The following is a 55,954-nucleotide window of genomic DNA, read 5'->3' on the forward strand; positions in this document are numbered from 1 at the left end:
TTTCACCAAGCTACATTGTGTAGTTTAGGAAAAAATATTTCGACAGGAAAGTGATCAGATGGGAAGAAAAACATAAACAGCTGCACCAAAGCCCACAATTCATCCATTTCCAAAACAGTATCAATACCAATTTCGTCCTTTCATGTATCATAACTTTGAAATGAAAAAATACAACAGGTAATGATTGAAAAACAAAAGGAAAGAATCACTTCAGTCCAGCAATGCAAGAGGTTGGCTGGCAATCTGTTTTCTGACTTGTTGCCATCCTTGGGTTATGGAGGAATGGAATTCCAATCACTTATGTTGTAGGAAAATAAGCATCCTTCCAGCTAGAAATACATTCTATCAAAATATATACATAAATCTCGAAACAGCATTCTCATTTTGTGGGTCTTCGGTGGACAAGCAGAGACCGACCAACAGAATGAATTAAAAAGGGAGGTATGAACCACAAAGAAAAGAAACAAACGTTGAAAGAGACATTTTTAATAAAAATGTGATAGAATACTGGTAAATGTGAAAGGAAAATAAATACTCATAATAAAAATAATAAAATACAAAAACTAACAATAAAATATAACAAATTAGGCTATTATTTATATACTGCACATCCGTAAGTTAGTGTATAGTTAGAATGATGCACAGTGCATAATAAAGAATGACTAAAACACATGACAAAATAGGTTTTCTTTTTCTGAAGCACAAATCAGTTTAATACCAGAGAAGATAGTGGGAATTTCAATTTCTATTCTTTAAAGGATAATTTCTGGTTTAAAATCTATAAACAATTTCACATATCATGTTAAACAGTATTATATATATATATATTTTTTTTTTAAATTGGCAATTCTTTCGAAACATAGAAATATTTATAAAAACGTTTCCAGCATAATTTGGAAATAAAATGTTTTTTGGGAACAAATCAAATACCCAGCCCTGTTGGTAGAAAAATGGTATGTGCCATACCCAGCTGTGTTTGTAGAAAAATGGCATGTGCAATACCCACATCCAATAAAACAGTACAGAATAACAGCACATGACAAAAATGTACTTTTTTTCATAACATTGTACAATCTGCTCAACATATTTATATTTCTTTGATTAAAATTTATTTAGAGAAAATTAGCAGCTTTTTATTTCGCCACTACCTATGTCACTCTCTCTAATCTCTTCATCAGACAAAGAAATGGTACAACAAATCAAGAAACAAAAATCGTAAAGGAAATTTCTATTTCATTTCAAATAGCTATTCTTGAATATAGAATGACTATTTTTTCAGGGATTAATGACACCATTGTCTTATAAGTGATCCTCATGAAAAACACTGGTACATGTATCTCCACAAATCATATATCATATTCTTTTAATGTACTTACAGTACATTTTATATAATAAAGCATTCATGATTTCTACTGATAAATCACAACCCAAAGTGTATCTATAATTTCAAAGCTCTCCTTTCTACATGTATATACTGTTTCACCATAAGTTAAATGCATAAATTACCTGCAGCATTGAAAAATTGGACTGGTTCAAATCCTAATCAAATCAATAGTGACTGATCTTTTGAAGAAGTGTTTTTTGGGATTTGAACCTCCTCCCCTTTGAAAATTTTGTTAATGTAGTGCAAAAATTGCGTAAAAAAGGCATGATAGCCTGGATCCTCCTTTTACATAAATTTCTGGATAAGAATCCCCTTTTTTATAATGGTCAGGATCAGCCCCTGCGTTGCATACTCATGATCATCATCTCTATCATTTTTAAACAATTACCAGAAATACAAATAAAATTTGATTTTAGTAAAACATTAAACATAGAAAATTCACAAGAACAACATGAGTCAAAGCAGTGGTCTTTCATGAAAAAGCAAACTGGATTACATTATACTGTCTATAAATAACAGTGTACCAGAATTAACACAATTTTTTTTAACATGAAATCCTTAATCTATAGACAGGTTGTATTTTGTATAAGAATCCTAGCACCCACTAATTTCTATCAGAGGTATTATACTAACACTGTGAAGCACCCAGTCAACTTTTCTGTATATTGCCCCTTTTAATTTGCCTTTTAATCACTGGAACATTAGTTCTGATAATTGAAAAGGTCTTAGTAGGAGTCAGGCAAGACTAAGAAACTAAGAAACCCAACATAATACTTTCATTCAATAAATACTTCTATATTTGAAATAACAACTAATGGATGTCTGCATCCCTGGATATGTCATTGAATTTTTCATTGAATTGTCAAAAAATTTGGTTTTATCTGTAGCTGAAATATTCATATCTAGTGCATTGCAATAAAGCTGTACTTAATTTTACCAAAATGATAAAAAAAAACACTTGTCTATATTCCTTGATACTGGTGGCACTATACTTTCAAAGTGGTGGATTATTTCTTACCATATTGCATCCACTGCCTAATTCCCACAGATAACTGTACTTAACACAATAACATCAGCTATATATTTAAAATACTGTTCAAAAGATTTAAAATACATACAAGAATTACCAGTGAGGATTGGAATAATTCTTGGATCTTGATAATTAGTTGCAAAGTGAATATACTCATTATTTATTGTTATTCTGTTTATATAAGGTTTTTTAAATTTGCTTTAAGTTTTTCTTTAATCATATACCACTTATAAATATTCAAGTATATCAGAAGAGATTTTGAGCAAGCAATCTTAGTAGATCTCATTTGGTCTATTGAGACTAGATAAATTTTGCTTGATAGACCAAAACTGCTATAGAATGAATGAAGGATTTTTAATCTAAAATGAGTACAAAATGAAAGTACAGCAGAACCTACTTAAACCAAACCTTGTAAGTGAGAATCTAAGGGACCAACTGGCATAACAAATCTCTCCATATGAGGCATCTAATACTTCAGAATATACATGTATGTATGACATTACGGAAGATAATTTCATTTCATAATCATATAAATTTTAGAAATTTTTTGACTATGGAAAAACTTATAATTGTCATAGTAATATAGTTGTATTTTTTTTCTCTGTTGTCATACTATAACTGTGTACCTGAAACACCAAACAAACATTTGCATGTTGTTGTAACTTATAACAAGAATAAAGATGGTGAATATGTCAGAGACAACAACCCCATGGGGATGAGAAATGCCAGCTCTTTAAGCTTTGCCTCCAAAGGTTTAGGTAACACAGGTTTCACTGTACATACAGTTAGAACTAGCAACCATGATCTCTTAAAAAAACTATTAAAAAAAATGTTTTCACAACCCCAAGCACCTGATTATATATAACCAAAAATAAAACAGCATATAATAATATAACAAGTTAAGCAACATTAAACCTGAAAAAAGTCAAAAATCACAAAACAAAATTTAAAATTGCTGATTTATGAGTTCATTAAAATCTTAAATGACAAATCAAACTTATGAGGTGTGAAAATTGAGAAGGTTTTGTATTACAGCTCTTTCCTGAATGGTTTCAGTTACAACCTAAATTGTGCCTTAATTTCATTTCATGTCTGCCTGTATTGAATGATGCACACATTTGGAACTACTCAGCAATTTCTGCTACATAAGTAATCATGATTATCCAGTAGCCCCAGGCTGGTAAAAATAATAGAGTAAATAAGTAATCATGATTATCCAGTAGCCCCAGGCTGGTAAAAATAATAGAGTAAATAAGTAATCATGATTATCCAGTAGCCCCAGGCTGGTAAAAATAATAGAGTAAATAAGTAATCATGATTACCTAGTAGCCCCAGGCTGGTAAAAATAATAGAGTAAATAAGTAATCATGATTACCTAGTAGCCCCAGGCTCGTAAAAATAATTGAGTAAGCAGCTATAATAAAATCAAAATTCTTCATTTTCTAATTCAAATTATTTAACTTGGTCAAACTATACTGTTGGTATTGTGATTTTCTGAAGGAAATATGACAAAAATCAAATTCTGAATCATCTTTCATCTCTATATTTTAGTTTCAGGGCAGAGCTGATACTCTCATTTATATTCCTTGATTTCGTCATGATTTGAATTATACCTGTATGTACTTTGTACTTGGTGTTAGTTCTTACATAAAACAATCAAATTAATGAAAATACTCAAGTAAGTGACAGGAATTCAAAGGTTAGAAAACAAAAAAAAAATATTGAAATCAAGAAAATCATTTCAATTATTTCAACTCAGGAAGTGAATTATTTGTGGAAATTTGTTTTTGAAGTATGAAATTTGTGTTAATGAATTTCCCATAATTTACAATTGTTAGTCAGAATTTTGCAAAGTTATACAAGTTCTACTCAGTCAGGAAATCCTCTTATGTTAAGTTACCCACACAATACATAATAAACATTTAACATTTAGGAAAATGTACACAATTTTTTTTCTCACAAAACCTTATCTGTGAAAACTACAAATAGCTATACATTTAATAGTAACACAGAAATTAAAGTAAAATTGTTCTACATATACAACTTAGACACAGACCATTGCATTCTCTCATTTTATATTTGAAAACCTACATGTAAATTGTTAAGTAATGGGGGAATATTCATAGTTTTTTATCTGTCCATGGCTGAGTAAAACCATTTTATAATTGAAAACCTACATGTATATTGTTAAGTAATGGGGGAATATTTATTCATATGTTTTTTACTGTCCATGGCTTAGTAAAACCATACCCCCCTCAAATTTGGAATAACTTTATTTTTTTCCCAACCAAACCTCAGTGTAAAAACGGTCGATGCCTTCGGATTATTTGACTTTCCAGTACATGTTTATAAAATATCTTAAGCATTTTATAAATCCCTAAAATAATCCCTTCCAAGTGCCTTTTTATGGAAATTGTATATCATGAGATAATTTTAGGGTAAATGTACATGTATATGAAAATGAATGAGTATGTAACATACAACTTTCCCTCATTTTTTTGTAGTTAAAATCTAATGAACCCAGCATTCAACTCGCACTTCCTTTGATGAAATAATGACTTTTATTCCTTCCATAGAATTTACTGGTCAACAGATACGAATGAAGCCCTTATTTGGTTCATTTGCATGATTTTTAAGTGGAACTATACTCTGTAAAAATCAGGCAGGAAGTGAATTATGATAAAAGTTTTTCCATAAAATTGTATTTAAAATGTTATCTAAATGCAAAATGGCACTCATTCCTTTATTATATAAAATGCATTGCAATTTTTTTTATCAAAGGGAGATAACTACCTTTTCCCCTACAAAATGTATTTTAACTCACTTTTCTGAATCCTCTGGCACTTATAAGACGAACAAACTGCCAATTTGTGTGTATTTCTGAGCATGATTCATTATTTTTTCAACTTTGCTTGATTCTTGGAGATTCCAGCACTTAATCTGAAGGATAAGATATAGTAAAAGTATACTGTATGGATAGAAGAAAAAAAGGCATAAAAAGGAAATGCTTTAAGTAATGCGGGACATCATGAAGAATATTTAATGAATTAATGAATAAAAATATTTGAAGCAAAAAACAAGCTACATATACAAGAGATGACCAACTGATTTTGTAAAGGGATGTAAAACACTTAAAAAAAAGAAAATTTAAGACATAAGTTAATTGTGTAATTTATATTTCATTAGTACTTGTCACAGATGCCATAATTCCAAATTTAAGCAAAGTCAATTTTATTTACTCAGCCATGGACAGAAAAACAAAATGTTTCAATATTTCTACCATTAGTAGGTTTTTTTAGTAAAAATTTGAAATCTGGCTACATGCTGCTGAAAAAATCCTCCCAGTTTGCATGAATTTTTTTTTATTTGATCACTCAACAAAAAATCCTAGGGTCCCTTGAAAAGAAAATGGTCTGCACCTAAATAGGGACTTTGGCACAATAAAAAGGACAGGGTGATAGAAAAGAAAACCATCAATTTTCACATCAAAAAGTAAACAGTGGCAATAGGTCGTAAAATAGGCTCTTTGTATTTATAATGCTGTCAAAAAATGTCTTCAGTATTTTATATTGGTTTAAACATAAAGATATAATCCAAATGACTTATGGAATTGCTTAGCAAAATCACTCAATCATATCTTATTATCTGTATAATATCAAAAATTGGATAGATATAAATGTTTTCATCATAAAATTACACAATACTATCTGAATAAGTTGTATCTGTATCAAGGCTTCCAAACTGTCGTAGATTTCCCACTTGACATACTTTCAACAGTTAAAGGTCGGCTTCTGTTACTTCCTGGTCTACGCCCCTGGCGTGATGGAGGTCTACCATCAACGCTGTATGGTTCCTGTTTGTTATTATCCCTCATTGAGCCTTGTGTCATCTGACGGTTATAATTTTCATTGGTTGGTGCCCAATGAAGAGGCGTTGATCGGACTTTCTCTGCCCATGGGGATTCAAATGATGGTTCTGGTAGCCTTTCTCCAAACAGGGTTTCATCTACAAATGTTGGTGTGTGTTTTGTAAGTCTATGTTTTGATTTTGAGGATTGACTTGTGGTTGAATGCCGTAGAGAGATCACTCCTTGAGACTTCTTTTCATATCTCTGCATATCAACTGGAGAGGGGGACCACAGTAGAGGGGGACCCTTCTTTTTCTCCTCTTTTGGTGTAGGCACCCATGGGTACTTAAATCCGGGATCCTGAACATGTGTGGTATAGTTATGAGATTTGAACAACGTCTCATCAATATTAGATGATTCCCCTACTTTATGATATCCACTACGTGATCTTCCTGACAATGGACGAACTCTACCAGGTCCACCGGCAGATGGAGGTCTTGTTCCAGTAATAACAAATGCATCTGCCATTGTTCAAATCTGAAAAAAACATTAAAAAAATCATTATACTGGTACACATAAAGTACCTTTTACCTAAAAAATGCAGGCAAAAACAGTCAAACCTCTAAAACCTTCTTTATTCCTAACAGTGTTCTCTGATAACTTCATTACCAATTTGTCAGAAATATGACAGAATGTTCTTTTATCACATTCAATAGCACTCTTTTATCTAACATTGATATTGTTCATTTAACAAGGTTAACATGCCATCAATGCCAACATGTGAACTGCATAAAGGCTATTTTTTAGAATTAAAAGTTTAACGAAATATTTTGATATTGTGCCTATACAGTACAGTTGGAAGCATACCATGAATGATCACTGACATACATGTAGTGGTACACCACTCTTAGAGTGGTCACCAATAACTTTATTTTTTATTAAGATTTCTTATCTTTTGGGAAGTTGTTGACCATAACCTACTATTCAAAATTTCAAACAAAATTGGGAACTAATTTGATTTGTATAAAAACAAGTGGCTCCCAGAAGCCTGAAGTGCTCACCTTGTTAAATGTTTGCTTTTCAAGGTTAAATAACTCTAACAAGAGGTTGTCAGACAGTTTTGACTAAAAGAAGACTTTGGGAGGACTAATATCATAAGGATCATTTCATCAATTGAAAGTTTCTATTTATCATACATGTAGTTCTCAAGATATTTTTCTGATCAAACTTAATGGTTTAGGAGATACACTACCCAACCAAAATTTTAATTACCCCACTCTTCACAGTGGAGTCACTAATGTCCTCCACTGTGACTCTACCGAAGTAAAAACTGGGATAAAATTGCTCTATTTCAATAGTTTTTAATTTTTTTTTTCTGTCCTTTACTGAAATGTTAGTAAACTGCTAGAACCATTAGGCCATTATTAAAAGAATCCTCCGGGTCATGTTTCAGACGGACCAGGCAGGCTGGTGTTTTTTGGGGGTTTATTTTTGTGATATTTTTTGCTGTTTTGAAAATGTGATTTTCTGACAGTACAAATAGAGACATATCATTTCATCAACCTCCATATTTATCGCTGGAACACAAGGAAAAAATCACCTGAGATGAAGCATTTTAGTGTCTGCCCGAGAGGACTTCCGATTAAGGTAGTACAATACAGTTAGGTCATTTCTGAAAATTTTGTCTCATTTTGTTGAAATAAAGCTGTTTTGAGGCAGAACACACAGAAACTTCTAGTGTTTTGTCATAAAAAAGTGCATATTTTTTAAATCCTTGGTGTGTGAAGGTTCAAGTCATTTATAAGTAATTTAGTAATTATTGTTATAAAATCCAGTAGCCATGGTATCATATTGAAAAAAAATATTACTGAGTTTTAGTACAGGGGTGCCTTTCCGAAACTAACACTAACAGTCAATTACTATGTTTTATAAAATATCAGGCACTTAGACACTACCAAAGGATGAAAGCATGCATGGAGAAGGTGGAAAAAGGGTAAAATTGATAAGACCCTTTTCGATTCATTCTCTCACAATTTCAGTTCCAAAAGTTCATGCGAAATAAGGTATTTTGAAAATCAGCCATCTGATGCTGAGGAAAGAACTTAATACGACAGGGAACTGAACAGTTCCGGATACCATTCTTCATTTAAATTACACCTGTTTACCATAACATATATTACATCTGTCTATGTATAAATGCTTATCTACATTTAAACAATATATCCACCAAATTTCAACTTTTAATTTTAAGTTTTACAAAATTTGACCGGGGTAACTTGGTGTGCAAAACAGTGCGCCTTAATGTAACTTATAGTGCACACTAATTCCTGTATAGGGACCAATGACGGACACATTTTCCGGAATTTACAAAAGCAAAAAAAAATATTAAAAAAAAGATGGATTTTCCCAAAAATAATTTTTTGACCTGGCAGCTTTTTTCAGACCCAGTCGGCAGAGGGGAAACAAACTTAATTTAAATTTTGCTTTAAGTATACCTTGGTATTATAAAGAATAGAGAAATTAATTACAAACGTTTTTTGAAATGGTGATTTCACTGTGGAGAGTGGAGACATTGTAACTCTACTCAAAATATCTCCACTGTGGAGAGTGGAGAAATTTAAATTTGTGTTGACAGTAGTCATTAGTGTATATGGGAAAAACTTCTGCCTTACCCCTTTGTACTATTTTTAGTAACAACAGCCATGTTTTTTTTCAAAGATAAAAAATTCCCAAGATAATTCTATGTAGAATACCCTAAGGAACATTAATGCCAAGTACATGTATGGTTTTGAATGGTCTAGTACATTTTTGTTTTTTCAGAGTAGAAGAGCTATCTATAGCGTGATTTATCATACTTTATAAACATATGAATCTACACAATTGCATTATTTTTTGTGTCAAATACAGTATTGCTATTGAATCATGAATGTTTGCATTGTTATTGTGTCCTTACCTGTCCATTAATTTGAATCTAATAAGCTTTGAACTTTTAGTACATACAAAATGTACGTAAATTCCTAATTCAACAAACCAAATCAGTAATCTGAGTTCAAGTGTGAACTAATGACAATTTACTGGGATGTGTATAGAATGAAGGTACATTGTAGTTCTTCAAACAATTTTGTGAAGTTGGTAAAATGTACATGTACATTTTTGTACCATTTTACAAGAACTTAAAAAAATCTATCCTTGGTCATCGATGTACATGTACATGTACATGTACAAAAGATGTATTATTCAACAATACACATTGTACCATGAGAAAAATTTCAAACTTTCTGGTGATCATTGCATGTCTGAATCATTACCTTCTATCTGGTTGTTGGATATCTGAATGTCATTTTTGCAAGCTAATACAGAATGTCAGATCAAAATACATCTACATGTACATGCGAACCTTGTCTTATGCATGGCAGGGGATAAACTGGACTTACCAACTGAAAGTTATGATAAAGTAATACATGTAAACTAGTGGTACACATAATTATGCAGTCTTGGGGGCTAATTTCTATTTTGCTTGGTGGCCTCCCTGTGAGGGATAAACATCAGTCTAAAAAATGTCTCAGCAAACATCAAGATTATATTGTTAAAAGTTGTCTGGTAACAGCTGTGGGAATGGAATTCCAGACCTCTTTTTTATAGTCAGTACTCTAACCAGTTGATCTAAAGAGTCCAATCCCTAACGCAGCTGATTAAGACTGTCTATATACATGTACCTTGTAACCAATTTCACTTCAGATAGTAACCTACTCAAATGTAACACTAACAGACACAATTTCGTGCACAGTGATCCAACCCGAAACCCTGAATGAATTATTACCTTTGTTGAGACTAGTTATAGTTGCAAATAGATAGCTGGTCCATCAGTCAACTATCTTAGTGCACAAAACTTCCGTTATCTGGTCATCAAAAACCAAAATTGCTTGACACCGAATAAACAATCAAAGTTGTCAATGCGTTTGGATTGATTCTAATACATTGTTGTCTGACTGGCATGGGTCCGGAAAATATAAAATTGATTGTAAAAATATGAAGACTAGACAGTTAATAAACCTTTTCTTTGACTTTCCTGTAATATCAATTCGCATTGTCGTTTTAAAATCCAAAATGGAAAGTAAATGGTTTGTTTTTTTGTTTCGTCGGACCAATACTATCTCGTCTCTATAGCTCAATAACGCTATAAAACCACGCATTGTATGTTAATACATGTATCACAGGTACTTGGGGTCGGGAGTATTCTGGTATATGGCCTTATGGGGTCGATTGGTATATAGGTCCTATATATCAGTCGACCCCATATACAAGAGAACTTCATATGGATAGTATAAGTGCAATTTTAGCTGTCATAATATACATGATGCCGTTTTCTTTTTCTATATATATATGCCCCGTGCAGGTCCGGGTGTTAAAAGAATAGGCCTGCAGCAGCGCTAAGCTTGTCGTAAAAGGCGACTAAACAGTGCTCACAACCCTAGCCGGGGGCTAGGGCGCTCTGCCCACAGAGCAACTGGGATGTGTGCCCCAGGTGGTGGAATGGGGTACCCCTGGCGTGTTACATGCTGGGGTTGTCAGGCTATAATACGGAAAACCTGACCGCAAACCATAGTGGTGCACCGTGTTGGGAAAGATGCCACGTTCCTCGCACGTTAAAGAACCCTACTGTGGTATTCTCCCGGAGTAGGAACCATAGGGCTCCGCCACAAGAGGCTAAATTGCCCGACCCTACCCACCTTTCCCTATTTCCAGTGACAATCAAAAATTGTTGACCCCATTGTCCTTGTGTCCCATCCCTTTTTCATTTCATCATCATTTCATGTTCATTTAATCATCAATTTCAAGTTCATCGTCTGAATATAGCTGAAATATTGCTGCCCGGACGTTAAATCTCAACAAACAAAACAAACAATCCTATATATATATTGCAAAAAAAAAAAAAAAAAAAAAAATCGCGACACTAAGTATCTGTGACATGTAGATAGTCTTTCATGCTTTCCTCATCAGATATTTTTTGTTCGTAGTAAAAATGCGACAGTCCGTCGTAAGCATGTAGCACCTGTAACTTGAAAATCTTGTATGACAAGCCGATGTGGAATTTATTCCCCATTTATTGATATCAATAAATCATTTCTTGATATTAATAAATGAATTATTGATATTTAGGATATTTAGTCTCACCAAATACATTCATATGAAACATGATAACAATAAGAGATAAAACATACAAATTAAAATGCATGAGCCATTCTAAAAAGAATTATGAGAGACCATTGAGAACATAGTAATATATACATCTTAAATACAGTTAAAAATAGGTACGATTTATAAAAAGTATCAAAGATTAATGATACAAAATACTATTTCTTCATCAGTACTTGAATTATTAATGAAAATATTAAACATTACAGTTGACAAAACACAACCCTGTTTCAAACCAGTCTTTACATTAAACCAATCAGTAGTATTGTCATTCAAACGAACACAACACTCTAATTAATTTACATTTCTTTCTAGTTTCAATAATTGGTACCAGTATCGTATTGCATATCCCTGAGTTTTTTTAAAACTATGATATTGGTATAATTTTTTCTGGATTTATTATAATTGAAATGACCATATCTATAGTTTAAAACAGTTGGTTGTACCGGTCATTATACTTTACTTTAAACAAGAGGCTCCCTTGAGTTAAAGACAAAAAAGGAGGTTCGGATATTAATATTTCCATATATGGAACTCACAAGTGGGGATTAAATAATGATTTGGAACTCATAGTACAGCTTATGTATCTACCATGTCAGAATAAACCACAAAGTTGCTTAGTTTGATTAATGCAGCAGCTTTTTATCAAAAGTAATATTTTCTGGCTAACATTGAGATATTAGTCTTATGCCTGGAATAGGGTACCTATATAAGAATTTTAATAGAAAACTCATGTTTGTAGCAGGGCAATGATATTCTGAATTTTCAGTATGGAAATGAATACTCTAGCAGAAAAACAACAACTTTTAGGATTATATTGAAATGTTTATTAGTAATAGGTACCAGTATCGTATTGCATATCCCTGAGCAGGTGTACGTCAAAACATGGATGCTATAAAAATATAGTGCATTTTCTTTTTGCCTCTCTACAAACTAATGTTTTGTCAAAAGACATGAACAATGACTTAAAAAATAGAGCAAACATCACACTGTAAGATGAAGAACTTTTTTTAAAAGAAAATCTAACATAATATCATAAAAATGTTCCACTGAAAAGGTTGGTTTGGTGAGTGCAAAACGAAACTGAAAATAGGGAAAATGGCTATTTATAGTTCAAGACTACTTTTCTGTCCAATCTTCGTGGACTCACCCTATTTTCTTTGCGGGAAATTATTTTTTCACATGTCCTTAGAAATGCTACATAAGTGAAAGTTTTATTGAATCAATTTACATATTTTTTAAAAAATCCTAAAAATATGCACTTCACTATAAAAGTCTATGGGAAAATTAATACGATACTGAGACCAATTGATGTTAAAGTGGACATATGATCAATTGTACTCCTTCCTTTAACAAAACCATTTTGTTTATCATTGATTATCGCCCTTTCTTCTAACCATTTTACCAATCCATTATTCAATACACTACAATAAAGTTTGTATATGCACATGGTGCGTAAGTAATACCTCTATATGACAATGGATCTGAACTAGAACATTTAAGATAAGGAGTAATAATACCTTTATTCAAATTTTTGAAATTTTACCAGTTTTAAAACACAAATCAAACAATTTTGTTAAGATGTTAATAACTATAATTTTTACATAATTCAGCTTGAATTAAATCTATACCAGCATTTTAACCATTTTTTGGCACTCATGACAACATTAAAAACTTCTTTAAAAATAATTGTTTTCTCTAGTAAATCACATATTACTTTCAAAATTTAAATTTACATTTGTAGCTAATTCATTATTAGAATTTTGATTAAGTAAATTACAAAAAAACAATTTTTCCATATATTTAATACAGAGTCCATATTGTTTGTAATAGTACCATCCGGCAATACAACTTCATTGAGAATTCATTCATTGATGTCTTTATTTCCTCTAATAGAGATGACAACATGTGTAAGTATATACAAGAATATCCAGCAATATGTACATGAACACAAAAGATGTGCAGTTATAACATACAGTATATCAAAATATCAAAAAGGAGGGAAATAAGTGTAAAAACAAAATGTGCAATATTATCAGTAATATTACGCATTAAATACATTTCAGCACCATATATTGCTGACAGATACTCTGGTAGCAGTCGAGCTCAAGATCGACTTAATATAGAGTTTAACATACGGTAATAGTCTGCAGCAGATCGAACCACAATGTGCGGAAATCGTTCAGTTCAGATTTAACAAGTTCAGTAAACGGTTGTTTCCCAAGCACAACACAGTATAAGACACCTGGGTTATAATAACTCAACTCAACGTATAGATCTAGGGGAAAGTTTTCGATTATCAGATCAAGGAAATATTACGTTGATCTGCAGTATGACTACACTCGTACGATGAATGCATCACTACGTCCAGAAATGAACAGTGACACAGGTTACAGTCTTTAACTTCAGTATCAGGTACTGTGACGATTAATTTTGCAATAAAAAATGCCGTTCTTATGTCAAAGGAAGACGGCGGCCAACGCCATATGTCAGCAACAGATATATTCGTATGCACTTGATGGAACCTTGTGAATCCACAATCAGAAACCACACGGTCATGCCATAAATCATATTGGACTGAGTTAATGGTGGCAGTCACTGTTTCTCCATTGAGATTTACATGAAAAATTACTAAAGTTCAGTTATGTATCTAGGAATTTACAAAGCTTGTATTTTTGAATAAACTGTAAAACGTCCGGAACGAAACCATTTCGGGAGTTGATATTTGGTAAACAGGTAAAAAGTCTAATAAGAAAAGTTTGTTTCGGTATGCTCTTTGGTTCCATTCTACATTGTTTCCCTAAAAAGTACAGTTTTCGTTTTTCCACTTCGCATATTAATGGGTTTAGTCCTAACATACATTCACACATATCCGTCCTTGTTCGGGGCTTGAACCTCTGAATATCCTTTACAAAGAAGTGTTGGAGACGATTAAGCTGAATAATGTCTTGATTTCTCAAACCATACCAGAATTCATAGCCATATAAGCATGTAGGCACGACGACAGATTTATAAAGTTTAAGTAGTGCTATTGCATTGATGTTTTCTGTTCGGATGTTTGTAATTACAAAGTACGAATTACGACCATTCCTGCAGGCGGAATTGATTCTAGCTGTAGATTTTAAGTTATCACACACCTCAATACCCAGGTAAGTATATTTATCCTCAATACCCAGGTAAGTATATCCGTTATAGGAATGCATTTTTTGTTAAGTGTCCATTGAAAGTTCGATTTAAATCTATTTTTGCTGAAACACATAATGCATGATTTTGTGGCACTAAACTGGAATCTCCACTTATTAGCATAATTAGAATATATATCAAGCATCTGTTGGAGTTTATCCGGCGAATTTGCTAAGCAAACAATATCGTCAGCAAGACATGGTGCACAAGAAGTTATATAGTCAACCCCCATTTTTGGATTACATGTTTCAAGTTCATTTAATAAATCACTAATGAAGACTAAATATAACATACCAGATAATACACCTCCTTGACGTACCCCTTCATCAACAGTACAATATCTAGATTTGCATTGATTCATTACAACTGCACTTTCAGTTTTTGAGTACATATCATCAATGGTACACCAAGCTTTGCCCTTTACTTTCATATTATATAATTTATACATTAGGGCTTTACGCCAGGCTGTATCGAAAGCTTTACGGCTATCAAGGAAGGCAGAATAAACATTACTGTGTAATTCCTCTGTTGTCCAAGTTTATCACAGTTCTTTCTTTTATTCAAAAACAGAGTTCCTAACACAGTTGTATTACCACCGACAGTACAACTCAAATACTGGCTTTCTGCAAGGCACGTTTCGTTCCATTTTAAAGTTAATTCATCTGATCACCATGGCTTCTTAAATTATCGTCGTTTATTGTTACAACTGTCTAAAAGTTTTGTTTTCTGTTCTAGCTTGCAGTTCATCTCAGTTTGCATGATATTTATAAATTTGCTATATACATTATCTATATCAATTTGATTACCATTACTACTTTCAATATTTACAATACATGAATTTATTTGACTAATAACATTTTCATCTTGTAACCAATTATTTGGTACATTTTTCACATTTTAAATCACTCGCTTTTGATCATTTTTATTTTTATGCACATTTTCTATATAATTTTTTTTCACATAAAGCAATTTCCTTTTCCCATTTTAACACCGAATGATCAGGGACGAATCTTGACTCGATTGACCCTGCAATAATACTTTTGTTGGCCAATTCACTATCTCTAATTACTTCAAAATTTTTATAACTATTTAAATTTTCATATGGTAATACACATTAATCGACAACTGATAAACGGCGTGTCGATGCATATGTGAAATCATTTTTCCAACTATTTCTCCCATTTAACACACAACAATTTACATTTGACAAAAATTCACAGAATATTTCTCCATAACTATTTGATTTGGAATCAATAACTTCTCGTTCTGGTAATTCATCGACACCAGGAATAAAATCTACCATTTCTCCAATTCGACTATTGAAACCACCACATATGTAGAATGGATTTCCATTTGGAATTGAATATATTTGTGACATCAATGAATCGAAAAAATCATGAACATTTGTACATCTTGCTGAGAATTCAGGCGGAAGATAGGTTACACATACGTAAAATTGGTTGTCATAACTTAATTTGTCATATCAATTTGTCAATTTTATTTATAACTTATTTACACAAGTGCTTGTATAACTAAAAGCAATTATAATACCTTTATGTTACGTTTCAATTATTTTAAACAAATCATCCGCAATTTTATGTAACAAAACTGCGATCAAATCGTTCACCGGTCATCGGTTATCGATCAGCCAGCGATCAATCAATCATTGGTCATCGATCCGTCAAATAGTTGCGCGATCGGTTCGAATTCAAGGACTGTAGGCTGTAAGTAAAGGAATGAATTACGGACATCACGGCCCCGGACCCCTCGGCCTAGAACCACGGACCGTGTCTTCGGACCACTCGGTCCGTGTTTCAGGACTAATCGGACGGTGTAACAGGACCACTCGGACTTGCTTTAATTAAGTTATCAAATGATTTGTATCTTCTAATTTTTCTATCTCTTTCAAATTCAATTATTGATATCTGGCAGTTGAAGCGTAGACTACAATTTCAAAATATCTGAGTTTAAGACATTTTTACTTATATATCATTTTAAAAAAAATACCATAAACACATATCAAATATACAATTTTTTTTATGATCTCATGTCAATATAACATTTTTCATTGCCTTGGTATCATTGAAGTATCCAAACTATCCTTAAATACGGTCATAGCACTCATTCAACACGGGCTGAGTTGTCTTGTATGACGGTCAGAGTCCCTGAATATAGTCGGAGTGGTCCGGAGACATCGGCCGAGTGGTTTTGGGCCGAGTTATCCGCGAACCGAATTGTCCGATTTCCTAAGGGACGACATAAGAAAGAACTAAAAAAATTACCCAGCATTCATTGCGATGTAGGTAGTACGATTACAAATGTCCGCAACATGTGCAAATGCTTATTGGCGGTGAAAATGATGGGGTATTTGTGATATTTCCAGGTAATGTAAAGCAGTGACAGTGACAAGGTTCCTCTTTGATACATTTAATTAATGAAATCACCGCACAAAACAGGTATATCCTTCAATATACATTGAATCAAAGTCAATTATATTTTAAGGTATGTAGAAAGGGTTACAGTATTCACACTCCTACAAAATAATGACCAGCACGATATTGTCCCCCTTAAATACACCAACATAAACATGTTCTTTGCATTTATTGGATATTCGGTATCACTTGGTCATACCACTGATAATTAGACCAGAAAATTCTAACACAAGACACAAATTTCTCAATATAGTGTTTAACGTTAGATAATGTGAAAAAAGCATTTGCCTTAGTGATTTAGAAGTAGAACGTAGAATTTAGTAGGTTCTTTTTTTTTAAATTAAATGGATAAAAAAATATTCTAAATATTCCTAGTTATATCAGTACAAAACGTCAACAGCTCTTGGTTTGGCAAATAATTCATTTTTTTTAACACTACCCGAGTTAAGTTTTTTGATAATGTCAGAGGATTTCCAAGCAAGTAACTTCAGTATATTTGAAATGTTTTTTTAAGCGGTTGCTGCTCATCCACGCATTTGAGGAATTATCCACACTTTGGTTTAAATCAAAATTACATGGAATCGTGACGGAAACACTTCACTTACGTTAGTAGTGTAGAAATTGGGAGAAATTCATTTTATATAAAAGTTATTAAATCATATTTGATCTGACTGATGTAACAAATATCGATTAAAATTTAGCATTCAGAATTAAGACAAAATGCATATTTAAAAAACTTGAAAGACAATTTTAAACAAATATAATGAAAATTCCATGTGTCAGCACTGAAGTACTTATTTTGTGTTTTCGATAGGAACTGGCCAGTTCAAATTGTGTTTGCAAAAAAAAATATTTCAGATATTTTTTGCTTGTTTTTGTCGATAAAATAGATGGTATGTATATCACTTCCTTGTTGTTATGGGCTACCTAAAGGCTGTATGTTACACAACTTTTCATTGCTCGCAGGTATTTTTGGTTGTGAATTTCATCACAGTGTTTGAATGAAACAGCCTTTTGATAAAGGTTTCACATTGATACATAACATCAATTTTAAAGTCTGCAAAATGCAAAGGGAATGAAAAAAACTGTAAAAAATTATTTTCAACTAGATCAAACAAAGTGAACGAAAGGTCTAACAATATTAAAATTCACGTTGAACTGCAAAGGCTGAGGACGTGTCAATGATTTTGCTTAAGTTGAGACACTGAAACCCAACCTCAGAAATTTGATTTTCTATTTTCCATTCATTTTTTATTTCCCTATTCCCAACCTGAAGAATTTGGTCAATACAGCCATTTTCTAATATTTTTTTAGTTACAAATGACAACACTTCCAGTATTTATTTGCAATCACTAAATCCAAATGAGTATTCATATGTTTTTTTTCTCTGCAGAATACAACTTACAATTTCACTTCCAAGAAGAAATCTTAATTTCTAGAATTCTTTTTGTAAGTCAAATTTAAAAATTCTTCTGCAGAAAATATAATATTTAAATCTTTTTTTTTTGGTTTTAGTGTTTGAAATTCGTCTGGATACCTGTGAAATTTTAAGTCAGTTAGAAACTCAAAAGCTAACTTAACATGACAATTAATATCACAATGTTTGAGTACTTTTAATTCATATCAATATATATAATAAATGCATATTCATTAAAATGGAAAATATTTTCAACGAATCTCATTCTGATAAAAACTAAATAATAAAAATCACAATGAAACTGATTTAAAACTCTTGATAAAGGTTAAAAAAATTACTCATTATATCCCATTGATTTACTATCAGAACTCACCAGAATACATGATTTTGCTTCCTCGTTTTCAAAATTTTATGGGGGACAAACCCTCCAAAAGTTTTCTTGTCCTCTTCAAATTTGAGCAGGCTCAAATGGAATGTAGTGAAAACCCTGCTTTTTAGCATATGGGATATTAACGTCTTCGTCCAGGTTCCTGTTACCATTTTTTAAACATCTGGTAAATGTGTATGATGCATTGTCTGTGATACCAGACATCATAACTTCTGTGACTTGTTCTGTATTTGACCATCATAAAATCTGTCCATTTTCAATCATGGGGGCTTGCTTCCACTATATGCAGCCTGACTAATATATAACACCAATAGAAAACTGTCCAGTTTATTAAGTGTAATCACATTTTGCGAATCCATTAATAGTCGTACATTTGTGGTTCAGTTTGACAATATTTCTGTAACAAATCAGTGTTTTCATCACGATTCCAATTGTTATTAACGCAGATTGGATATGTGGATGAGGAGCCACTGCCTTTTTGTAGCAGGTGTTTTTACTCCATTTTAATGCTTCCTTAGAAAGAGATGTAATGTTTTGTTTAAAGAAAGTATGTCAAGTAGTTCATATTTAAAAGATTAAGACAGACGTATATACATTTAAGAGCAAGATTTGCTCTCTGATCAGTCCACACAAAAATTTTTTTTTACTGGTCATTCGGACCTGTAAAGCTTACTGTTTTACTGGACCGCATGAAGTTGTTCTGGTCGAAAAAACTTTTTTCATTTAAGGGATAAGAAATTGGTTATTTCAAGGTTCCTGAATATTCTCCTTTAATAGTGTTTAAGGTTTTGTTTAAGCTTTTGTGGTGATAAGTAAAAATTTGAAAAGATACATTCCAATATGTGTGTTTTATTTTTAAACCTTTGACATGTACATTTTTTGTACTAGTAGTGTCTGTGATGTCCAGTCATGAGATGTAGTTCCACAGAAAGTTTTAAGCTGAACTGTTCTAGTCTATATGTAATGATTCATGGGGATGAGAGAAGGCACATATTCCAGTCTTTTAGCAAAATAAATTTTCATTTGATTGTTGTTTTTTTCTGATTTTTACACATTGATTGTTTTATCTAAAATAACTTTGAAATGTGCTGATAGATTCCAAAAAAATTCTGTGTATGGAAATATTAATGGGACCAATTCAGTTTTCAAGAAGAAATTTTAATATATTAATAGAAACATTTATCAATTTCATAATTAGTATCAGCACTCTCTGGTCTTAATTAATCTTAACTGCTTTGTCGGGTACTGCACCGTCCGTATACCTTAGAAAGGACATTTTTCAACAGTTTCGTACACGACCGGCCATTTGTATTTTTCAGGGGAAACAACTCGATGACGGACGTACAATAAAACTCGAAAATGATGTTGGACTTTTGGTCCGGATATCGGAGCGATCTTTATTGAACCGGCAGCAATTTTATCGGATTTGACCGAAGGTCCGACGAGTTTTGTATAGACTGTCTTATAAAATACATGTACGTAATGTTGAGACAGGTCTAGGAGAAATACCCAATTTGTTTGCATGAAGAACAACAACAGAAATGCAACACAATTTTATGACCTGAAAACAAGCTCTATGTACTGCAGCTTTTTCATATTTGTTATTTTTAACACCAGATTGCTGTTAGTGGCAATATATATACAATGTATATATATCTAGATGTCATTCATAGATTGTTCTGGCAAAAGTTTATCTTAGCCCAATGTTGGACTCGATAATGTATGTCAACCAGAACTGCTGGATACAGAAGTTTCATACTTATTGGCCTGTAAATAACAAATTCTTCAGTTTGTTTAAAAAATATTTGCTTCAATGTGGTCTTACTGTGTACTAATCTCCTATTTCCTGGATCTAATGACTGGAAATTCACTGTATTTGCTTTCTCTTTACTTGCGGACTGTACATCCAATTGTCACGCTGCACACAATCAATTGGTAGTTTTTTTTCTTATTTAGTTTCCCTTTCTGCTAAGCCAGGAAAAGATCCTGGCTTCAATATTTCTGATAAGCTGGACCAAGATATATATTTATAGATTTTAAAATTGGAGCAAATATGGGACAAACTATCCATTTAAAAAAGGACATATATAATTTTCAAGGGGTGTGTCACATAGGCCCAAAAATGATATATCTGTTTCCTGCTACCCAACCTTCCCTATTTTTTGTGCCTACCCGTAACATTTTATAGAGATGAGTGTCACTAGTTGTTTTGTTTTCAGATTCCTAAACAAATTTCATACATAAACATATGGTAACTTAACAAGTTTGTGCTTCAAATTCCCCCCCCCCAAAAAAAAAAAAAAAAAAAGTATTCTTTTATGGATTATCTACAAACTGACCCCAGTGATATTGTTTGCCTTTTATTACCCCTGAAATAAGACTTTCCCAATATGTAAAATAAATTGCTGAAATATAATTCCAAATAAAGCAAACTATTTCCCAATTGGTAGTGGAAGGGTAGGATATGATATTTCTGTTCAAATTTACACAAACTACATGTAATTGTTAATTTCTGACATGCTCTACATTGTATATAATTAATCATTTTTACTACAAATTCAAGGTTTTGTAGGGCTTTTCCAAATTTCCTGATTTTAAGAATTAAAGCATTTTTCCCAATAAAAAGATGAGATACTTTTGACAAAGGCCAACAATATCACTGGACCCCCATTTCAATACCCTATTGGCATACTAAAACGTCTCCTTGTCGTCCATGTCTAAATAGGCCCTGTTGAAGAGAATGATAGGTTATTGCAATGGGGGTCAGTTTGTTTAGATAACCCATTGATTTTAATACCAATTTACTAATGTATCTACAGTATTCAATTCCAACTTGTGTCCAAATAATCTTTTTATTTACATGTATATGAGTATGTTTGTACATCAAAGGTGCATTTATTGTGTTTGAATTAATAATTTTTTACTTTTCTTTTTTTCTTTTTTCTAGTAAGAAGTTTTTTTCATATTTTTGTGATATACAACAGAAAAACAATCTTTTGCTCTTTTTTTTCAGAAGATGGTGGGCAACATGGAAGAAGTTTGCCTGATGTGTAGGGCTGTGGGTAAACAGAATAAGCTAAAGGTCTACCAGATCAACCTGCAAGAGGCCATCAAGCTCTGTGAAGATGATGCTGTAAGTCAGTGAATAATGAACTAATGTAAATCAAATGATTTGTACATGTACGACTTGCATCTTGAATACTTTCCCTCAACATTATTGAAAAACATTTGTTTGCCATATCATACAAATATTAAATTGATTTTGATCATGTCTCAGAATAGTGAAAAAGTCTAAAAAAGTAAAACTGATTTTTTGGCTTGTCCCAAGGGCAAGTTATACTGTCAAGATGGGTCATGGCAAGCACTTACAAATGTCAGTGTGGGAAACCATTTTTTTCCCAACTTGCCATTCTGGCTAGTGGAATATTGATCTTGCTAGCCAAATAGAAATTCAACCAGCCATATTTTTTGTTTTTTTTTTGTCTGTACTATCATCTGTTTTCTCTTGGATTTGACTATCTTCTGCCTTTCTTTTTCTTTCTTCAACTATCTTTTCATTTGTTTTTAAATTTATCAAAAACTTTTCCATTTTCGAATATTCCCTCCCATTGAAGTTTTTTATGTACAATAAGTACTCCATTTCTGAAGTCATATTAAAAATAAAATTATATTTCAACAGATTCATCATTATGAAAATATAAAATGTTTATCATTGCTTCTTGTTCATTTTTATTTTGACAATATACAAATAATTTAAGATAACATACATGTATCATAAATTACCAAGATAATTTCGTTTGAATACTGATTTGAGATTGGGACTGTCGCGTAGGTTTTGGCACATCCTGTTTAACGGAAATTAAAATGGCAGATCGTAAACAATGCTTTACATCAATAAAATTGATTTGACATATTAGATCTAAAGCTAAACTTCTTAAAATGTAGGGAACATGGTTTTAATGTATGTTGTTAAAGGATGTTTAACTAAATAACCTGTTGGCTGGTTAACTTTTTTTGGAACTCGCCAATCAAATGACTGTCGCCAGATTGATGACTGTAAGCTAATAAGAACTCGCCAAATTATGGATATACTCATATTTGGCGAGCTGGGGAGTGGTGGTTTCCCACACTGAAATGTTCATATACATATGTTTCTAACTACCCCAATTCAATTAGCCCAATATTGTGTACATAGTAGTTTTCAAGGATATCATATCAGATTTTCATCCCATATTCAGTCACTGGAGGCTAATGACATATATGTACATGTTGTACATGTATGAAATGTTAGCACTGGAAAGTTATTTATTATGTTTCACTTTCCAAGTAGAAAACTTGAATTTCTGAAAAGAGATTTGTTTAGTCTAGTTTGCATTGATGGTAGAAAAGTTGATTCTCATTTTGAACTTTTATCAAATTCATGTTGACACCTAAAATTTTAAAAGAATTATATAAGACTGAGTACTTTAACTTGATTTACACAATACACATTGGTAAATAATAAAAAGTATGAATTAGAAAATTATTAATCTTGTCAACATTCATCATTCATATACAAAAATGTACATGTATTTTGGATAAGGTGTTTTCTCATTGGGCCTATCAAATTTTAGTGTTTCAAGGTCACATTAAAGGCTTTAAACATTCTTTCCTAGGCTCAACTTAAAAAACTGAATATTTGGGGTGTAATGATTCTGCTCTGTTACAATCTGACACATATTGCAATTCTCATCTAATGATTTGATTCTTACTACAACTTTACAGGTACATGTATGTAGGTAACATTAGTGTTATTTCCAATGAAATTTCAACAAGTTATTAAAAAAATGAAATGACACATTGTGACGTCTATTTTACTGTCCAGATTACTATTTTTGGGCTAATTTGTCTATTTTGAAAATTAAATATGTTAACGGTGCTTGATTGACTTGATTTATATCTTTGCTGGTATTTTTTAGTGCAATTACCCAATTGGTTTGGACAAGGTTATAAAAAGACAGCTTAATGAGGTCACAGTTCCATCAAAAAGAAGGCTGCCAAATCGTCGACATTCACTCAGCCAAACAAAGCATCTTGGTGTTTTGCCAAGACCTCAGCCACCCAGTCTTTCATCACAAGCACCATTGAATGTTATAAGACCACAACCAGTTACACCATCACAGTTCATCAGACCTCGCCTTGATTTATCATCCTTAGAAATCAGTCCCAGATTGAAAGATTGTTCTTTTGAAAACAACAAAACCCATCCTCGGAGCTGCAAGATTTCTGCAGGTTTAAAAGAGAGTATAACTGGGTTTGTACCTGTGGAAAATTCACCAAAATCCATTGTAACTAGTTCATTTGTCAATAAGTCATCAGTTAGTGGCTTTGTTAAACCATCAAAAACTGAAGAGCCTGGTCGTATTTCACCAGAGCTTGTCCTCGCTGCTGTTTCAGCTCTCAATTCAAATCTACAGAAATCCACATCTAGTCTTTCATCCTCTTATAGTGTTCAACATTCAGCAGTTATTAATTCTTACGAACAATTAGTACCTGTTGTTAAAGGATCTTTTCTACATCGAGAAACAGAAAGTGCGTTTTCTTCAACAGATTCCATTGACAAACTCATTCCTCTTTCCGAAGTTACATGTGCGTCATCCATTGAAGTTCAAAAGACACTACTATCACTTGAATCTGAGATGGACATTGATACATCAGAGGTGACAGAAGTAATTGATATTCATATATGTCTTGATGAGCTTGAGAAAGGCATGAGTTACCAAGAAACAGATGAAACATCTGAAAAAATGCAAATGTTGGATTTAAGGAATGGGTCACCATTGAATACTGAGAACATACCATCTTCCCCATTTATTCCTGATAGGTCAAACCAGGCTGATACAAATAATGCCCAGATATCGGATGCCCACATAAAACCTTTGGGCAACAACAATACTACTGACAATGTCATATCGCAAGAAATTGAGGTAGAAACTTCTGCTGGTGAGGACTCTCAATTACTAGGTGAAGGCACAACTTATTTTGTTGTAGAGACAAACAAAAGAGGCAGGAAGAAACAACCTAAGATCAAAGATGGAAAAAAGAGTCTGAAGTGCAAATCTGACAAAACATCAGACAAACTTGCTAAGAACATATGCAATGATAATGCTGCAGACCAGGTTACAAAGAAAAATTCAATTGAAGTTGACAAGACTGACAAAAATAAACTATTACATAAACAACTTCCTTCGTTGGATGTTTTTAAATTTTTCCCTCAATGGCAGAATGAGGAGGCACTGTGCTGGTTGGATGTTGTTTTGTGCTTATTTGTTCACAGTAGAACAATCCGTGAGTTAGAATGCCAAGATGTCGACTTGTCGAAAACATTACTAGTAACTTTATTTAAGGCATACCATCAAGCTTGTCAACTGGTGAATAAGTTTCGTGAAAAAAACGTTAAACATCAGATAGAAGCAGCATCAAGGACAAGGTCTGGGAGGCTTTTTTCTGACCCAGATGATTCCGACTCAGATGATGTTGTTGAGTCTCCCAACACTGAACTTTTGAAAGATATGAGTCGAGTTAACCCTAATGCTATTAAAACTGGTGCTGGTCTGAATTGCTCAAAAGACTTTCTATCAATGCTCAATGCAGATGAGCAGACAAACTACAAGGATGCATTTACAATACTGAGGGACATACGAGAAAGCATTTGGAATAAGGTTCAGCCTAGATTACAATGTGTCAAGGGCAAAAATGACAGTCCTGTTTTAGCCATACCTTTACTTGTGAAAGACAGCATTCATGTAGAAAAGAGATTTGCAGTAACATACGACTTCCTGTTTTCATGCAGTTCCTGTGGATATAAACAAGTTGATCGTGACAGAAAAGTCTTACCAACATTTCCATCAACTACAGAAACATTCAGCATGAAAGAGCCTACATTCCTCCGTACCTGTTACAAGTGTAATTCACCTGACCAGAAAAGGGTGATGAAGTTTAACAAGTGAGTTGCCGAAAATATAAATAAAAAAAGAAAAAACAAAAAAAAAACATGCAGATAGATAAGTCGACATATTGACAAGTTTAAACTTGATTTGAATGATTGCTATAAATATCAATATACGTTCATGTAAAGATTTCTCCTATGGAATTTTGTAGCATTCACACATTTTTATTTAATTTAGTGGGAATTTTTTTAATAACCCAGAAATGAGGAAGTCTCAAATCTATTAGCTTAACCCTCATACCAGTACATGTACATTGTAACTTCATTATTATTAGCACTTCAGATAAGAATCATGCAAACCGTGATTCATGGTTTGAAAGCCTACATATTTAAAATGTTATAGTAAACAGAAATTAACATGTGGCTTCTCATACAACCCTTTTTCGTGGGGGATAAAAACTAAATAGAATGTACTGTAGCATTCAAAATTAAGGGAGATAACTCTGTAAATGACATTAAAATTTAATAGAAACTGTTTGATTTTCAATGTGGATTATTTCTGAAAAGAGCAGACAGATTAGAATGAATAATTATGCATTTCATCATATAGACCTATAAACAATTACACATGTAATATCAAAAATGAAAATGCGTAGCCTTTTTTGAGTTGTATCACATGTTACAGAATAATTTGCATGGTTCTTACAGAGACTACTACTTGAATCAAAATGGTGCTTTGATATGATAAAGTATATATACATGGAAACAAATTAATTAAAGAGAACCATTGTACAAATTTTCAACAAAAGATGAAATAGCCAGTTTTATAAAAGATCTTCTACATATACTTCTGCTACTACCAATATGATCAATATTCCTGAACAATATCATAGAGATATAATTAAATTACAACATGTTGGTGAAGTAACATCGAATAAGCAAAGAATCAATTTATGATTACATTTATGATATTAATATTAAGTACAACAACTTACACTTAAATGCATGAGCCATTGTGATGTGATTTACATTGTACATGTATACATTGAAATAACTAGGGCAGTCTTCATGAAAGTGCCGGACTAGTCCGGTAATATTTGCATTGATCCTATAGTTCCATTTTTACCATCGGACCGATTGTCTGGCAATTATTTCATACGACACCAGAATGATTTTCCTATTTGTAGGACGCGATTTGATTGGTCGCTCTGTAATATCATCCAATGAAATCGTACAATACTACATGCAAGTCAATATACATGGCGGTGCTGAGTGAAATATATAGGCAACCACCACATGAAAATGTAAACAAGCCATGTCTCTTTTCAATAATTTGAAATATCACATGTGATGATGCCCATTCTGGGAAAAAAATTTAGGACTGTAGCAATACACCCACATGTACATTAAACCTCAAGATACGATGCGTATTGTGATACAGGGGTGTTGATACAATACATTTTGATACCATAAATAACAGCATGTTGTTCTATATTTTTCTTCAAATGGAATTAAAAGATGTTCAATAGATGTAAAAATGATGAATTTTGTTGGAGCCAGGTTTCATTCTTGAGTCTGTAACTTTGGTATAAACTAAGATTGATGGCTTTTTCCTCACAAGACGTGCCTTCATTTAGTATTGAGTAGTTTTATCAATAGGTTGTAAAAAGTTCTATTTTGACCTCATGTTACAATGTACATGTACATCAATGTTGCAATAAATCATTTCATCTATAATAATGCATATTTTTGTTGTTATCTATTTGCGAAAATTTTAATGTTTTCTTTTCATTTCATTTTAATTCTTTTTTTCAGATTGCCTGGAGTTCTTTTGTTGCACTTTGCAGAGGGGTTACCACACAATAATTTCAAGAAATTGGAGTTCTGGCATAATGGACAGAAGTACACAGTCACTGGTTTTGTACAATATAGGAATGATCCTGACCATTTTGTAACCTGGATCAGAAGGTCTAAAGGTATGATAAAGCACTAATTAGACCCTAATATGCATACAAAAATGTATATCATCAATGCTGTTAGCTGAGGTTGATATGCATTTTTAGGGTCAGGGTTCTCAATAAGTGCCGGACTGGCGATTTTGCTGTCTACTTTGACATTGGCGCCAGCTATTTTGTTGCTCAAAAAAAAATTAGGTATCTTTTGGTAAATGAGGGCACCTCAATGGTGCCACCTACTTTTATTTTTCTTCCACCTACTTTAAAACTTATTGAGAACACTGAGGGTCTTTATGAATTTAAATTATTCACTGTTTACTAAAGAGAGAAGAATAGCTGTTTTAAGTGTTCTTTTAAAAAGATTTGGTCTTTGTGAACACTTTCACTAAGTAGTCTAAATTACAACATTTATCCTTTACATGTAAAATCTACATTTACATGTACTTGTAAATCTGGCATCTTGACTAGGTTTACATGTACATGCATGAATCAAATACCAAAGGGACTTTAAATTCCATATATTGAACTTAAGCAACCTAAAACATTTAGAATATCAGTTGTTTTGTGTTCCATAGATTATAGATACTTACATTTTTAGGAGAAAGGGAAACCATGATTGATTTTCACAGGTGTATATGTAATATGATACCTCTATTATCTACATTACCAGAATTTTTTTAAATTTTGGAAACTTTACATTTTGCACAGAATTTTAATTGAGCTTTAGAGAAACATGTACATTGTATATATTGTGTATACAGGTGGAAAAATGAATATAACTGAATTGGTGAGCGATAATAATGATAGTTGCCAATTGGATCACTATGTAGCTGACATGAGACACAAAAAGGGTAACTATAATGGCGTCCACATTGTTGTCAATATCATGAAGCAATTGTTGTCCAGCTGGTTTATTATCTTTAGAATTAAAGTTATTACTCTTTCTGTCTGTCTTTTTCAATGATAAAAAATGGATTTATAGTTTTAAACAAGAAACATAGAAAAATGCATGACTTTCTGTAACAAAGAAGTTTTTAAACAGCAATTATGTTACTAACTGAATACAATTTGATCTCCATGCATATAGAGGTGTCAGGTAAAACAATTTTGATGTTTAAAATATACATTTATGTATATATAGCAAACTTTGATTCAAGTAGAAACAGTAGATCCACGGCATTAATGGCAGTGGATGGAAATAAAAAGGAGAAAAGTTTAAGTGTACCTACTGGTGGGTAATTTTCTAAGTTTTGAAATGTTTAAGGTGGGAACAACATTCCTATTGACAAAATTTTTAAGATGCATGAAGATGTACTTTCCATTCTTGTATTTTCTTTATTTTAGATAACAGATGGATAGAGTTTGATGATCTCAAGTCACCAATCTGCCGGTTTGAGTCCAAACACCCTGAAGTTGATGCAAGTCAGATTCACATTGTAATGTGGGAATCATGTAAACAGGTTGAAGCTGAAAAAGAGTCAAGTCCGTTGATCCAAGCCAAAAATGTACAAGTTGTCTCTCCTAATGGGGCCTCTATCAGGGGAGATAACTTATTGAAAGACAATCAAGGACACTTTGAATGGTCTGATTCTTTGAAAAAGACTCTACTGGACCTTACAGAAAAGAAACAAATTGTAAAGTCTCACTCTGTTAGTAGAGTTGCAAGTACTGTCCACTGCAAAGACCCTGTATCCAAAATTCTGAAAACTGTATCACAAAATTCTCAGATCAGAAGTCATAAAAACGACTCTCAGAAAAATGATGATGACAGAAGTTCTGAACAAAGACGAGAAGCCTTGGCAAAGTTATGGAAACCTAAACCATCCTCGGTGACAAAGATTAATTCAGCAAAAGAGAAACGAATAAAGAAAGCTCAAAATCCTAACAAAAAGCAAGAAAAAGTTAACAAAGGAATTAAAAAATGTGACTTATATGAAATTTCTTCTCTGAATGCCTGTAGTAAGCAAAAGGAGATCAGAAACAATGAATGGAAGCCAGTTAACAAACTTCAGTTTAATGAGCAAAAATACTGTGGGTTATTGACTAATGGAAGAAAATCATCAGATTTATTATTCAAGGAAACTTCTGGTCACTATTCACAAACAAACAGTAGAATATCTTCAAATAAAGAAACTCCCATCAAATATGCACAGATGAACGGTAGAATGTCAGCAAAAGGAGAAACTGCTATCAAATATGCACAAAAGAACGGGAGAATGTCTTCAAGTAGAGAAAGTGCCATCCAAAAAAATGGAAGAAAATCTTCAAGTACTGAAACTGTCATTTACTATGCACAAAAAAATGGATCTTCTAAAACTGTCACTGTGAACAATGATATGTTATTTTCTAAAAAAACGTCTGTCAGTTCTGGAACCTCAACAGAACAATTTACATCCATAAAAAGAAGTAGAACAAAAGCCTTAACTAATGGTATTGACAGTAAAAACAGTCAAAAGTCTGGACAGGCAACACTTGCATTAGATCATGGATTACAAAATGGAGTTAACAGAAGTGATATGACTTTATCCACTAATACAAGTAGTAAAACGAAATATGGTGGTACTAAAGCCAAAACAACCGATACATGGAAAACAAATTATTCTGCGGCTATGAATATAAATGATGAAACAGACTCAATAGGAAGCTGCTGCTCCTCACGATCTTCTAGTGTTGCCAGCCAATATTCACTAGCTCCAAAGCCATTTTCAGGTTTCAGATCTAAGACTTTTTCTGGATATCCATCTGGTAGAAACACAAAAATGAATGAAGTACCAGCAAGCCTTTCCTTGTTTGCAAAAAGTACCAGCCTTGCAAGTGGTCCTTCAAAACGAAAAGCTTCAATTAACAATTTAATAACAGTAAAACGTTTGAAACCCCAGTTATCTCTTACAAACACTCCATTCTCTTCCGGTTTCAACACACCTTGTTATGGAAGCTCAGCTCGTTCTAGTCCAATGTTGCCACAAAGAGGGAAGGAAGGGGACATTCTCGAGGACTTGTACAGTGCTTTGGATCTTTTGCCACCACAGAAAGAGGGCAGCATTGACTTGTCGGCCATGGAAAGTGAAAGTTCAGGAGTTTGTCTGCAGTCAATGGATGACTTTCTTGATCAGATATTATAGTAAAGGGAAGTTTAAATATTTCTCTAGGGACTGTAAGTCTGAAAAGGGGGTTGGGGGTTCATGTTGAGTCATTCAATGGCTAAATTTGTTTGTTTAAAAAATAATAAAGTGGTTAGTTTCCACTGAAAGGTGAGTGTTCTTTTTTATTGGGCTGTGTGAAACTGAATGTCATTTCATTTATTTTCCTGTTTACTTGCGTACAAAAATATATAAACAAATTTTGATACTTTCTGAATATTGATTGTAAGTTCTTTTTCAGTTAAATTTATTAAATTTAGTTTCAAGGAAATAATGAAATTTGAGACAATTTTATGCCAGTATCATTAGTATTTAAAGGATATTGACATTTTGACTTAAGTTTCAAGCAGCCATAAATAACCTATAATTCTTTGATACAAGGAAGGTACACCTCAAAGTAATTGAACTTCAATATCTTGCATTCTTCTTCATGTATCTATGTCAGGATAGACAACCACATATATCCGAGTATAATCTGTGTCGTATGCAGTGGCGGATTCACGTTTAAAGGGACTTAGAACCCCCTTTTGTTCCAAATTTTTTATAATAAGATTTGTGCAAAATTATGGTATAAAAGAGCCTGCTGTAAACCCCTTATCTATATTTCCAGATCTGCCCCATCATCCATTATATTGTAGACAGGTTGATAATGCCTAGAGGTTGTTGTACTGAGGCATATCATACGAGATCATTTTGTTTGTTGTGTTTATCTCTAGCTTAATGACATGAATGAGTTAATGGGAGTATATGTTGAATGCATTATTACAAAAATGCATTTTTATTCATATAAAGTGCAATATTTTATGTAGTGATTCATGCATATGTATATTTTTTTCTGTGATTACTAAGTGTTTGTATTGTTAATTTTTTAAATTTTTTATCATTGTTAATTTTTCTCTATTTATTTTTCCAGCTACAACTTTGTACAACAGGCAATTTTAAAGCCAATCATATACATGTATGTTATGTCTTTGTAATAAATCCAGAAAATTGTACATGTAAGTTAGTCAAGTGAATGTGTACATGTAAGTAGCCTGACATAGCAGTTATATTGCCACAACGACTAGTGGATCTGCGAGTGGTTGTCATGGTTACTAGATTACAGACAGTTTGGAGAATCGAGCTGGAGCCAAACATTGCACGTCTGTCAGGAAGTATTATTTGACACTGGTTTCAGATTTCAGCCCCTAAGTCGAGTTTAAATCCATTATTAAAAGGAAGGAAAATATGATTTATTTTGCCCCCAGTGAACTTACCCCAACATAACTAATGGGAACTGGTCATCAATCACTCATTGGTCGTATATTGCTATTAACAGAACGCTATCAGTCTTTACTCATCAAAATCATCAATCAATCTGTAGGAAGTTTGATCGATGAGTGTTTAATAACAGAACTAATCAAGCCATTACTATTTAAATTGTGACAGATAACTGGTCAATGATCAGTTTGATTGAGTAGTTATGGAATTGTATGTAGAATTCACATTTAAACAATATATAATACATATACATGTATATTTTATCCCAAGTTAGACTACATCTACTTTAATTTAACTCACTTAGAGATCAGCCCACTTCAAATCTAAAGCCCTTGAGTTTGAACCCTTTGGAGTCCTTTGACAGTGTTTATGTTTTGTGCAATATCATGTCTTCTTGCATGTCTACATATGCCCAACCTTCCTGTAAAATTTAATTTGGGCTTACTTAAAACTGTCTGACAGACTCCAATATAATCGTGTAAATTATGTATAGGGCTGGGGAGGTTTATTAAGCAAGTTTGATGCTTGCAAAGGGATCTTATTCAGTATAGAGGAAATTCTTATAGTTCTAGGGACTGTTTATTTGACTTTCTAGATTTTTACGAAATTTTCATTTTGTACTTGTCCACTTAGCAATTATAAAATGAAGAATATATGAAATTTTCAAGAAATCTGAATCCAGGGTCAGTGCTATTGTTTTATATATTAATTGATCTTGAAGGTGTCATGATCGTCAGAAATCTAAATTGTTAGAAATTTTATATGCGATTTTAAAAATGAAGTGTCCAGTTACGGGTGTTAGCAGCTTTTAGCAGTTTTATATGGATGTGCATAAATTGGGATGCTTGATTTTGCAGTTCTATGCAACAAGAAAAGAATACATAGCCATTATTTGAAACTTTAAAGGATACTGAGGATCTCTTACTAGCTATTTCCAGATGAACTTGCTTATAAAAAGAGAAAACCGATTTCTTATGGCAAAAGTGAAAATGTCAAAAAAAAAGATGTATGATGTGTATTGTGCCGTGAAAATAGTTGTCGGTCGTCGTAGGTGCCAGGTAAACAAATGAGGGTGGTCGTCTGTCGTCGTCGTCGTCTATCTAGGAAAATAGTCGTACCCAATAACGTCGTGGTGTGTACCAGGTAAAACAAGAGGCAGTCGTCCGTCCATCGTCCTGAAATGATGCTTGGGTATATATAGTTAACAGCAACGCCATTGCGCTAAGCTTGTCACTTTATCAGATATTTGCAGATCAACTGTCTTCAACAGAAATGGTCTATAGACTCGAGAAACCAGAGACCAAAATTCTTATTTCATGACGTCATGTCAGATACATGTATGTACGTCTATTTCATCTGTGCATATAAAGGAATATTTAGAAAAAGAAAGTACATACTACGAGATTGGAAGGAACACATTTAAGAACGTCGTAATGTATTAAGATTCAGTGACTCGTTATGAGTAGTAACCATAGCATTTGAAATACACATATTGGATTACTTCATGAGGGGCAGTGCAGTGATGTACATCCAAACCTACCTTTTAAAACTATTAGATACTTTGTGGTCGATATAAGGATGCTATTACCCGTCCATTCGTCCGTCACACTTGGTTTCCAGATGATAATCTTAATATTGCTAGTAAATGGAGGATGATGGAGGGGCGGGAGTGAAGTTGTACATGTAGTAGCAAGTGATCGGAAAGTGTGTTATGGGATTTCGAGTTGAGTTGGCGATTCCTTGCCATACTTCATTTAAGAGAGGAGATGGAGTTACAACCCCCTGTTACTCTATAGAAAATGAGGATTTGAGGGGCAAAATTTTGAAATTTAGACATTTAAAGCGCTGGAAACCAGAATCATAAGGGTAAACCTATTTTTTATGGGGAAAGTTCAATATAATTTAGATTTTTAGTGCGTATGCATTTAAATGTAAATAAACTGAAATGAGCCCGAAGCCATATCGCTGTGTATATATATAATCCTGTTTTGTTAATGATACCGATACTGTTTTTTTGTTTTGTTTTGTTTTGTTTTTCTTCAAAATTTATAACCAGAACGTTTATGATGGACACGAATGGTTCTTTCTCTTAAAAGCTATAAATGCAGCTTCTTCCACCAGATTTTTGGTCATTCTTATGTGTAGATGTCAACCGTCGTGCCGACTGTACATGTATTTTAGCTGCCAAGAATGTGCGAAAAATATTGCTTGGGTACATTTTCAATTTGTTCATCGCCAGATGGAATGAATTATTATTGCTAGAAGAACTGCGAATCTTTGGAAGCCCTGTCTGTCTTGGCATTGTGCACTTCAGAAAAAAAAAACACCCAAAGTAGTTCTAAACGCATTACGCTACTCTTTGTGTGGAGTTCAGCGAATGGGAGAATGTTTTGTTAATTGCATACAGCAACGTTAAGTATGAAGGCATTCTATGAACCAGTCGCTGGCCAATACATGCATTAATTGTGTTGTTCTTTTTTTTTTGTCATTTGTATTATAATTCTGGGTCACTTTAACGTGCAATATCAAATTTTGCGATTCATCTAGGGTATGTGATGATAAAAAAATGAAGATTGAGCGTCTATGTATGCCATGGACGGAACGGCGAGCTTTTGAAAAAAAAATAACTTTCAAATGTGATGTGCATTTGTAATTGCATATCTTTTTTCGTAGATGTTGGAGATGATAGATTTAAAAACGATATTTGTATGTAAACTGTAATGCACTGAATCTCCGTTTTGTTTTTTTAAGAATGTACACTGTTTATGTTCAGCCATTTTTGTAAGATTTTCTTCCTCTGGTTTTATCCATTTCATAGCATCGATATTTTTTGACAAGTTAACCCCCCACCCCCCCTCCCCCCAATTTTTGTCTCATAATTTTATTTAACACGCCTAAAAATGTTTTAGGAATATTTTTTATGTAATCTCTGATTTTTCCACAGATTTTTTATAGATAATTGCGAAGAAAATTTCAGATTAATCATTTTCCCTTCAAGATTTCAAATACTTATATCTCAAAAACGAGCACACTAATCCATCAGTTTTTTCTACTTCTATTCTTCAAGCATAAACTATCTTAAGAAAATCCTTGTTTTTAAAAAAGAACAGCGAATATACTTGTTTTTCATTGTAATGCGACGGTAGAACATTTAACATTATCACACTTGCATGTATATCCAATTAGAAATGATCAAGAGTCTGTCCAAGTAGAACTTAACTAGATCCTATGATTTGGGCAGTACTAAGTCGAAATTATCCCAGAAATTGTTTTGTTTCAATGTAATATTATACTTGTTATAATGCCAGGAAGAAGAGGGAAACTTTCTGCATCAAACGTGGATGACTCAGAATTATCTAACAAATCAACGTAAACATGATGAGATCAATGAGTTATTTCCCTTTACTTAAAATTTTGTAGCATATCTATTTGTATATAACTTGTATCATTCTTACTATTTCAGTCGATTACATATCAACATTAATTTTTTTAAAAAGAAAATATGAGTTTGTGACCTATGCTGGATGATTTTTTTGAAAACAAAGTTAAGCTTGTGCCATTCACTGCCTGGGTCTTCCATGGGCACATCCAGGTGTTGTCACTAAAATTTTAGAAACCAAATTGACAAATGTTTTAGTTATTTTATAATTTATAGTTATATAATATACTATAAAAGTGTTTTAATCATGCTCAGTGTAGACGCTTTTGATGTGTTAGTGTGTGGAACTAATATTTTTGCTGACAATTTCGTTTGAAACGAACGCCGGATTAACATGGCGTAACGGTAGGGTATTCATTTATGTCTGACATGGATAATTCAAAGGTGATGAAATTAATGAGAAGAATTCGTCATTTTCGTAAATTCCCCCAGTCGTATAACGATATTTCATGTTATAATTCTAGAAGACATTTTATTGCACATGACAGTCAAGTACCACTGATGTGCATTATAGCTATCTTTATAAAAAGAGTTAAAGTTTTCAGGACTTAAATATTTATATTGGACTGATAGTTTAAATTAAGGGTCATTCTACTGCAACACTGCTCAAGCTTTGCAGAAGACATGCTCGGATAAGTCATATGTGGTTGTCAAACTTCCTGCTCGAAAATTAAACAAACATACTCTTATACTCAGAAAGTACGATGGAAAGGATCAGAACGGTCGCCCTTGAAAAAAAAGCATCGCCTTCTAAAACCACGTAACTATCGAATTAAGGAACATATTAAATTACTATTCAATAATGTCATCACAAGTGAACGATGAATTCATGTAGGTGGTGGGCGAGGGGACTGTGGTAGAGAACTTTGATTTTTGAACCACTGCACACGAAGTTGTAAGTGTAATACATACATTTATGAAATTATATCGCAAGATTTCATATAATAATACAGGCTAGGACTTCATTTTATATATCCAACAATTTCAGCTGTTTTAGATTATGAAAAGAGGACAAAACAAAAATATAACAAACATAAAGAAGCAAACGTTTCCCTGGTGTCCGGACATTAACTGAAACCTGTATCATAATTTATTGATGACTTGTACGGTCAATAATCTAAAAATGTCCGCTCCGCAGTCCGAGTCCTTTTTAGTTTACCTGACTGAAGGCCATATGAGCTATTGGCGTCCGTCGTCGTTATCGTCTTAATTTTTTTTTCAAAACTCTTGGATACTACTTGACCAATTAGAACAAACTTAGTATGAATGTTTCTTGGAGTGTCCTGCATAGAACTGACGTGGGGATTTTAGATCCGTCGAAAAAAAACATGGCTGCTGTTATTAAAAATCTAAGGAAGAGGTCGGACAGTAGTTGTAAGCTCACCTTGCCAAAGGCCATGTGAGGAATTGCCAACACCTGGCGCCCGTTGTCAACAGTTTTCAAAACTCCTCTCCTGTGACTAGCTACCAATGAGAACCAAGTTGGTGTGAATGCCCCTTTTGATGTCCTGCATATAACTGATGTGGGGATTTATGATCTGTTGAAAAAACATGACCATAAAAACAGAACATAGGGTCAGAAGTTTTTCGCATATATATCTCAAAAACGGTAAGGTTAAGCCAAATCATGACGTGGGTAAAAGTGTTCAACATGATGAGATCTGTCCGTGGTCAAATTCTGGTCTTAAGAGTTATTGCCCCTTTTCGTTTTTTTTTGTTTGTTTTAAAAGTGTTTTTTTTTTTTAATCTCTGCCAATATTTGACAAATTAGAGCCAAACTTAGTATGAATGTTCCTTAGGGTATATCCTACAGAAAACAGATGTAGGGATTTTTGATCCGTCGAAAAACATGGATGCCATTACTAAAAATAGAACATAGGGGCTAGACAGTAGTTTTTCGTATATATCTTAAAATCCGTTAGGTTTAGCCAAATTCCTGCATCGGGTAAAAATGTTCATATTGAGATCTATCTCTCGTCTTTCGTTTTAATATGTTTAGCCATGTTGGAGTTGTCCTCTTACAACATTTTTTGCTACATTTAATGTTAATTCTTTAAAAAATCTCTGATATTGATAGACCAATTGAACAAAATTTGGTATGAATGTTGCTTAGGGTATTCTGCATAGATCTAATGTCGGGTTTTTTGACCCGTCGAAAAAAGAAACATGACCGTGGTTACTAAATATAGAACCGAGGGGTCAGGTTTTCCTCATGTTAGTCCATAATTGCCAGGTTAAACCAAGTTCTTTCAAATACAAAAAAAAAAAAAAAAATAAAATAAAAAAAAAAAAAAACAATATTAAGGCCTACGATAACATGTAAAGGATCAAAGTTGTCGGACGACCTGCTGTTAGTTATTGCCCTTGAAAGGCAAAGAAAAATGGAAATGTGTTTTAAGCAGATTTAAGCCACTATCTTGAAAAGTATAATTCAGCTGATGAAATGATCCTTAAAATAAGTCCCACCAGTCTTCACTTGAGTCAAAACTGTCGGACACCTCGTTTGAGTTCTTGCCTTCGAAAGGCATAACTTTAATCAGGTCAGCGATTCAGGTTCCAGAGAGCCTCTTGTTCGCATATATATCCAAAACTCCTTATGTTCAGCAAACTTTTTACACGAGTAAGTTTAATCTGATAAGCCACGTTTTTTTTGCAATTTTTCGACCGTTCTTGCTATTTTTAATGTTATTTCTATAAAAAATCTCCTACTACACTTCTTGACCAATTGAAACCAATATTGGTATGAATTTTTCTTGGGGTATCCTGCATAGAACCGATTTTTGATCTGTCAAAAACATGGCCGCCGTTACTAAAAAATAGTACGGTGATCAGTAGTTTTTCGCATCTATCTCCAAAACCCCTAGTAAGTTTTTTTTTTGCTTTATTGATGTTATATCTTTTGAAAAATCTTTTCTCTGACACTACTTGACCAATTGGAACCAAACTTGTATGAATATTCCTTTAAGTATCCTACATAGAACCTGATATGAGGATTTTTGATTCGTCGAAAAGCATGATCGCAGTTACTATAAATAGAAAATAGAGGTCAGACAGTAGTTTTCGCATACAGGTATACCTCCAAAACCATTAGGTTTAGCCGAATTCTTACTTGGGGTTAAAGTGTACAGCATAAAGAGATTTATCTGCGTTCAATCTTTCGTTTTAATCTGTTCAACTATGTTGGAGTTACTGGCCTTTTTTCAACGTTTTTTTTCGATATTTTTAATGTTACGCTGTAAAAATATCTTCTCTGATAAAACGTAACCAATTGGGACCAAATTTGGTATGAATGATCTTTAGGATATTTTAAAAAGAACTTTGATCTGTCGAAAAATATGGCCGCTGTTACTAAAATAGAACAATGGGGTCAGTCTGAAGTTTTTACCATGTATCTCCAAAACCAGTAGGTTTAGCCAAATTATTCCTATCGCTGAAGTGATCTTCATTATAAGGCATACAAAAGTCTCCAGGGATCAAAGTTATCAAACGACCCCTTGTAAGAGTTATTTCCCTTGAAATGTGAAAAATGACGGTTCTAGATTTCAGCCAATATATTGAAAACTAGGATATAGAGAATGAAACTTTCAATTGCTCAAATGATCCTTATGAAAAGGCCTACAAAAGTTTGCGGGGATTAAAGTTGTCGGACGACTTCTTATTAGAGTTTTTGCCCCTTAATAGTAAAAATATATGTTTTTGGCAGTTTTAAGCCAGTATGTTGAAAACTATGATGAATGGAATGCAAAACTTTTAATTGACGGAATGATCCTGATGATGAATACTACCACAGTCTTTTTCGAGTCAAAAATTGTCGGACAACTTGTCGAGAGTTGTTGCCATTGAAAGGCAAAAATAAACCAGATGAGCGATTCAGGCTTGTGGGAGCCTTTAGTTATCCGGAAAAAAAATCCTTTATGGATTTGCACCGTGAAACCGATGCGTCAGCATTGGGATAATTCAAAAAGGTCAAAATCAAAGAACATAGCCTTAAAGTGATCTACGTAACACAATGTAGCAAACCGAACAAGATAGACTACATAAAAACTGAAGATGCGGGAAATAAGACGTTCTCAAAAAAAGAAAAATAATAATAATAAATAAACAAAACAAAACAAACACATACAAAAAAAAACAAAACAAAACTAAAGCATGTTGATATCTGTACGATAGTTAACAAAGTTCCAAAAAGTTGAGTAAATGAAACCAATATTTTTTCAAAGTTTTTGCAAAATTGAATAAAGGTTATAAATTAATGTAATAACACATTTGAGTTGAAATTGTTTTGAAGACTGTTTTTATTTCGAACACAACCCTTGCCAAAAGTTTGGCTATGGCCGCAAATATTTAGCAACTTAGCCGCAAACAATTTACTATTCTAATGACGTTTTCGACAGACACTCGATAGCCTTATATTGAAAGCTGTAGTGTTTTGGCGAACATCATTACGAACTACAAACTGATGTACGCGGTAATCAATGATAGCCTTATATGGGTTGCTGCGATTATGCAATAAGGGTACAAGTACATGTATTAGCTGGATTTCCAACAATCAATAACCAACACAATTTGCCATGAAAACCCCAAAATGTCATGATACATTTTCCTGAAAATGTAACTTTAGGTAACCCTTCGTTAAAACTCGTTGAATGTGGCCTTAATATTTTATGTTGAAACACTTCAAATTAAAAAAAAAGTTTCAAGAGGATATTCCTGATATTAGTAGTAAAGGGAGGGTGAAGGGGCGGGGCCAGAAGTAGTAGGAGCAAGTGACCTGATTTTGATAATGTTATATTTTCAAATTTTATTGTACCCAAACCTGTTACATGTATGTCCATAATGAACTATAAGTCCCCAATGCTTTAGTGTGTCAAAAACTAGTATCTTGTCCACACTTTACGCAACAGTTCAGGATTCGACCACTGCGGTCGTATCATGTTGTGCTCTGCGAAGCTCTTTTTATGGGTAGATGTCAGCTTTCTAGTCGTTCCGATTGCTGACAAGAATATACATGTAATTACGAGGAATATATTTATCGAACAATGTCTTCGAACGCGTAAAAAGAAGTACCACCGCAAAAATTACAATGTATGATATTTTTGCATAGTATGATTTAAAAAAAAAAAAAACAAAAAAAATGCTGTTTCCATTGGCACAAGATGGTTGGTAATGTGCGTTTAGGTGAAAAAAAAACCTTTTGATTATAATATAAAACACAGTAAAAGTACACTTAAATCTAAAAAAATGTCCGTAGCCCATTTGACTTAAAAAAAAAACCAAAAACATAAAACATAAAACGGTCGTATCTTTTCTTGGTATTGGTGTGTTCGTTTTAAATACTAAGGTTTTTAGTTCGAATCTGACCCTGGAAAACATCAATTATCAATTACTCTTGTTTTTTTCACAGCAAAGTTCATGTTGTAACATCAAGCCTTTCCCAATCAGCAAAATATGTCCTCGATTCGTGCCGTATTTAAAATGTCCCGAACAACAAAATACCGGAATGTTAGTATTTAAATTGTCCCAAACAACAAAATACCGGAATGTTAGTAATTTAAATCCTTTAAGAGACTGTTCATCGATTTACAATTAATTTATAGCTAGATTTAAGACCCAGTTTGACAAAAATGTTTTCTTGATTTTCCTTTTTAGAGCGCTTCTGGTATTTCCCCTGAAACATTGGAAAACCTTAATTTCTATAGATCTTTTAATTATAATGTTACACGTGATTTAGAAATGATCTATTTAGTAACTGCTTTTAAGAAAAAGAGGCGAGGAAAAAAGTAAATAAGCTATTCATGATTAAAAAAAACTAGTTCCGGTTACTTTCTTGAGTTATTGGACCCAAAAATTGGAAATGGGGCCGTGGCAATTTTTGGACTATAATTCGAACAAATCCAGAACTTCAGTGAATCGCATTATTATTATTATTTTTATTATTTTTATTATTATTATTATTATTTGGTTTTTATTGAAGTCCCATTTTAAATTCATACGGCCGCAAAAATAAGGCTTTTTAAGTATCGTGCTGTCGTCGACGTCCAAGTCTATTTATCTCTTTAAAAGAGTAATCAAGGGATCCAAGGCTATAGCGGTAATCAAAAGAATTTGATCCAGGGACAAAGACCAGATATGGAAAACAGACATACACAACAAAGAGCATACAGGAACTAAAATCACACATTCAAAGTAACAAAAGCAAATGAGCAACTCGGACTCCACTAAAAACCGGGAGGATGGACCTGGTGCAGCGGTAGGGTAATCGTCCTCTGCTTTTCTAGAAACAACAGCCGAGTTGCTCATATACAGTCAAGTCCGGGGTAGACGAACGAGAAAAGGAAAACTATGACACGTTGAAAAAATCAGTTTTCATGGCGCAGGTGGATACACCGTAGCGATCCACGAGTTAATGATGACGGCCATAAAACTTTTGTAATGATGACTTCAATGTTGTAGCAACATAACCCTGCTACAGAAGCCGATTTGTTAGAATTCAAGCCCGATACAAGAAGTCTGCGTAGTCTCGGCAATCTCTGGCATAACGTATGAGTTGTGATATGTACACTCCTAGGCAGGTGCTGAAGGGATGTTGCCACAGATGAAAGGAAAATTGACAATTTTGAATGAAAAACCATCACGTGTGTAGTAAAGTTTGGTCGATAGTTTTCCTTTACCATCGATTTCTAAGTGCAGGTCATGATATGAGGCTGACTTCACAGTGTCTGTGTATCCTTTATCTCAAGTTCTTTGGGGGTAGATGCGATGTATGAAATCCCCAAAATTAGGATTGTTTAAAGATAATACGTCATCTATATAGCGGAAACTGAGATTAAATGATCTAGCTAAACGATATTTTTTTCTTGCGGATCAGATCAGCTATAAAGCCAGCCTCATAAGAGTGAAGGAATAGGTCAGCAAGTACAGGAGCACAGTTTGTTCCCATTGGAATGCCGACCGTTTGTTGAAAAACGCGCGCACCACACTGGACAAATATGTTATCGATTAAAAATTCCAGCATTTTGTAAACATCATCTTTTGTATATTTGGAAGATGATTTGGAATTATTTCTTAGTATGAGGAATCTCTACCAAGTCGGGATTTTAACTGAGAGTGTGGAATAGAAGTATAATTTTGAAAAATCATATGTTTTAATGCTATTATCTTCTGATAATTGTTTGTTTGTTTGTTGGGGTTTAACGCCCGAGCAGCAATATTTCAGCTATATTCAGGCGATGAACATGAAGTGGATGAAAAAATGAATATGAAATGATGATGATGAAATGAAAAATGGGATGGGACACAAGGATAATGGGGTCTAGAAATTTTGATTGCCACTGGAAATTGGGAGAGGTGGGTAGGGTCGGGCAATTTAGACTCCTGTGGCGGAGCCCTATGGTTCCTACTCCGGGAGAATACCACAGTAGGGTTCTTTAACGTGCGAGGAACGTGGAATCTTACCCAACACGGTGCACCACTATGGTTTGCGGTCAGGTTTTTCGTATTATAGCCTGACCACCCCAGCATGTAACACGCCAGGGATACCCCATTCAACCACCTGAGGCACACAACCAGTTGGTCTGTGGGTAGAGCGCCCTAGCCGCGGCTAGGGTTCTGAACACTTTTACGACAAGCTTAGCGCTGTTGCAGGCCTATTCTTTTGACACCCGAACATGCACGGGTCTATTCTGATAATAGTCTTGAAATGATCTTGAACTGATCGTCTCCAAACGATCTTTCGATTTTTTAAGGATCCACATTGAATTGATACCACTACGGGAGTATCAATTGTAGTGGTAAGACTGCAAACCCTCTTTGACAGCAGTGAGTATAGAAGTTCAAAGTTTTGAAAAAGGTTTGGTGGTATATTGTGCAGATCCAGCTATGTATCTTGTGGTGTTCAGGAATCCATTACATGGACGGTAAATCACAGTCATCGCCCCTGGTATAGAGACCAAAAGAGCATAGCACAGATTTTTTGCTTTCCATAATTTCTTATTTGGAGAGTGTGGTGGCAGTATAGGTCTTATCACTGCTATTATTTTCTACCTGTACCTCTGATAATAAACATTGGACGTAAAACGTTTTGCAGACAAAAAACAATGTTGTGTTGGGCTTTGCCTGCTGGTACGACATCATTGAAATTATTCAATGAGATGGCAAACAAAAAAAAAAAAATAAAATAAAATAAAATAAATAAATGAATAAAAATAATAATAATAATAACCATGCAGTTGGGATTTATTTTTTTAAATTGATTTTTATTTATTTATTTATTTTTTGGGAGGGAATGTTGTATCTTTTAAGAATTAGGGACAAGAAACAACAAGTTTAAACGTCATGTTATTGCACAGCTCTTACTTTTTACTACCTTTGCAAGAATCCATACCATATACCATAGACGACTAAAGTTTTCTTTACATGTGCAGCAATATATCTGTTTGCGTTCGTTGCAAAGTATGAAACATTTCAATTCAAAGTATACCACTGCCGTAAATTAGGGAATTTCTTTTAATTTTTATCTTTATACATTATTGAACTTCATTTGTCCTTAAACTTTGGTTTCTATATCTATCCTCCAGGGTTACTTCTTTACGATTGGTCCAAACATTGTATTAGGGCATCTAAACCCATTAAACTGATTTTAATGTAGAAGTATATGTTTACGGTATAACAACATCATTTTGAAAAAAAGGTAAATTTCAGATCTTAGAAATTCTCCTATTTCTCTTTTTTTTTGCCATGCAACCTCAAATAGATGTTTGAAATCGATGCTTTTTTACTGAATAGAGGAGATATTGTATTTGTAATTTTTTGTTCAATTCGGGTTTTGTTAGAATCATCATTGAAAATATATCTTTCAACTTTTCAAGAAACGAGAAATTGCAGGTCTATAGAATTTAATCAAGTCTTGATTTAAGTGTATATTATCTCAGATAAGAGCATTGTTGAACAATTATAACATTTCAGTTAATAGGTTTTCACAGAACCAATGCAAGCTAAAAATGATTGAATTTTAAATCAATGTCTAGCCTCTATTTGCTTTAACCTCTACATATTTCTCATACAAGTAATGACCTAAAACACTTCGTTAATTTACATAAAATGTCCATTTTTAAATGTATTTTCCATAAAATTTCAACATAATAAGCTTGGAATAAACCTTATTCAAGAATTGTTCCAGAACAATATGACCCTAATGGACAAAAAACTGGTACCAAAATAAACACACCCACATACAAATGTAACAAAACTGTTTGTAGAAAGTAAGAGCATTTTCTGGCTTTACAAATCTATTTTCGTATTAAAATCTACGAACAACGATTTTCTGCATCAATATGTCCCTCTTCTTCATTGAGTTACCTGCTATTTTAGCCTAAACAATCTTTACCAGAAGTGTGAAAAAGTCTAAATTAATGTTTTTTTTTCCAAAATCGGAAAATGGTCTATTGCAATCTCGTAAATTCGAAATTGCATATAATTACGTTTCATGACAATTTGCAGATCGTTTATAATGATAATTGTTCAAAGGTCCGACCGAGTGGTTAGAGTTGTCAGACACGAATTATTTCATAGACTTTTCACTATATTTGTAGTACACATGTCTGATCTTTTGTTTTCCGCTAGAACCTTGGTTACCTTGTCTATTCTTCGATGCTTTTCAAATTCTAAATAAAATCCAGGGTTGTCCTTTTTGTTGTACAGAAGTAACTATTTTCAGTTTATCTGCCATTTAAACGGGGAAAAAAAGCTAAAAACTGAGAGCATGGACCAGTTGCAACGGTAGGGTAAGCGTTCTCTGCTTTTTAAGAAACATCACCATAGTTCCTCATAAAAAGTCAAGTCCATGGTAGACGAAAGAAGAAAGAAAAACTATGACAAGTTGAATAAATCCAATTTCATATTGCAGATGGAAACATCGTCACAATCCACGACCCAGTACATTAAGTTAAAGCTAAAAATTATATTTGTATTACATACTGATCATCTTGTTACTTTTAAAAGTTCAAACGTTACGTATTTTAGTATTTGTAATGTGTTATCTCAAGTTCTTTGGGGTAGATGCAATGTATCAAATCCCTGAAACCAAGGATTAAATTATCTAGCTATAACCGATATTCTTTCTTTCAAATCAGATAAGCTATAAAGTCAGCCTCATAAGAGTGAAGGAATAGGTCTGCAAGTAGAGGAGCACAATTTGTTCCCATTAGAATTCCGACCGTTTGTTACAAAACGCGTCCACCACACTGGACATATATGTTGTCGATAATAAATTCCAGCATTTTGAAAACATCTCCTTCTGTTTATTTGGAAGATGATTTGGAATTTTTTAAACAAAGTATGTGGAATTTATGCCAAGAACTATATATTTGTATCTAGGTGTACCATCTTTTTGGAAAAATTACGATGTGAAACGTTTTTGAGTCGGGATTTTAACTGAGTATGGGGAATAAAAGAATACAGTGTTGAAAAATCATATGTTTTAATGCTATTATATTCTGATAATAACCGTTAATAAGTAAAAAATTAATGTGCTCTCATGCTTTGGTTTGATTATTGATATCCCAGATACATGTAAGCAAATCGTTTATCATATCCCCCCCCCCCAAAAAAAAAGGTCAATAACACCATGCAGCAGGGTAAATCGATAAAATAGCATTCTTTTTCTAATAATTTTTGGGTCATCATAAACTCGTGGATCGTTATGATGTATCCATCAGCATCATGAAAACTGATTTATTCAACGGGTCTTAGTTTACCTTACCTCGTTTGTCTACCCCGGACTTGACTTTTTATGAGCAACTCGGCGGGTGTTTCTAGAAATGCAGAGGACGCTTACCCTACCGGTGCACCTGGTCCATGCTCCCAGTTTTTAGTGGAGTCCGAGTTTCTCATTTACTTTTGTTACTTTGTATGTATGATTTTAGTTACTTTATGTTCTTTGTTGTGTGTGTCTGTTTTCCATATCTGGTCTTTGTCCCTGGATTATATTCTTTTGATTACAGCTATAACCTTGGTTCCCTTGATTACTCGTTGATAGTATTGATAAAGGGAAACTTTGTTATGGAACACATATTTATAACTGAAGTGTCAAGTTGTAAGGCAAAGATAAATTCAGTATTCTTTACATGCAATTTAATACGAGTGTGTGGGGTATGTAAAATAAGGGTAACAATGAAATTACCGAACACTAATTCGATCCATAATCAAGTCATGTCAAAATAAAATCCGTCTGATAGAATGAATAATATACCAACAGAGTAGCTGATACCGCAATGGTCCTGACTTTTTTTCAATGCGTATTATATCAGTGATGATTGAATATCATTTGCATGCTATAGTGTCATAATCAGTAAATCAGTGGGCACATCAGCACAATAAATATTTTTTAAAAGGAAATCATTACTCATTTTTTTTAGAGAAAAATATTGATTTTTTTTCATGTATTGCCATGAATGAGTTCGCAAAATGGCCGACTTCAAACTATCTGGATAATAAAATCAGAACAATATCATGTATATTTCTTGGAAAAGCTTAAACGTACTTACATAAAAGCATAAATACTTAGTTATATGTCCCTATGAACGTAATACAGTCTGTACTCTCTGCGTAAAGGCTTCTAATGTAGTACAAAGTTAGACGAACCCAAATGTCAAGAACGTTATAAATTTCATTTGCCCTTCTTTGAACCCGAGCTATAGCCACCTTCCACACATTTTCAATAATATTGAAATCTGGACTTTGAGGTGGCCATGGTAAAGTATTTATATTATTTTCCTGCTTCCATTGATTTGATCGCAACGAGACGTGGCAAGGTGCATTGTCTTCTTGAAAAGTCCATCGACGATTTGAGAAGTGCCGAGGAACATAGTAAATTATACAGACCAAAACATCATTAATGCACGGCAATTAGTCTCCGAGTCACCACGAACACCAAAACATTCTGGGTGTAATTTTTCGGTAGATTTGCGCCAGACATAAATTTTATTGGTTTTGAATTTTTAATCATCACCTGCCCATGGAGTGTTCATATCGCACCTCATAAATTATGCCAGTACGCAGACTTTTTTTTTTTTTTATCGCGCTAGACTTCTAACAAGTAGACTTCTGGAACAAGGTTATGTTGCTACAAGATTGAAGTTATCACTACAAAAGTTTTATGATCGTCGTCATGAACTCGTGGATCGTTACGGTGTATCCATCCGCGCCTTGAAAACTAATTTGTACAACGTGTCATAGTTTTCCTTTCCTCTGTCGTCTACCCCGGATTTGACTTTTTATGAGCAAGTCGGCGGGTGTTTCTACAAAAGCAGAGGACGCTTACACAACCGGTGCACTGGTACATGCTTGAGTCCGAGTTGCTTATTTGGTTTTGTTACTTTGTATGTATTTTTTAATTACCTAATGTTCTTTGTTGTGTATGTCTGTTTTCCATGTTTGGTCTTAGTCCGTGGATTACATTCTTTTGATTACCGCTAGAACCCTGGATCCATTGATTACTCTTTCCCAACATTATTTTTGTTTCATCACTAAAAACGATTTTGAACTGTCCAGTGAAGTTCACGACAAAAGCTTTTCGTTTCTCACGATTTACCGCCGATATTTTGGTATTCTTGGACACGATCCGGTTTTTGTACATATACCCCTCATGACATAATCGTCTACAAACAGTTCTGGTAGACACAAAGCACATTCAATTCTAGCCTTAAATCTAGCAGTAAGATCTTTGCATGTTTTTACGATTGGACTTTACTGACCGAAACAAAATACTGTCATTCCTCGGGTCGTCTTCCCAGGTTCTCTACTTCGAGGATATAATCGATGTTTCCTCTTTCACGTCACCGCTTGAGAAAGATGAATTGTTATGATAATTAGATTGGTTGTACGAACTGGAAAATCCATCATTTGGTTATTGTAATTTCATTATTCCTTTTACGTGCTGATCCTTGATGCCAAGCCGCGGATGTGAAAAGGAGAAATGTCATAAATTGTCATATTTCCATCTACGAAAACGAGCTACTTTTCAACTCATTATAAGTATACAAGTTCATAAAATAAAACTTCTCAAACACAAAAAGATCAACAAAATGTGCAATAAAAAATGAGTCACGTGATCGGTTAACCAAGCCTTGGTCCGACCACATAAATGTCAAAAGTGCAGTGAGAAGATGACAAAATTGTACATCCAAATTTTAATAGTAGGTCAATGAATATGTATATTTTTCAACAAGTGCTGCGAGAGGTGTGAAAAATCTAAATGGAAGTTAAAAAATGGCTCGTAACTTGCTTGTGATGAGATATTTTTGCGTTTTCTTGTATTTCAACGAATATTGAAACAAAACGCTATCGATAGATAACTTACCGCAGCAGTTTTCAGGTAAAATATAATATGCTCTTTGAAATGAAGTATAAATCAAGCAAATCGTTATAGCGCATGCCACTGCACTTTTGCATTTTCTAAATTATTTAATTTTTCACATAACGGCGACATTGAAACAAGCGCACTGGTGACCTTAGACACGTTGACATGTGACTGATACGTGTGAATAACCGATTTAGTTGTGATAGCAGACTACGCTTTGAGTTTCTTATATTTTGACAAATAGAAAAATTTTTATTGAATATTGTAGTTATTTATAACATCATTTGCAGAAAAGTCAATAACCTGTGTTTAAGATGTCTTTTTTCTGCTGAACGAAACATCTTTACCCCCGCCCCTTGTCAGGTAATATTCTATATCCAACAATTTCTTGGCAATATTTCCTTTCATTTAAAATTTTTTATGATTCTCCGAAATCTGCATAAATGAATACAGTTTTTTTTAGACAACTAAAGTATGTAGCGGCTTAGCGTTTGGTGTAAATGTGATTTGTTTAAGACATTGCATGAGTGTACATGTACAATTTAACTCTCTTCAAGTATTAGTTTTACAAGGAACAAAAGGTATCATCATAGATATTTGAAGTTGATGAACAATTTGTCAACTAAGAAGAGACAAAATTGTGTTGCTTTTCCTCCATACAAAAATAAAATAGTTATACATGTACTAATTCAAAATGCAATTTGATAGCGACTTTGACATAGAGCCCTCCCCCCCCCCACACACACACACACAAACCCACAGATATAAATACACTTCACCATAGTAACAAATAAAGTATCATCATTCAAGGAATACATGTTTATAAAAGTTACTTGAAGGGGGTACATAGCTAGTTTTATTTAGCTCTATATATGTCTGTACATCACTACATAAATATTCGTTTAAAAAAATGCTAGGGCTAAGTGTTTATACATGTATATTCATGCAATAGTTCAATGATTTTCTCTTATATAATATGGCTATGAACATACTTCAAGGTCTGTTTTAATGTTCATAGATACAAATGTACCACTTTCAACTTTTGTTCAGATTAAGATTACAAAAGGAAAGGTATGATGTGTTTTTATGACTGAACACATTTTGAACATGTACTGTACACAAAAGTCCCTGCAAAATATTTATAATATGAATTATGTTCTTTTTAACATTTTATTTTCAAAACAATTATGTATACACAACAATATTTAGTGTTAGCACAATTATAGAAAGTTTTGTTAATCACATTGATCACTGTACCTGTCCTATAGGATATGATTTCATTAAAACCTCCATCCAGTTATAGGAATGCAGTTAAAACAGAATTTGACACAAAAATTTTTTCAGATCTACTTTCCATAGAAAACATATAACTACTTGTATTTCACCAATACATCTAATTTCAATGTACATGTATAATGTACACATGAATTATGGCAAGTAAATGCTTCCTTATGTAAATTTTACATACAGTTCTTGAAATCAAAATTGAATTTTGCATCTAAGTTCCAGTAAATATCTATTCACAAATTAAAAAAGTCAAATTTCTTGTCAATCTAAGCTGAAAACTGTTGAAGTTTGGTAATATTCTAACTTGAGATTCAAAACTGTCACCAAAGTGATTGAATTGTCAACCATTAGTGAGGTTGTCCTGCTGTGTATGGGTTTGAAGCTTGGAGTAGGGAAATATCTCTGTAAAGACAGTAAAATTCAAATTAGCATATCTGCCATGCAATTAAATTACTGTTGAGTCATTTAAAAAGCCACACGTATGGCCACACGGGTTAAAATACATTAAATAATCAATTTCACATGTCATTGAATATTATTGAAAGGAAAACAATATTTGCATCCCTGGTTAGATAGTCTGTTTAAAATAAGTACTTTACAAGTTGATTAAAACTATTTGAGGACGATTATACAAACAGACATTTATTAGTATCAATTTACAAATTTGCGTTCGGGTTGTAATATATTTATCATTTCAATACACATTTCGGCAGATTAAGATTTTTGAAACCCTGATCATGATAGTTGCTCGATGTATATTAGTAGGTCAGTAATAAATGAACCCAGGCACAGCCGGTCCCGCACATAGTTACAACCGTCTTTTACTATTACAAAGAGAATTTAAGGTACCACTTACCAAAACTTGGAGAATTATTTTACTGGTAACATGTATGACTTCAGAATTCGTCGATGATGTAATGCCCCGGTAAATGCAAACATGACGTCTCATTTGTTTCTACAGGTGCTCTGACGTTTCAAGCTTCTCTGTGAGGTCAAAATCGATACAAAAAAATGCTGTCACTTTTGTTATGTTTGTGATTCTTTATCAAGATGAGGGTTTATTCAATTGTAAACATCATAGATTAAAAGAACTCAGGACTTTATTCAACACTAAACATATTCTTATGTGTTATTTACAAAGATTTCGGTTACTTCCGGAAAAAAAAAACATTCTCCCAACTTAAAACGTCACGTATTCTGTGCGTGATCAGACTTGAACCAGATGAACAAGAAAACTCCTTAACATACCCGCGGCAGACGATATTTTTGTTTACCAAAGAGGAAATACCAAAATTCGTATGAGTCTGCTAGGCGATTCTATGTTTTGAATAGTGCTGGGAAAAATTCGTGTTGTGTTTAGCTATTTAACCAGGACCTAAAACAAAATAGTGGTGGACATTCATGGCAAACGACTGAATGAAATTGATATAAAATGTTCTACACAAATGTTTCAATTTTTGTGAGAGTTATTCCCTTTAGCTTACATCTACTATAGATATACTGAATAAATAATGAAAAATGTTGATAATAATAAAATCCATGCTTTGGATAAAAGATCATGCTATCGTAAGAACCTATTTTGAAATTTGTAGACCCGTGTCAGACTAAACCATTCATTGATAATTGGAAAAGATCAATGAACTATACAACTAACGACCCAGATGTGTGTGATTTATTTCTCGAAGAGGAGTGGTATATAACTACAAGTGGCGCAGAGGAATTAATGCCAACAGAGTGCCCACGAGGTGGTTGGCACTGTGGAACTCTAAACTCCGTTTGGCTTTCTAATGGTGATTTACTACAAGTACACTATTAGTGATTTTACCTTTTTGATCTAATAATTTGTTGTCCTACTGACTATTGAAGTTTACGGAGAGGTTGATAAAAAATATCCCCAAACGACCTATTTCTACGAATACATGTATATATGACTTCGTCATATAAAAGTAAGATGTGTTATTGTAGTTAATATAAAAGTAAGATGTGTTATTGTAGTTGATATAAAAGTAAGATGTGTTATTGTAGTTAATATAAAAGTAAGATGTGTTATTGTAGACTACATTGGAGAATAAAATACAGACTCATAGATTCTGTGAAAATTCAAATGACGCTACAAACACAAAACATAACAAAATAAAACAAATTAAAAAAAAGTAGGAACTACAGGCGTTTTTTCGTTTTGCTGAAAAATGATATATTCTAGTGATATTATTCAGATTATACTACATGATTATATGACCATTATTATTTCGTAAACAAATTTGTTTGGAGATGGAATTAAAGAACATGACAATATAAATCCCGAGACAAAGGAAATTGTAGAAAGAAAAGCATATGCATCGTCAAATAGTTCCTGCAAATGTGCATCATATCCTGTCAAAATAAAAAAAAATGTGGTGGTTATTTTGTCTACTATTTAGTACCAGTCAAATTATGTTATACAGTGCACTGTTTTGGTATGTTTATGCTCCCTTTTAAATTATATATTCAAATTACGTTATTTTTTATGTACAAAGTATAACTGCCCGAAATTAGTGAAATGCCACAATGACGATTTGCACAACAATCGGCGTGTAATAATTTTTATTCAGAGATGTTTGAAATCTTAATTATCGTGCACGGCCTATACACATTAGTCCTAAATGACAACAATCGCAAATTAAGTATGATGGTGATTTAATTCTTTCCGTTTATGCTTTGCGTTTTTCCTGCTTTCGTTAGATCTTTCTTCTGAAGTTTTATTCAGTATTACGTGTGGATTTTGTAGGTAAGGAACTTCCTTGTCCTCAAGGGGAGTCTTCTGACACAGGATTTACACCAAATTGCATCAGTATGTTTGGTAGATAATGCACTTTATACTGAAACTCTTTTATAGGTGACATATTAAAGTCATTCACAAAAGCTTCATTCATCTCTCAATAGTAGGTGCAGGTTTTTCTTGGTAACAGGAGTCGCAAGTTATTTCGAAAGAAGACTTCCATCAATATTTTATACACTATTTACTTTGGTAGGGTATATCAAATGTATGTTTTGGTAAAGAACAAATCCATACAATTGTTAAATAGCCATATTATCAACATATAGATTGTATTTCAAGAGAATTTATGCTAAGCCATTATAATATATTGAAAGGTAACATCACTTATTTCAAAGTCAAGCGCCTATTCTAATTCAAATATAAAGAGAATAGGTGTGGTGTAGGTGTCAAAGAGACAAAAACCTTTCCTGGATGAAAATGTCAGCAAAGTATATAATTCAACCTCAAATATCAAATCATCCCCCCCGAAAAAAACAAAAACAAAACAAAAAAACAAAACAAAACAAAACAAAAAAACCCTTTTTTAATTATTTTTTTTTCAAATGTTCCAAACTGTCTTTATATTCATTATAAGGCGTATTGTTTTATTGTTTAACTTTCAAGGTACGTTGTTTATGTGTTAAATGCAGTATTATGACTGATGATCTGAAAGTAATGGAGTTATGCACACCGCCATGCATAAACTTTAACAAAATATTTTAATGTTGCATAAATGGTTTATTTTCCAAACCATATATTTTCAAGGCAGTGTAGGCTAGAAACCTTCATTTTATTTTTCAACATTACAGGGACGTTATTGTCCCACCTTCAATATCAGTTCATACACACTGTCATGTGGATATGGATAGCAACAATGGGACGAAAATGGTGTATTACACGCCAAAGTTCGAATGTTTCGTTGCTAATATGGTGGAAACATACAGGTATGACTTGCGGTTCTATATAAACGATTTTGAGATCAAGAATGCTTCGTACAAAAATGTATCCAGTGAGAAATTGCATTCAGCGTCACTGTACCAAACACACTGGGAGAATTTTTTAAAATCAAATATGTTTGTTAGTGTTTGTTTTATTTTATTGTAAACCAAATACACATTTGTCGAGTAACAAGCTTACAATATTGTATACATAGAAAACGTAAATGTGTCGTCATTTTTTTTATTTACAATTGACTGCATCGGAAAGTTACATAAAAATCGTTTATAACAAAATTATCACACCGAAAAATTAAAAGGACAAGGTTATTCAGATGTGAGACCTATTACCTTTACTATGTTATTTTATAATGTAAATATTTTCATATCGTATTTTTGTTGGAAATTCTTCATAGTTAAGCATTCCTTTTTGTGTAATCTAACTGGATAGTTTAGCCACACCCTACACTAGCAGCTACTTCAGCGTTGTATCCCAATACATTTAGGTCAATTACAAATGGCGAAATCGATTGACAGTATTGATTCGCATTAAAACAAATGTTATTTCATGTTATGAAGAAAAAAATATTGTAATTTTATTTTTGTTTTCTGGTTTGATATTTTTTCTTTTCTTTTTTTAAATAAGAACATAAGATTTGTTTTCTATAATTGGTTAGATTCAGCGTAAACCGACTCAAGGTCGTTTATATCTAAAAATCTGACAGGCAATTAAAAACAATCCTTAAATGTATCATTTTCATTTTAAAGGCTACAATAGTCAGTGTAATAAGCATTTTTTTCAAATTATTGTTATACATGTCTGTTAAAAATATCTGATAAATAGAATAATATAAGCCGTGAAGTGGCTTACGTAAGTATAAAAAACCAATAAACAAGTTAACTATAGCCACATTTGAAAGGTAAAAGACAACATAATACAAATAACTCAAATAAAAGCGTATCCGCACACACAAAATGAAACCCAGTTTTTCTATTTCCCCCAGAAAAAAATATCAAAGGTTCGAGTTATTTCTACACCAAAATGCCTTAAATTTGCCATCATTCGATAGAAAGTTAAATTTTCTATATCATAATACCTTGAAGAGTTTATGCGACTTTTTATCGGAAAATCAATAATATCCTAATTTAGTGCAAATTTTGACAAATCTGACTATCAAAATCGACACAAGCCATCAAATTAATCCCAGAACTGTTGATTGTAATAGTACTATACAAAAAATACCAAATAAGTCATTTTTCACTAAATCAGGAATACTCTAGAGGTTTACACTATGGAAATATGCCAATGTTAACGATTGTTCGGTAGGTAAAGCCTGATGATACCTATATGTGTCAATTTACATCGCGTTGTAAAAGTAGAAATTAGAAACAAATAAAATAAAATGGATTTTTGTCTCACCGAGGCGTACAACTTGACCAAAAAAGACAAACAAATGTTTCAGTTGTGACCACATTTTTGCTAATAATCGAACGTCAGTCAATATTAAACAGTGAAAAGTTTTATAGGTCAAATGTTCGATTGAAGTCAGAGTGAAAGGCTACGATTCACCCGGTCCAAAAGCTTTTTCTGAATAATGTTTTGCTGGTATAAAGGTAAGAGTTTCATGCTTGATTTTGACGAAAGGCCGATGAAACAAAGTTGTAATAATAATAAATAAACTATGGGCCAAAATACTTTTTCAGACTGTCGGAAATTATTCCCTTGCACTACTGCGTGCACATCTAGTAGGGTCGTAATTTGAATGGTGATGCAGTAAAACTTGTCAACCAAACCCGTTTTACAATTATAAATTGAATTTAAGGGACTTTAAAAAGTGTTTGGTTTAGGAAGGTATTTGAATAATACGGGGTTTCTGATTTAGACAGATTTCACTATAGTATTTATAAGATCACTTTGTCATGTTCTTTTTGACAACACACACACACGGAGAAGAATTATACAAATATATATAAATAGG

The 55,954-nt window shown here is 33.1% G+C and overlaps 2 protein-coding genes across 9 annotated transcripts; one reads left to right on the forward strand and one right to left on the reverse strand.

Moving 5' to 3' along the window:
- Positions 1-2,746: 2,746 nt before the first annotated feature.
- LOC148598890 (RBPJ-interacting and tubulin-associated protein 1-like) lies at positions 2,747-10,238 on the reverse strand. The gene is made up of 2 exons (XM_088560511.1): positions 10,082-10,238; positions 2,747-6,798 (listed from the first exon to the last, which is right to left on the reverse strand). The coding sequence occupies exon 2, from the start codon at positions 6,787-6,789 to the stop codon at positions 6,142-6,144; it is 648 nt and encodes a 215-aa protein (XP_088416637.1). The 5' UTR covers positions 6,790-6,798; positions 10,082-10,238; the 3' UTR covers positions 2,747-6,141.
- Positions 10,239-16,927: 6,689 nt separating this feature from the next.
- LOC148598891 (uncharacterized) lies at positions 16,928-31,010 on the forward strand. 8 transcript variants are annotated; one of them, XM_088560419.1, is made up of 6 exons: positions 16,932-17,023; positions 21,891-22,010; positions 23,836-25,862; positions 27,621-27,781; positions 28,522-28,611; positions 29,105-31,010. In XM_088560419.1, exons 2-6 carry the CDS (start codon positions 21,894-21,896, stop codon positions 30,880-30,882), a joined length of 4,173 nt encoding a protein of 1,390 aa, XP_088416545.1. In that variant the 5' UTR covers positions 16,932-17,023; positions 21,891-21,893; the 3' UTR covers positions 30,883-31,010. The 8 variants fall into 8 exon arrangements, with proteins under 8 accessions (XP_088416547.1, XP_088416545.1, XP_088416549.1 ...); XM_088560422.1 differs by lacking the exon at positions 28,522-28,611 and adding an exon at positions 20,197-20,352 and having other exon boundaries at positions 16,946-17,023; XM_088560417.1 differs by having other exon boundaries at positions 16,952-17,023; positions 21,894-22,010.
- Positions 31,011-55,954: the final 24,944 nt, after the last annotated feature.

The sequence above is a fragment of the Perna viridis genome, chromosome 14 (genome assembly GCF_037379345.1).
Source record: "Perna viridis isolate PV_CMFRI_1.1 ecotype Kerala chromosome 14, ASM3737934v1, whole genome shotgun sequence".
Classification (NCBI taxonomy): domain Eukaryota; kingdom Metazoa; phylum Mollusca; class Bivalvia; order Mytilida; family Mytilidae; genus Perna; species Perna viridis.

Bases quoted from the DNA above. Each gene is read 5' to 3' on its own strand.
- LOC148598890 (XM_088560511.1), bottom strand. From the start codon at position 6,789: ATGGCAGATGCATTTGTTATTACTGGAACAAGACCTCCATCTGCCGGT.
- LOC148598891 (XM_088560419.1), top strand. From the start codon at position 21,894: ATGGTGGGCAACATGGAAGAAGTTTGCCTGATGTGTAGGGCTGTGGGT. The intron at 27,782-28,521 runs GTATGATAAAGC...TTGTGTATACAG, and splicing joins CTGGATCAGAAGGTCTAAAG to GTGGAAAAATGAATATAACT. The intron at 28,612-29,104 runs GTAACTATAATG...TCTTTATTTTAG, and splicing joins TGACATGAGACACAAAAAGG to ATAACAGATGGATAGAGTTT.